General features: G+C 40.9%; 3 protein-coding genes and 1 pseudogene across 3 annotated transcripts; 3 read left to right on the top strand and 1 right to left on the bottom strand.

Moving 5' to 3' along the window:
• Positions 1 to 20254: 20254 nt before the first annotated feature.
• Positions 20255 to 21196, top strand: LOC115517266 (olfactory receptor 4E1; the record flags this gene model as incomplete). Its single annotated transcript, XM_030320356.1, has 1 exon — positions 20255 to 21196. A coding segment is annotated over exon 1 (942 nt), but the record flags the coding sequence as incomplete, so codon positions are not given.
• Positions 21197 to 26369: 5173 nt separating this feature from the next.
• Positions 26370 to 27308, bottom strand: LOC115517263 (olfactory receptor 1509). Its single transcript, XM_030320355.1, has one exon. It carries the CDS (start codon positions 27306 to 27308, stop codon positions 26370 to 26372), a length of 939 nt encoding a protein of 312 aa, XP_030176215.1.
• A 13519-nt stretch (positions 27309 to 40827) lies between these two features.
• On the top strand, positions 40828 to 41544 carry LOC115517043 (annotated as a pseudogene).
• An 11230-nt stretch (positions 41545 to 52774) lies between these two features.
• On the top strand, positions 52775 to 53812 carry LOC115517205 (olfactory receptor 10G2). Its single transcript, XM_030320324.1, has one exon. The coding sequence runs from the start codon at positions 52775 to 52777 to the stop codon at positions 53810 to 53812; it is 1038 nt and encodes a 345-aa protein (XP_030176184.1).
• Positions 53813 to 72089: the final 18277 nt, after the last annotated feature.

Below are 72089 nucleotides of genomic sequence, written 5' to 3'. Positions count from 1 at the left end.
TGGAAGCTAGTGTGGGAAAAGCCTCCAAGAGTATTCTAAGCCATCAACACACAGTGCTGCCACAGTGATGCCATGGGTAGCACATACTTTCTGTCTGTAAAACTGCAAGGTGATCTGACCTTCCCTTGTGATTGGTTAATAAAGGAATAGCTGTAGAGCTGCTCGCCACACAAGATTCTCCTCCACAGGTGGCATGGTTGCAAAGATAGTACTTTAAGTTTTCTCATTCAACTCTGACTCTTCTGTCACATTGTGATGCCAACCAAGTAGGTTACAGAGATTCTTACAGCCATTTCTCATCATGTTCCCAAAGAGCAGGCAATTGTTAGCCTCTGTGGAGAAGTTTATGCCTTGCTGCCTCTGCCTCAACTCTGTAATGCTGTCATCCTGGCATCCTCCCTTACCCTGATCCAATTTCAGATGCACTGATTAGCATTTCTCTGTATGTTTTTGCATTTTGAGCATTCCTTTTTTAATTAAAACAGATGACGTTCCCCCTTTTTTCTAATTGTCCTTGTACTCAGTTGATCTCAGAGAGAAAGACAATGAGCAAATAAGCCTTTAGCCTTCATCTTTCATTTCTAATTTTTCAAAGCTAACATTTATTGAATGCAAAAATATGTTCTATGGCTGTGCTAAGATTTTACATGCATTATTTATTGATCCTAATTACAACTCCATGAAATAGGCATTGTTATTACACCAACTTGGCAGATGAGGAAACTAAAGCTGAAAGACATTAAATAATTTGCTCAAGGTCACACTGATAGGAAATGGTGGAGTCAGGGCTTGACCCTGGATGCATTGAACTCCAAAGACATTCTTAATTACCATGTTTTTTACTCCCACATGTTGTTATCATCTCCCTCCTATGTCTGCCTTCTGGAGTTATCACTGAGGAAATCCAAATCCTACTTAGCAAGCTGTAGGACCAAAGGTCAGATTAAAACTACAGATGACTATTGCTTTCCTCAAACAATGGATTTTAAATGCTTTTAATCAATTAACAATATTTTTTAACTGGGCTATTTTTCAAGCAACTCAGGATTTCCACTCTTTGAAAAATCAGAAGATCTAGTAGGACAGGAACTACATATTCACACAGCAACAGTTAGTTTGTCCTATGTAGTACCCATCCTTTTTAGAAGGTGCATTCACTGTATGGTGAGCCATAGCCCCCACCCAGTTCCCTTGACTCATTTGTACTATCTGCCTGGCACCTGGCTCATCTGAGTTTGTGACCCTTTGTCTCATTCCTCTTCCACAAGAGAAACCTCAAAATGTTTTTGAATCTCAAATTCTTCTCATCTTTTTTTTTTTTTAATTTAAATTTTTTTTTCAACGTTTATTTATTTTTGGGACAAAGAGAGACAGAGCATGAATGGGGGAGGGGCAGAGAGAGAGGGAGACACAGAATCGGAAACAGGCTCCAGGCTCTGAGCCATCAGCCCAGAGCCCGACGCGGGGCTCGAACTCACAGACTGCGAGATCGTGACCTGGCTGAAGTCGGACGCTTAACCGACTGCGCCACCCAGGCGCCCCAAATTCTTCTCATCTTTGTAGGAAATGTCCCCTCTTCCTACAATCATTTTTCACATTGCCTCACTTCCAGACCCTTCATCTTGCTCATTTCCATCTACTAGAATTTCAAAATTTGTGAATATACTGGAGGCAAACTCATGGGGACAGAGTAACAGAATTTCTATCTCTCATTGGACTACGAAAGAGGACCATGCACATTCTCCACCAAAATTAGTTAAGCCCAACTCTGCCAAAACATCTTCCCAAAGAGACTTACAGAAGCTATGGACAAATCGAAATTCAAATTCTACATTCTAACAAAATTCTTCTGAACCAGTTGTTCTGAAAGCGTGGTTCCCAGACCGGCATGAACATTACTTGGGAACTTGTTAGATATACGAATTCTCAGGCCCCACCTTAGACCTACTAAATCAGAGCTTGGTGTTTTAACAGGTCCTCCAAGCGATTCCAATGCATGCTAAAGTTTGGGAGCCACTGTTCCGGACTGCTGCCTTTGTTGTTGTTGTTTTTCTATTTTTTAACATTTATTCATTTTTTGAGAGAGAGAGCACAAATGGGGAAGGGGCAGAGAGAAAGAGGGAGACACAGAACCCAAAGCAGGCTTCAGGCTTTGAGCTCTCAGCACAGAGCCCAATGCGGGGCTCGAACCCACAAATCGTGAGATCACCACCCGAGCTGAAGTCGGACGGACGCTTAACCAACTGAGCCACCCAGGTGCCCCCTGGACTGCTGTTGCTTGAAGAAGCTGGTAACTAACAAAGCAAAGATTTGAACTCAGCTCCAGCATGAGCCCTGACCACAAACTTGCCTTCTCCTTTCCACTACTCCTTGCCAGCAGTCACTACTTTCTTATTAAATATCATAAGTCCTCATCTAGTGGATCCATATAGAAATGCAAAAGGGACTGACATTTTTGAGTTTTGAGATATGTTTCCAATTCAAATCTTCTCACATTTCTCTTATTCTCCAGGATTTTTCAAAGATAAAAACAAAAGCCTCTTCCTCCTCAGAATCTCCCCTAGGCCTCCAGCAGCATGATCATCTGTGACCTGGCTCAGGAAGCTGACCAGCCACCAGACGGGCCACCGGCCCAGCAAAGCCAATGCCAGACACCATCCTGAGTGGCTACCACCAGCTACCACACTTTCGAAGGTGCTCGGCTCTTCAGAGACCCTTCCCTCCCCACCCTACTGTGTCCCACCCCTTGGACTAGGAAGCTGCAAGGAGCAGAAGCGCTCGTGTTCTTTTATGTCAAAACAGTCAAACACCAAAAAGGAAATTGAGAGAACCCTGTTCTTTACTATCCAAGCCACAGATGAGCTTTCCTGATGTCCAGTTAACCATGTGCCTTGCATCAAATGGGAAATGAACTATCAGCCAGGAAAACAAAAAACAAAAAACAAAAACAAAAACAAAAACAAAAAACCAAAAAAGCAAAAACAAGCCAGAACAAAACAAATGTGCTTCTCTGCAAGCAAGCCCAGTACTCTGGGATCTATTTAATCTAGGCCTGGTGACATAGAACAATTTTCTCTTTTTTGTTGTTTATTTATTTTAAGAGAGACAGAGCATAAGCAGGGGAGGGTCAAGGACATGGGGCGGGGGGGGGGGGCCGACAGAGGATCTGAAGGGGGTTCTGTAATGACAGCAGCAAGCCCCATGCAGGGCTGGAACTCAGGAACCGTGAGATCATGACCCAAGCTAAAGTCAGATGCTTAACCAACTGAGCCACCCAGGCGTTGCAGGGCAATTTTCAATGGATAGGCAGTCTTAGAGTATCTCTCAACACAAGTGCCCTCCTTAATACCCATTCCCCACCCACGTCCCTCCATCAACCCTTACTTGTTCTCTATAGTTAAAAGTCTCTTATGGTTTGTTTCCCTCTTTTTCCCCCCTTCCTATATGTTCATCTGTTTTGTTTCTTAAAGTCCACAAATGAGTGAAATCATATTGAAATGATATTTGTCTTTCTCTGGTTGACTTATTTCGCATAGCATAATACACTGTAACTCCATCCACATTGTTGCAAATGGAAAGATTTCATTCCTTTTGGTGGCTTAGTAATATTCCACTGTATATATAGACCACATCTTTATCCATTCATCAGTCCATGGACACTTGGCTCTTTCCATAGTTTGGCTATTATTGATAATGCTACTATAAACATGCATGAAGGGTGCATGTGCCCCTTTGAATCTGTATTTTTGTACCCTTTGGGTAAATACCTAGTAGTGCAATTGCTGGGTTGTAACATTTTACAATTTTCAGTTTTAGAAGGATACTCCTGATTTAGAGAAGTGTTTCCTAAATTTTTGTACATCATGTACATGGAGAAAATTATATTTGCACAGTGCACAGGAACAAACAGATATAACCAGGAATACCTGGTACAAGGATTCCAGCCAGCCTGGACCTCACCCAGCTGCCCCTATGGCAAAGGGATCAATATTTCAGAACCCTTACAACACATTGAGGTACTTCATGTGGGAGGGCACCTCAGGAGTACAGCTCTGACATAGAAGATGGAGCTCAGGCAAGATTAATAAATTATGCCAAAGCTTATCTCTTCTTATCTGTAATGAGTTTTACTTTGGTTTATTCTATATTAAACTTATTACTCTATTTTCACAGCTTCAGGAAATAACCCCATAGATACATTCTTGGTTACCTGTGACATCCTTCAAGTACACACACACACACACACACACACACACACACACACATACACATTTTGCCTTTTAAAACCTGATCTTAACAGGGGCTCAGTTAACCTGATCCTGGGTGACTCAGTCAGTTAAGCATCCTACTTCAGCTCAGGTCATGGTCTCATGATTTGTGAGTTCAATCCCCACATTGGGCTCTGGGCTGACAGCTCAGAGCCTGGGGCCTGCTTTGGATTCTGTCTCTGTCTGTCTGTCTGTCTGTCTCTCTCTCTCTCTCTCTCTCTGCCCTTTCCCTGCTTGTGCTCTCTCTCTCTCAAAAAATAAATAATATTAAAAAAATTCTTTTTAAAATAAATAAAATAAAATAAAACCTGATCTTAAAACAGAAGCACTTACGCAATCATATGGTTGATATCTTTAGGTGTTTCTGCCTTTTCTTCCTTTATAAGACTGTCAAATTCCCATAATTTCTTACTACTTTCTTAGTTTTTCAATTAGCTTTCCTCATTCCCAGGAAACTGTATCAACACCATAGGGGCCAAAGGCAGACTGCCCCAAAATGTTTGGCTTCTTTGGCATATTGATTATTTATTTTTATGATTTTTTCATTTTTTTAATGTTTATTTATTTTTGAGAGAGCGCAAGCAGGGAGGGGCAGAGAGAGGGGGACAGAAGATCCAAAGCAGGCTCTGTACTGACAGGTGACAGCAGCAAGCTTGATGAGGGGGCTCAAACTCATGAACCACAAGGTCATGATCTGAGGCAAAGTTGGACACTCAACCGAGTCACCCAGGGCCCCTCGCATATTGATTCTTTAAAATAAGTTACTTAAGAGACAGTCTATTCAGGAAGAACACACAGACCCTCCTCTGTTCCCTGGAAAGCAGGAAATACACCTCCCATGTGAAAGGCACCCTCCCTGTTCCAAGAGGTAAGGAAATATCCTTATCATCAGAGATAAGAAATTAAGAGCCAAGAAGGCTGCATAAACAACCCTTGTTCCTTTTTAGTAATCTACTACCCCAGCCCAAGTTCTGTTTAGAATTCCTTACTAACTGAAGCTCCCAAAGTTAAGTTTTCTATGCCCTACCAATTCCTCACAGATTTATTGTCTTTTTGCCTAAAAAGTATAAAAACTGCCTGCCTTGGTCATTTATTTAGGTCTCAATTTCACAATTTGGCCTCCATGCACTCCTAATAAAACTTTGCTTTTTTTTCCTCCTGCCAATCTGTTTCATGTAAATTTAATTCTAATTCCAGCCGGAAGACCTTGGGGGTAGAAGAAGAATTTTTCCTTCCCTTCAACACATGATCTCTTCTAAGATTCTGACACTTTCCATAATGTGTAAGCTTCTGATTGCTGCTATAGCAAATTACCTTGGTTAGTGGCTTAAAGCCATACAAATTTATTATCTTATAATTCTGTAGATCAGAAGTCAAAAACAGGTTTCATGAGGCTAAAGTCAAGATGTCAATAGAACTATATTACTTCTGGAGACTCTAGGAGAAAATCTGTTTGCTTGAGTTTTCCAACTTCTAGAATGTACGTACCCTACATTCCTTGGCTTATGGCCCCTAACCAGCAATCTTGTCATTCCTACCTCTGCTTCTGTCCTCACATCTCCTTCTCAGACTCTGCTACTCCTGCCTCCCTCTTTCCCTCAGGAAGACCCTTGTGATCACATTGGGCCCACCCCACTATTCCAGGACAATCTTCCCACCTCCAGGTCCGTTACCTAATTACATCTGCAAAGTCACTTTTGCTGTGTAAGCTAGCATATTCACATGTTTCCCAGATTACAACATGAACATCTTTGGGGAGATTATTTTGCCCACTATAAAAGACATTAAGTTCTTTCTTATCTATAAGAATTAAACCCAGAGTAGCTTCTGGGTTTAATTTATTCTTCACTGTCTCTAAGACATTCTTGACAATAAAATGGTCAGTGAGTCAAAATTTATCAAATGTTTTATCACTCAGGATGATTTCAGTTATAGGGAACAGAAATCTCAACTCAGATTGAGGAGGATTTATTGACAAAACTTAACATGGCTGCTGCAAGAGGAGTAGGGCTTCCAGGGAAAGCGTAATGCAACAAAAGTCAATGACTGCACTTACTGACTTAGGTCAATTAGGCCTGTTACTGGAGCTGGGGAATGAGAGCCATCACTCAGTTCATTTATCCAAGCTTCATGATATAGCACAATAGCCCCAGATACCCTCCACCCCTCACCCAAAAGTGAAGCCTATGACTGCTTGCCTCTATTAGGGAACAAACTAGCCATACCTTCACAGAGCTAGTGACTCCCTTGGATAATCTTGATTCAAAACTATTTTTTAAGGGGCGCCTGGGTGGCTCAGTCCATTGAGGCTCCGGCTTCAGCTCAAGTCAGGATCTTGTGGGTTTGTGAGTTTGAGCCCTGCATAAGGGTCTCTGCCCACTATCACATGGAGGCTGCTTCGGATCCTCTGTCTTTCTCTCTCTCTTTCTGCCTCTCCCATGTGCTCTCTCTCTCTCTCACTCAAAAATAAATATTTAACAAATACATTTGTTAATACTTTCTACTGTTTTTAAAAAACAAAATTGTTAAAGGTTATGCTATCTCAGCCTTGAATTTACTCTTAAAATATCAACTTCTCCCAGAAATCAAATCATTTTTTAAAATGTTTATTTATTTTTGAGAGAGAGTGAGGTAGAAAGAGGGAGAGAGCAGGGTAGGCGCAGAGAGCAAGGGAGTCTGGGGATCCGAAGCCCAAAGCAGGCTCCACTCTGAGAGCTGAGAGCCCAACATGGGACTCAGACTCAAAAGCCAAGAGATCACGACCTGGGCCCAAGTCAGAGGCCCAACTGGACTAAGACACCCAGGCGCCCCTCACCACTTGCTTTTAATTCTAGCCTTCTAAAGTAAAACAACTAAAGTTAATAGTTTCCCTTGTCTTTCCATTTCTTTCTCTAGATTCATACATACATACAGATTAACATATTATATTCCTTTAGATTAAATAAAAATATCTGATTGCTGGTAGTAAAATTCTCCCATCTCTTCCACAGTGCTGCAAACACCACCATCACCATCCCTACCCCCTCTCCCCCCCAACAAACACACAATGTGCATAACCCATGTCTGATCACACCCCTGTTTCCATATTCTCCTGTCTTGGGAGAAGAGAAACTCTTATTATGGAGAAATGGACCACTTCTGCCTCTCCCTGTGTTATTCTTCCCACTTGTAATCTCTGTTCTTTACACACCATTCTACTGTTCAATGTTCACAGAATCTCCTGGACTACAACCTATGGATTCACCAGTAGAAAATGTTCCCGCGAGGACACTGCTCTAAGGGAACCCACAAGTGCTTAAAGGAAGCTTAAAGTCACCTGTCAAGAAAGGAGCTTCCCACCCTGGTGTTTCTTCTGGGTTTTGCATCCAGATTGGGTTTTCCTCCCTCACCCCTAGGGACCTTCTGCCGCCGGTTCCAGTGGCTCGGGCACCTGGGATGCGCGTACACATGCGAGCGCGCGCGCGCACACACACACACACACACACGCACACACACGTGCAAGCAGGGGAGGGGCAGAGAGAATGGGAGACAGAGGATCCAAACCTGGCTCTTCATTGACAGCAGAGAGCCCAACGCAGGGCTGGAACTAACGAACCCTCAAGATCGTGACCTGAGTCAGTCAGAGGGGCTCAACCAACTGAGCCACCCAAGCGCCCCCAGAAATCAAATCATTTTTAATGACTAGATTCATTGCCTTTGCCTGGACCTGCCAAATGACAAATGATAAAACAATAAATATTTATAATGATAGTAGGTATGATTTTGACTTAGTATATGATTTCAAAATAATTTTAAAATGAAGAGATTCCTTGGCCACTATCAAATAAACAGAGAGGTGCCTGGATGGCTCAGTAATTAAGCTTCTGACTTCGGCTCGGGTCATTATCTCACAGTTGGTGGGTTCAAGCCCCCCCGTCGGGCTCTGTGCTGACAGTTCAGAGGCTGGAGCCTGCTTCAGATTCTGTGTCTCCCTCTCTTTCTGCCCCTTCCTTGCTCACGGTCTCTGCCTCTGTCTCTCTCTCCTTCTCTCAAAAAATGAAAAAAAAAAAAAAAAAACATTAAAAAAAATTTTTAAGTGAACAGAGAGATATATGTTGCTATTTTATAAGAAGCTATTTTATTTTATAAATAAAAGTGCATTTAGCAAAAATGCTTCACTATATTGTCCAAATAACAGGTAAATTGGCAAGGATATTTAACCAACATAGTGGAATACCTTTAAGGGTATAGCTAAAGATGTTTCCTATGCATGTTCTATATTGCAATGACATCATTCTGGCAAGATTATAAAAATAGGATGTGGAAAGAGTATGAACCAAGGCCTCAAGTTCCCTTTTGAACACCTCCAAATATTTTTTATATAAATGCCTACACATTTTATATAGATGGCCTATCAATATGTTCTGCTTATCGTTGTTTGTTCTCAGGATGAGTTGATGCTTTCCTGGCCATGTTAAAGAGCTGTGGTCCCAATTGTGGCCAAAGTTGCTTGGTTTTCTTTTCTCCTATCTGGGAAATTCCAACTTATCTTCCTAGTAACATAGTCACCTATTTCACTGGCACCATTATCAAAAAATTGTAATGCTTTAACTTTTACTCAAAACTCCACTATCCTTATCAACCACAAACTTCAGGAAAAGTAAAGAGAACCAATGAAATTATAAAACTAAAATTTGCACAGCTCTCAAAAACACTGGAACTTCCATTAGCCTTGACAGCAATGAGATTGACCTCTACTTTCTCTGGTCACCTCCTGCTGAGCTAATAACAGGCTACTCCATTCATTTGAAAATCTTCCTTCTACACCTAGATGTTACCCTATTTCAGATTCAGTGACTAAAAGCCACAAAATATTCATTGAATAGGTTCTACCTGCATTCCTAAAACCCCCACTACCAGATCTGAAATCTGGAGATAAAGTCTTCTGGAAAAGATATCAGAGAAAACTGCCCTGGATCTTCGATGAAAAAAACCTTTGGCAAAGAATGTTAACTGACACAAGAGTAAAATCTTAAGGTGTTGGAGTCGTGCTTCCTAATGAAAAAAGACACATCTGTTTCTCGTGACCCTAGAAATACATTCAATTGAATGACCTCAAACTGAGGATTCTTATAAATGCTCCAGAAGCTGATTGCTATGGAAGTGGATAGCTGCTTCCCAAAACGAGGGAACAAGTCAGAAGTAAATAGTTTCCACCAAAGACAACAAAAATCAGATTAATTTTCTGATTCTTCACGCTTTTTCTTTCCCTTTCATCTACCATTAATCTTGCCTATTATTGTATTCTCACGCCCTCTATCAGCTGACTAAAAGCTTCATCAATACGATCTCTCCTATCTTCACAGGATGGTCTTCTATCACTTAGGAAAAACATAAAATTCTTTGGTGTGTTTTTCTTACACTATAGCTATCGCTCTGATTCAACTGATTGTCAGATTTATAATCCCTCACCTAATCCTACTGACAAAAATGTGTAAAGTGTGCCTTTAGACACCTCAGAGAGTAAATTTCCTTCTACATCTTTGCTCTGGTATAAGTTTTTCTCACACAAGTAACCTCAAATTTCAGCCTTGTAAAAATTATAAAATTGTAAAAATTGGATTTTGATATTGTGTCAACAAAACGGTTCTTCTGAGGTCATTACAACAACAAAACCCAAACCAACAGAGATGGAAACTAATATTGGGGCTCTCTTTGCTACAATACTTGGTTTGTTCTCCTTAGAGACCCTCCAGCCTACTTTGCAGGAACTGTTTAACCACATTTTTAAAAAATCTTCCTACCTGACGATAATACCAATGATTGTCTCATTCCTGTTGAGTTAAATAATACTTATATTCTCAACAGAGTCTGTGCTCCTCTAAATCAATACTGTTTATGAAAACATGACCTATGTTCTGGAATCCCAAAAGGCAGTTTCAATTTATAGTCATTAGCCAGAGTTTTCATTCATAAACACATAACTCAACTTCCTCTTGGCTACACAAGGAAAATTTTATACTATAGCAAACACTTTTCATGCATCTATATAAATAGTACAAGTCAAGCAAAACAACTTGTGGCTATGCTAAAAGGAAAAACCACTAGTTCTCTGGAAAAGACCAACTGGACTTTAAGTTATGTTCTCACTGCCTGAGTTTGAGCAGCTTCTGTCTTCAGGATTTATTACAAGTACTAATAACCATTTTGTTCTACGTAATTGGTTGCATTGCCATTAACCAGTGCACACTGTCTATATCCTTACATGCTACTGCAAATCCATTGTCATGTCAAAGAAGTCAACAACTTAGTATGCAACAGTAGTAAGAGAAACTAATCTTAGTCCAACTACAGAAAATATTCTCTGGACAACCTCTTGATGAACAAAGCAACAACTTCTTAGTGTGGCTAGGAACTAGTCCACACTCATAGTTAAGCCATAGTGATTTCATGTTAAGCATAAACAATTTCCCAAGACATCAATAGCCGATGAGGCCACTCTGCACCATAATGGAGCGAGATAAAAACAAGACCATTCCATAATCATGTCTGAACACAGACAAAAATGAAAATACATGCCAACCACAAAATAACTAAATATTCCTCTACTTTGACTATATGAATAACTGTTGATTTTTTTTTAATAACTGTTGATTTTTAAACAATTAAAATTTTAGGTTTTCTCCATTCCTCCTGCTTTCTAGATGAGAATGATCAAGATACCCAATTAGAGAATTATCCCCATGTCCTGACAGCATTCATTTCCGAGGAAAGCCCTGCTTCCTTGAACCCTTCCCATTATCATCTAACCAAGGCCAAATCCTATAGTAAGTCCTTTCTAATCTCCTCTTACTCAGACTCCCCATGATACCTATGGTGTGTAGTCTCTCTCACTGAAACGAATCAGTAAACCCAGCTTTGTTTGGTGGTCATCAGCTGAAGGCCATTGATGGCAGAATTAAGATTTGGAGAGTATTCCTTTTTGGCAACGTGATCAAAGAAGTCTTCTCTCAAGAGCTGATTTTTTTTTTTTTTAATTGAAGGCTAATAAAAATGAAGCAGAGAGCCACAGAGGTAGAAAAGCATTCTAGGCAGAAAGAATAGCTAACACAAAGGCCATGAGAAAAGATGTTTCTTGTGCTCAAGGAACACCAGGGAAGCCAGTGTAGCTAGAGTTGAGAGAGTATGAAAGAAGTATAGGGGTGGAGCACCTGGGTGGTTCAGTTGGTTGGGTGTCCGACTTTGGCTCAGGTCATGATCTCATGGTTCGTAAGTTTGAATCCCGCATCGGGTTCTGCGCTGACAGCACAGAGACTGCTTTGGATCCTCTGTCCCCTTCCCTGTCTACCCCTCCCCCAGTCTCTCTTGCATGTGTGCACTCATTCTCTCTTTCCATCTCTCAAAAAGAAACATTAAAAAATAAAAGGGATGCAGGAGTGGCTCAGTCTATTAAGCATCTGACTTCCATCTAGGTCATAATCTCACAATTCGTGAGTTAGAGCCCCACATCAGGCTCTTTGCTTTCAGAGCCTCTCTCTCTGATCCTCCCCTGCTCATTCTCTCTCTCTCTCTCTCTCTTTCTCTCTCCCTCCCTCTCTTTCAAAAATAAATAAACATTTTTTTAAAAAGAAAGAAGAGTAGAGGTAAGCAATGACCTTAGGGATAAAACATATATAATCTAAAACAAAGACTTTTTTTAACTTTTATTATGATGAAAGGAGGGTTTTGAGCAAAAGAGAAACGTGCTTTTAAAGAATGAATCTGGCTGCTGTGTGGAGAACAGGTTGTAGTGGGGCAAGAGTGGAAAAGAGATATAAATTAAGATGCAATCACAGTAATTATAGAGAGAAATGATGGTGTCTTACACTACAGCTGAGTAGTGATGTTCAGAATATGTTTGGAAGGCAGAAAGCATCTGTGTTTGCTCATGAATGAGTGGATGTGGGATATGAGAGAGAGAAAGAAGACAAGAACATATACAAAGTTAATTGCTTAAGCAATTGGGTGAAAGGTAATGCCAAGTTACTTAAAATGAAGAAAGATAATGACTGTATCACGTTGGAGTAGCATGAAATTAAGACTTTGGGTTTATGGTCTAGTTTTGTTTTGTTTTTAATTTTGGACACTCATTAAAAATCCCAGTAGACCACCGGGTATATAAAACTATAGCTCAAAGAAGTTGAGGCTACAAATAAACATTTGAGTTTTCAGCATAAATATGGTATTAAAACAATAAACTTGAATGAAGTCAGTTAAAGCATAATCAGAGAAAAACAAAAGTCCAAGAACTGAGCTTGGGGCACTTTATTTACAGGTCAGAAAGGAAGGGAGTCCAGCAAAGGACATTTAGAAGGAGCAACTAGGAAGACAGCAGAAAAAATAGGAGAGTGTGGTGTCTTCTTTGGAAAAGAAGAAAGTAATTGACTATATTAAATAATGCTGAAAGGTTAAATGAGACAAAGACCTAGAACTGCCCATTGAATTGGCAATATGAACATCGCTGCTGACCTTCATAAAAGTGGTTTTAGTGGAGCAATGGAGGCACAAAGACAGACTGGAGTAGGTTCAATAAAGAAATGATAAGGGGTGGAGTGGAGACAGTGAGTATAGGTTATGCCTCTGAGGAATTTTTTTATAAAGAACAGAGAAATCAGGTGGTGGTTGGAGAGGAATGTGGAGTCGAGGAAGGGCTCGTCAATACTGGAATCATTATTGCATGTTCGTGTGCTGTCGGGAATGATCCAACAATGGCAAAAATTTGATGATGCAGGAGACAGAGAACTGCAGGAGCAAAGTCCTCGAGAGACATAAAGAATGGCATCCAAAATCCAAATGGTGGGGCTGGCCTTGGGAAGAAGAGGATATCCATTATAAGAGTGGGCAGAGTTTACAAGTTCAGATGCAAATCAGTGGATGGCTTTAGCAGTGGAATGGGGTGAAAGTTCTCTCTGCTTATTTCTATCTCTCACTGAAATAATAAGGTGAAATAATTACAGGTGAAATAACAAGCAAGTCTTTAGCTAAGATTAAAAAAAGTAGAAGGGGTTATTAAAGACAGTGTAAAATAGTCACCATGGAGTAAAAAAAAAGTAACTTGACTCTGGAAAATGTAGTAAAATTGCCTATTTGAGGTAGTGGTCCAAACTTTAAGGTGAGACCATCTGTACTGTCATGTGGTTGAGGTGAGGTGGAGATCAAAGAACCGGGACAAGAGTACTGTATGGACCATCTCTGTACAAGATGACAAGTGCCAAAATGTTTGGAAAGACAGAGGAATGGCCAAGATGGAAATTGAGGATACAACAAGAAAAAATTACAGGTGGAATAGTCTGAAAAAATTTTCTTCACTGGATATGAATTGTTGCAAAGGAGAAAAGACAAATTATCTGAATCAACAACTGTAAAAAAAGGGGGGGGGCACCTACTAAAACTTGAGGTCTGGCATAGGAGAAAAAATGTGCACTACTTAAGAAGGCTTAGAGCAGGAATACAAAGGTCATGTACAGAAAAGAGGTTGAGAATTCTACTTGTAAAATGCTAGCTAGAGAGCATAATGAAGTGTTTGCAGGGTCAGAGAAGGGTATGAGCTTGATTCAGAAAAGTACCAAGTCCTAAAGAGATAAGGGTATGTAGGGTCGAGCAGAAGGTTCCAACATGCTGTGAATTGAAATGAGTAGGTAGACAAGAACTGATGAGATTAGACTGGCTGGTGTCTTTTGAGAGGGGGTAGATAGGTGATGAGTAGCTTCCTTCCAGGGTCTGATTTCTGCACAGTTGTGTGAAGGACAGAATGATGGTCTCACTCGGAATATGCACGTTCTGTTGATTTGAAGGTTGAGAAAGAAGTTCACGTTAGGGGCACCTGGGTGGCTCAGTTGGTTAAGCGTCCAACTTTGGCTCAGGTCCTGATCTTACAGTTCATGGGTTCAAGCCCCACATCAGCTCTGTGCTGACAGCTCGGAGCCAGGAGCCTGCTTTAGATTCTGTATCTCCTTCTCTTGTGCTCTGTCTCTCTCTCTCTTTCAAAAATAAATTTTAAAACATTAAAAAAAAAAAGAAGTTCACTTTACATCACTAATTTTTATTTCATTTACTGACATCACTTCAAAGTTTTTTTCAATGGGTTTCTTTGAATCCTAGGATAGAAGTCACCTTAATTCACTATATATATTGTAAATTCCTTATAGGAACAAATCATTGTTCTTATGGATCTTTTTATCTCATACTATTATAAGTATGATATTACATATACCCTGGGTTATTGACTGCTTATTGATTGCTTTTAGCAGAGAGTCAGTGATCTTTTATAAGTGAGGACCATATCACTTTTCAAATGATCTTTTCCTTTTTTTAAATTTTTTTAATGTTTTTATTTATTTTTGAGACAGAGAGAGACAGAGCATGAGCAAGGGAGGAGCAGAGAGAGAGGGAGACACAGAATCTGAAGCAGGCTCCAGGCTCTGAGCTGTCAGCACAGAGACCGACACGGGGCTCGAACTCACGGACCGTGAGATCATGACCTGAGCTGAAGTCGGATTCTCAACCGACTGAGCCACCCAGGCGCCCCTCAAATGATCTTTTCAAATGAAGAGAATAAATAGAATGGGAAGAAGGAAAGAATCAGTAAGATCAAAGAATACCAAATAGTCCTCTTTCCCCTACACTGATGAAAAATCTCTATGTGATTCAACAAGCACATCTTTTAAGTGTTGCTGCTCTATGAGGTACAGTATCCAAGTGAGGTAATAGAGTAAGTTATCAAATTCAACAGCAGAAGACCTGAGCTCAAGCCCTGGTTCAGATGCTTACCTAACATATAAACTCTGTGAAAATCACTCAATGCCAAGTCTAATTTTTCTATAACGCTCTTACCTCACGGGGATATTGTGAAGATCAAATAAATGAATGAGTGCAAAAGAGATTTGCAAGCTCTATAGTGCTAGGCAAGTGTAAACAATTCTTTTCATTTATTCTGCAGAGAGAATGGGAACACACAGTGTTGGAGCATTGAGGGACTTCCAAGGAGGAAAAGCCTGGGAGGGACACTTAAGTGGCAGAGAGGGAAACAGTGGGCCAGGGAGACAGGACTACCGAGAAGGGGGAAAATACAGAAACTGTATGTTAGGAGGTCAAAAATTAATTTCTTAACCTTGCATGTTATCAATGACAGTGGCTAAAGTAATTGCCCTATAACCAATTGAACATCATTTTCTATATTATCCTTGGTATATTTTACCTATGATAAAGTATCTCAGTTCCAAAAATACTTGAGAATTAGTACGGTAAGTATATCCCTCTTCCTAATGCATATCATAATTGTCAAAGTGACAGTATAATACAAGCCCCTCATTGACAAAGTAGCAATATCTGTAAGTTCTGGAAACTCTGGGTTTTTCGATGCAGTCAAGTCTGGACTCTGATCAATGGCAACAAATTCAACAAGAAAACTGGGGAAAAGTAGCCCAAGCCACAAGTCCTTAGGAATAAGAATTTTTGGTAATTTCTGACACTGTTCCTCCTATTCCCATCATCTGTTCTACACACTGTTACATGAAGAGTCCACTATAAGGCTTACTTCTAACTCCACACCCTGGATTTCATATATCTTAACCATCCCACAAAAACTATACAATCCTGAAATTCAAACTCAAAGTATGGGGACACCTGGCTGGCTCAGTCAGAGGAGTGTGTGGCTCTTGATCCCAGGGTTGTGAGTTTGAGCCCCATGACGGGTGTAGAGATTACTTAAATAAAATTAAAAAAAAAAAAAAGACTCCAACTATGATCTTCATTCTTCTTCTTTGGATTCTTCTTTCACCAACTTAAACTACCAAGCTCTTATATCTAAACAGAGAAAGCCAAAGGGTAATTAGAGCAAGAGGTTCTACATTTTCATTGTATACAAAACAATGAATAAATGTTGCCAAAAGAGTTGGCTGTTAGTCAGTGGTGGCTTTTTTGTTTGATTGTTTGAATTGCATATTGCATAATTGTATTAACATAGGCAACATATTTGCCAAGTGCCACGTGCTTTGCAAAAACTTCACGAGTTCTAAAAAAAAAATTACCATTGCTGTTCATGTTTTATGGATAAGACACTGAGGCCCAGAGAGGTTAAATAACTTGCCCAAATGCATACATCTAGGGCATTGGAATCTGCACTCAGACAATCTGACTCTGAAGTTCAAACACTTGACTTCTCTGGCAGAGAGCCGATTAAAATCTCAACTCCATGGCCCATCCCTCATTTCTGTGTTTTCATATGGAATAAATAAGAAAACACAAAAGCCCCTCACCTAATACTTAGCACATAGAAAGCAATCACTAAATAGTAGTTCATTTAATGATGTATAAACACATCCTAAAGATTTAGAGGTAGAAGTCTTGCTTTCCCATTAAATTCCCATAGTGACAATTGCAAGGTCTGTAACTTTTGTCCCCACAGAATTAACTTTTTCTAACTAGTGACTATAGCAGGCTGATGTCATTGCTTTAAAGGTCCCAAGGACATAAAACCTATATAATTCAGGTTTAAAAAAACACCAACACTGCAGCTGCCAGCCCCAGCTGTTTTCTTCCTGGACAGATTTCCCTTCAGTCCTTGGTGGAATAATCCATCTGACGCTAGCAATATAAAACTTACACATAGAGCATGTGCTGCAAAGGAAACAGAATACCTCAGTCACACTAGTTCTGAATAATTAGGTCCAGTTCTGTGTTAGAGGTCTCCTGGTAAATTAGCACGGCCCACAAAAGTGGTTGGTAGCTACTTTTAATCATTCTGCCATCAATATCATCTGAAAAAGTGCAAAAAACATACCATGCTTACATCACATCTTCAGTTGACCAGAAACCAATTCTAGAAAATCTTAGGGCAGAGTTACATGCTCTACTTACTGAAAAATATGATAATAATATTTATTATGATGATTTTTGCAGAAATGTATTTACTGTGACTTACTAGCACTGAACAAAGCCCGAGGGAACTTTAAGGATTCTGGCCATCCTCATGGAAAAATCAGGGTAAATGGGGTTATTTGATTTGTCCAACTTTAAATTTGTGCTATTTCTACTAGAAAATAATTTGATATTGAAATTACAAGACCGTGACGATTCAGTTCTCTTTGGAGATGCTGGGAGCATCGGAAACAACCCAGGGTGAGTGTTTATAGACATTTTTGTGTTATTCTGTTTTTGCTCTTAATTGTTTTCCTCCATGTTTCTGAAACGTATGCAATAGACATTAGATTCTCCTTCTGTGCACTGTATTCTCAACCTAAACCAACACCAAATTTCTACTGCAGTTGGGCACATCTCCATTTTTCAAAGCATTTTTTTCCTATGGCTCCAAAGAAATAGAAAAACGATGATGATGATGATGATGATGATGATGATGATGATGATGAAACAAATGTCTTTAAGGCTCTCAATCTGCACACCCTTTGCTATTTGTGCAGGTGAAATTCTCCATGTTGATTTTTTTTTTTATGTATGAGCTTTAAATTTTTTTAATGTTTATTTATTTTTGTGAGAGAGAGAGACAGAGCTCAAGCAGGGGAGGGACAGAGAGAGAGGAGACACAGAATCTGAAGCAGGCTCCAGGCTCCAGGCTCCGAGCTGTCAGCACAGAGCCCAACGCAGGGCTCAAACCCACAGACCGTGAAATCATGACCCGAGCCGAAGTCAGAGGCTTAACCGACATAGCCACCCCAGCGCCCCTCCATGTTGATTTAAAATAAACTCCTGGCTCCATTCTTGCTCAGTTCTTCAGCTTTCAATTTACAATCCTCCTTTTGGAACTTAATAAATTAAAAAGATAACAGATGTAAATCATTCAACGTAGCTTTCTGGAGCAGAAGCTTTAAGTGAACACTCTAAGAAAAATTTCTAAATAGTAAAGTTAATCCATAACTACATTAAGATGTTACTATAAATATTACTCTAAGTTCTAGACACCACGAATTTAATTTAAATGTTACCTGAAATACTTCTCCTGCCCCAAAAATGCTTCCTTTTCCCATGGCTCTACTTCGCTAGTTCCCTAATTTGATACTACCATAGTCTTTCCTCTGATATAGACAATGAAAAGGGCCACTGTCAGCAGACCAGCAGGATGAGTAATAGGAAATAATTGAGAAGAAAGATAATTAGAAGCAGAAAAGAAAGCGTTCTCTAGTCTTTTTTCATAAGCAATGTGGAGTTGATTTATTTGTCTGGCAGAGAGCCTGGCCTTGAGGAATGAGGTAAAGCACCAGCAGTGATCAGTGATGGGAATAAGGTAGCACAGGATTACAGGGCCTAAGGAACCATGAGGGTGGCTTGCGTGGGTGGGCACCCTCGGCAGGCCATGCATGGAGGCAGCAGCATGAAGACAAGGGAGAGAAGAGAGACTCCCCACAGATGCCCAACCAAGCTGCCCTAGGGCACCAAGGAGAGGAAGAGGCAGGTCACCAAGACACAGTCCACTTAGCACCCTAATTATCACATAAATGAGTCAGGTCAGAGTAGGGGCAAAGAGAGCCTGAGCTCCAGGCACAGCTCTTACTACAGTTCTCTGTGAACTTGAGCCAGTTGCTTTACCTCTCTGTGCCTCATTTTCTCTACCTGAAAAATGAAAAAAAAAAAAAAAAAAGAAAAAGTGTCCATCAATTGATGAATGGATAAAGGACATGTGGTATATATACACAGTGGACTGTTATTCAGCCACGAAAAAGAATGGAATTGTGCCATTTGCAACAACATTGGTAGAGCTGGAGAATATAAAGCTAAGTGAAAAGTCAGAGACAGACAATTACCATATGATTTCACTCATATGTGGAATTTAAGAAACAAAACAAAGGACCAAAGGGGGGAAGAAGAGAGAGGGGGGAGAGACCAACCAAGAAACAGACTCTTACTATGGAGAACAAACTGATGGTTATTGTGGGGCAGGGGGGCGGGGGGAATGGCGAAATAGGTGATGGGGATGAAGGAGTGCACTTTTTGTGATAAGCACAGGATGATTAAATTTTTAAAAATTCTAATGTTTATTTTTGAGAGAGAGAGACAGAGCACAAGCAGGGGAGGGGTACAGAGGGAGGAAGACACAGAATCCAAAGTAGGCCCAGGCTCCCAGCTGTCAGCACAGAGCCCAACGCGGGGCTCAAACCCACGAACTGTGAGATCATGACCTGAGCCAAAGTCGGATGCTCAGCCTACTGAGCTACCCAGGCACTGCCCTAAATTTTTTTAAATAGTGAGGCCTGGGTCAAAGTGAAACTAATTTAAAAGAAAATAAAAGAACCATGTTTTATTTGTGGGTCAGACAACAGAATTGAACTTTAAGAAGAGCTGAGGATAATCTAGTGAGGACGGTGAGGCTATTGGTCTCAGACCTTGATCTGCAGCTGAAGAATGAGCAAGTCTGCCCTCATCTGAGGGGTGGAGCAAAAGCAAGCCTCCATCACTCTCTCCAGATTCTCCAAGGTTTCCTGGGTTTTATCCAGCCTCCTCCAAAGAAATTGCCATATTGCTGGTTGTCCATCAGCTTGGTGAAAAGCCTCTGCCTTCTGAAAACCAGATCATTCCCATTACAGTCCCAGGGCGTCACAGCAGAAGCCAACAGAGGAGCAAGTATTTTGCAGGAGTGAAAAATGCAGGCAACGGGCAATAAAGAAAACTGCTCAAAGCCAGGATTTGTATGAATTTGAGCAAGTTATTCTCTTGGGGTAGAAAAATCTTAATTTTTTCTCCTGTAAAGATTTATAACTAAACATAAGTCCTCCCCTCTCCAAGGTTGTTTTATATCTCTTGGTGAATCATGATTCTACACACTATTATTCCAAAAACGTGTGTGTAGCACCTACTATGTGTCCAGCATGATTTAAGGTGCTGAATAGGGATTTTAAAATAAGATACTGATGGAGGAAAAAGTCAAACAAAGAAGAAATTAAGTGACCAAATGATTGATGCAGATGCTAAGTGTTATTTTTTTTTCCTAATTCTTGACAGAGTGTCCAACAAAGAGAATGGAAGAGGCCGGCCTACTCAATCAAACCTCTTCCATCACACATATACGACTTAGAGGCTTATCTGTAAATCAGAAGGTGCAGATGGCTGTGTTTGCCATGTTCCTCACTTTCTATGTCCTGACACTGATTGGGAACATCCTCATTGTCATAACTATTACCTATGACCGCCGGCTCCATACCCCTATGTATTTCTTCCTCAGCAACCTGTCTTTTATCGATGTCTGCCACTCCACTGTCACAGTCCCCAAGATGCTGATAGATACATGGTCAGAAGAGAAGCTCATCTCCTTTGATGCCTGTGTCACTCAGATGTTTTTCCTGCACCTCTTTGCCTGCACAGAGATCTTTCTCCTCACCATCATGGCCTATGATCGGTATGTGGCCATTTGCAAACCCCTGCAGTACATGACAGTTATGAACTGGAAAGTATGTGTGCTTCTTGCTGTGGCCCTCTGGACAGGGGGAACCATCCACTCCATCGCACTGACCTCCCTCACCATCAAGCTGCCCTACTGTGGTCCCGATGAGATCGACAACTTCTTCTGCGACGTACCTCAGGTGATCAAATTGGCCTGCACGGATACCCACATCATTGAAATCCTCATCATCTCCAACAGTGGGCTGATCTCTGTGGTCTGTTTCGTGGTCCTCGTGGTGTCCTATGCAGTCATCCTGGTGAGCCTGCGGCAGCAGCTGTCCGAAGGCAGGCGGAAGGCCTTATCCACCTGTGCAGCCCACCTCACCGTGGTCACATTGTTCCTGGGCCACTGCATCTTCATCTATTCCCGCCCATCCACCAGCCTCCCTGAGGACAAGGTGGTGGCTGTGTTTTTCACCGCTGTCACCCCCCTGCTGAACCCCATCATCTATACTCTTAGGAATGAAGACATGAAAAATGCCTTGAACAAGTTAATGGGAAGGTTGGAGGGGAGAGGGAGAGAGAAAAAATAACTATTTTTTAAAGTTTATTCATTTATTTTGAGAGAGATCGAGCAGAGGAGGGACAGAGAGAGAGGGAAAGAGAGAATCCCAAGCAGACTCTGCACTGTGAGCACAGAGCCCTACATGGGGCTCAAACACACGAACCGTGAGATCATGACCTGAGTGAAAACCAAGAGTCAGACGCTTAACCAACTGAGCCTCCCAGACGCCCTTCAATGTCTAAGCTCTTAACATGCCTGGTGTTCCTAATCAAAGAAATGCCTTGCAAAGAATAAGGTACCTAACGTTCATCAGGCTAGATGACTTACGAAATTGTCTTCTGGCCCAATATCTGACAACCATAGCAGTAGTTAGGATTTTTAATATCTTCCATATCCTGGAAATTGTTCTAGGCACTCTGCATTTACTCCATTCTCAGAACAAGTTATGAGGTAGGTGTTATGCCTGTTTACAATGATGAAACTAAAGCTCAAAGAGAGCAGACAGCATGCCCAAGGTCACTCAGCTAGGAAATGATGGAAGCAGAATGGTAAGTCAAGTGTATCAACATGAACTCATGCTATTTTCATTACACCATGCCACCTTTTCCTGCTTTTGTCTTAGGGTGATAAACAAAGTTTAAACAAACCTTCAGATTGCTGAGTAGCACTTGACCACATCATTCACTCAGAAGCTTGCCTAAATAGCTTGGCAAACACTAGTGAATCAGGCAAAGTGACTTTGCTTATGACTTAGTGATGTAGAAAGAAGACTTGAGCCATTGAAGTTATTGATATCCTCAGGTGTTCAGGAAAAATCTGCCATCAGAGCAATTGAATGGGGATATCTTATTATTTATTCATTTGATAAATATTTACCAAGCACCTGGAAATGCAAGCTGGTGCAGCCACTCTGGAAAACAGGATGGAAGTTCCTCAAAAAACTAAAAATAGAACTACCCTACGACCCAGCAATTGTACTACTGGGCATTTATCCACGGGATACAGGTGTGCTGTTTTGAAGGCACACATGCACCCCCATGTTTATAGCAGCACTATCAACAATAGCCAAAGTATGGAAAGAGCCCAAATGTCCATCGATGGATGAATGGATAAAGATGTGGTATATATATACAATGGAGTATTACTCGGCAATCAAAAAGAATGAAATCTTGCCATTTGCAACTACGTGGCTGGAACTAGAGAGTATTATGCTAAGTGAAATTAGTTAGTCAGAGAAAGACAAAAATCATATGACTTCACTCATATGAGGACTTTAAAGGACAAAACAGATGAACGTAAGGGAAGGGAAACAAAAATAATATAAAAACAGGGAAGGAGGCAAAACAGAAGAGACTCATAAATATGGAGAACAAACTGAGGGTTACACGAGGGGTTATGGGAGGGGGGATGGGCTACATGGGTAAGGGGCATTAAGGAATCTACTCCTGAAATCATTGTTGCACTATATGCTAACTAATTTGGATGTAAATTCAAAAAAATAAAAAGTAAAACAAGTTAAAAATATTTACCAAGCACCTATTATGTGCTAAGGGCCTCTTTGACAAAATGACATTGAAGCTAAGATCTGAAAGATGAAAAAAAGCCAAGCATGAAAAAAAGAGAGTGATGAACATTCTAGGCAGAAGAAATGGCAGGTGTAAAGACATATGTTGGAAAAAACTCTGGCATGGTCCAAGAAATGATAGACCAATGTGGTTATAGTTTAGACTCTAAGGCAGAGAATGGTGACAGATGATAGTGAAGAGGTGAAAAGAATACTTTTATGTCCTCTCAAGGCTCAACTAACTTAAAAAGGTAACACAGGGGCGCCTGGGTGGCGCAGTCGGTTAAGCGTCCGACTTCAGCCAGGTCACGATCTCGCGGTCCGTGAGTTCGAGCCCCGCGTCGGGCTCTGGGCTGATGGCTCAGAGTCTGGAGCCTGTTTCCGATTCTGTGTCTCCCTCTCTCTCTCTGCCCCTCCCCCATTCATGCTCTGTCTCTCTCTGTCCCAAAAATAAATAAACGTTAAAAAAAAAATTAAAAAAAAAAAAAGGTAACACAATGGGGAAACAAGTCTTTTTAAACGTACTGTATCAACTAGGTAGGTGGGAAAACAAATCTCAACCCTTATCTTGCATGATATATCAAAGTAAACTTACAATGGACCACAAACCTAAAATTTAAAGCTGAACTATAAAATTTCTAAAAGAAAACAGGAGAAAATCTTTGAGACTTTGGAGTAGGTGAAGATTTCTTAGGACACAAAAGGCATCAATCTTAAAAGTAAAAAATTGATAAATAAGAACTTAATCAATATGTAAACTTCTGCTCTTCAAAATATATAATTTAGAAAATAAAACAGCAAGCCACGGAGTGAGAAAAAATATTGCCAGGACAAATGCAACAAAGGTCTTATATCCAGACTATACAAAAAATACTGTTGTATACTCTTACAGTGACAAGAAGACAAAAAAATAATAAATGATCAAATATCTGAAGAGACACATCACAACAAAGATATATTAAAGGATAATAAGCAAATTGAAAGGTTCTCAGCATCATCAGTCATTAGGGAAATGACAAGTAAACCACACACTCACGAGAATGCCTAAAATTAAATACCAATTTGTTGGATGTTAAACTCATATACTTCTGATGAGAGTATCAAATGATACAATCACTTTGGGGGCGCCTGGGTGGTTCAGTTTGTTAAGCATCTGACTCTGGATTTTGGCTCAGGTCATGATCTCACATTTTGAGATCAAGGAAGGTCCGCATGGGGCTCCTCTCTGAGCATAGAGCCTGCTTGAGATTCTCTCCCTCCATCTCTCTCTGCCCCTCCCCTGACTCAAAAAAATTTTTTTTAATTAAAAAAATAAAAATTAAAAAATTCATACAACCACTTTGGGGGCACCTGGCTGATACAGTCAGTGGAGCATGAGACTCTTGATCTCGGGGTCATGAGTTCAAGCCCCACAGTGGGGGTAGTGTTTACTTAAAAATACATAAATAAAGAGGTGTCTGGGTGGCTCAGTTGGGCGTCTAACTTTGGCTCAGGTCATGATCTCACATTTGGGGAGTTCAAGCCCCATGTCAGGCTCTGTGCTGACAGCTTGGATCCTAGAGCCTGCTTCAGATTCTGTGTCTCCTTCTCTCTCTGCCCCTCCCCCGCTCATGCTCTATCTGTCTGTCTCTCTCTCTCTCTCAAAAAGTAAATACACATTAAAAAAATTAAAAATAGGGGTGCCTGGGTGGTTCAGTCGGTTAAGCGTCCCACTTCAGCTCAGGTCGTGATCTCACAGTCTGTGAGTTCAAGCCCCACATCAGACTTTGTGCTGACAGCTCAGAGCCTGGAGCCTGCTTCAGATTCTGTGTCTCCCTCTCTCTCTGCCCCTCCCCTGCTCATGCTCTGTCTTCCTCTGTCTCAAAAATAAATAAAAACATTACAAATTTTTAAAAATAAAAACAAAATAAATAAAAATTAAAAATTAAAAATAAATAAATAAGCAAATAAATACATAAATACTAAAAATATTTTTATTTTTTTAAGTTTATTTATTTTGAGAGTGTGTATGCACATACATGAGCAGGGGGAGGGGCAGAGAGAGAGAGAGAGAGAATCCTAAGCAGGCTCCATACTCAGCACAGAGTCCAAAGTGGGGCTCATCTCACAACCATGAGATCATGACCTGAGCTGAGATCAAGAGTCGTTCACTTAACCGACTGAGTCACCCTGATGGCCCCTAAAATACTTTTAAAAGATCATACAACAGCTGTGGAAAACAGCGTTGTAGTTTCTTACAAGTTAAACATACACTTACTATATGATCCAATTACTCTACTCCTAGGTATTTACCCAGGAGAAACAAAGACACGAGGCCAAAGTAACTCGTAACTAAACATTTATATCTACTTTATTCACAATTGTCAGAAACAGACAACATCCAAATGTCCATCAATAAGTGAATGAATAAACAAAGTATGGTATACCATAAGGTATTACTCAACAATAATAAAACATAAGCTACTAACACCCACAAAGACATAGGTTAATCTCAGAAACAGCATGCGGAGCAAAAGAAGTCAGGCACAGAAAAAGTTCATACTGTATAATTCAATTTATATGAAGCTCTAGGAAAGACAAATCTAATTTATAGTGACAAAAATCAGATCTTTGGGTGCTTGGGTGGGGATAGAAGGATTGGCTGGGAAGGGACTGCGGAAACTTTCTGAGGTGATGGAAATGTTCTACATCTTGATTGGAAAGATGGTTACATGGATATATATATATATATATATATATATATATATATATATATACCTTTGTCAAAATTTCTCAAACTGTACATTGAAAATGCATGCATTTTATGTAATTAAATTTCACCTCAAGAAAGCTTATTTTAAAATAAGTTCTTTATACATTTCCACCTTGATTTTATCAAATAAAAGTCCTATGAAAAATACAAAATAGATCCAGGAGTAATGAGAGAATCACTTTCAAAGTAACAACTCAATTCAATATAAATTAGTGAAGGCTTAAATAAACACACTGAAAATAAATCTGAAAGCAAGCTTGAAACCACTATAATTTATAAAACATAGGTGTGATATATATTGCTTCCCAGAGGCAATAGCCCACAGAATCCACAAATCAAGAAAATATGTTCTCTCACTACTGTACTTGTTCCTGAAACTGAATCCATGCCCCAACTTGTGTTCTTTTACTAGTGAAATCAGAAGCCTTCTTGGAACTTTTCCAGATTCTTTTTCCTTATCTGTTCCACCATCATCTTTTCCTTTATATAAGTAATAGTTAATAAATCCTTCTCTTTAATACAGAAGTCTGCCCTTCTCTGTGCCATTTTATTTATTTTTTAAAGCTATCATCATAAAACTTTGACACTTTCTTTTTTGTTGTTGTTGCTGTTTGTTTATTTATTTATTGGGGGGGGGGGCAGAGACAGAGGTAGAGAGAGAAAATCCCAATCAGGCTCTGCACTGCCAGAGCAGAGCCCAATGTGGGGCTCAACCCACGACTGTGAGATCATAATCTGAGCCGAAACCAAGAGTCCAATGCTTAACTGATTGAGCCACCTAGCCACCCCAACGTGTCATTTTACCTATTAATTTTGTTCTTTACTTTTACTGTTAAAGATATGGCCATAATTATATTTGTAATTCCAAACCCATCATGTACCTGACTTCATGAAAAAACCTCTCTGTCTGAGATGCTTCATGGCACTTTTTACCTCCTCATTTCTCAAGGTGTAAATGAGAGGATTCAGCAAAGGAGTGACCACCGTGTAGAAGACAGATACCACCTTGTCAATGGAGAAGCTAGTGTCTGGCCGAGTGTAGATGAAGATACATGGTCCAAAAAAGAAGGCTACAACCATGAAGTGGGCTGAGCAGGTAGACAGGGCTTTCCGGCGCCCTTCAGCTGACTGTTTTCTAAGAGAAACCAGGATGACCGTGTAAGAGGTGACCAAAGCCAGGAAACAGGTGAGGGAGATGGTTCCACTATTAGACACAATTAGCATTCCCGTGAGGTATGTATCTGTGCAAGCCAGCTTGATGACAGGGGGCACATCGCAGAAGTAGCTATCAATAATGTTGGGGCCACAGTAAGGTAGACGAATGGTCAAGAAGGTCTGCACCAGAGAGTGAACAGTAGCCCCCAACCAGAGAGCAAAGACAAGCTGTACACAGACCCTCATGTTCATCACATTAGAATAGTGCAATGGAGCACAGATGGCTACATAACGATCATAAGCCATAATGGTCAGCAGAAAGATCTCAGCACAAGCAAACAGATGTAGGAAGAAGAGCTGTGCAATGCAATTATCAAAGGAAATAGTCTTTATCTCTAAAAGCAAGCCCTCTAGCATCTTGGGCACAGTGACAGATGAGTGGCAGATGTCAATAAAGGACAGATTGCTCAGGAAGAAATACATGGGGGTATGGAGGCGTGGAGTAAAGACTATAGTAACTATAATGAGAGTGTTTCCCAAAAGGGTTAATACATATGTGACGGAGAATGCCAGAAAAAATAGTATCTCCAGCACCCACTTATCAGTGAGTCCCAAGAAGACAAATACAGTCACTCTTGTTTGATTTAGAGCATCCATCCAATGAGTTTCAAAAGGACCTTGCAAGGGAAAAAAAAAGACATGAAAACTAATTTAGCTTTAATAGTATACAAGTAGAATTAATTGAAGTGACTACATTCCCATATGAGTTGTTTATTTATTATCAAGGCATATAAAATATAAGACCAACTTAAAAGCAATTGTTACAATATACCCATGATATATCAGGAGTCATTCCAGGCACTTTATATACACCATTCTATTTAATCACAACTGCACCATGGCATAGGCATTATTGTTTCTGGCTTGCAGACGAGATAAATGAACCTTACAGGAATAAACAAGTTGCCCAAAATGCTTAGCCAGTAGTTAGCTGGCTTTTTCCATTTCAGTCTAATCCACAGATAATGCCAAATTAATCTTCCAAAATACGACTCCCAACTAAAATCGTTCACCATTTCCCCCTTCCTATCAAATTAAATGTACATGCAAAGCCTGCAACAGTCTGCTACCTATTTATTTTTCCAGTCTGGGATCCTCCTTTTTCCCCCTATGTATTCATCTCTCCAGGCAAGCAGGTTACTACGCTTCGGCCATGCTACCTCCTCCTTTAAGAAAACTTTGCTGATACAACCAAATCCTATCTCTTCTCTTTCATACCTATTTCATGGTACTGAACTGTAAAAGAAAAGAAAATAATACATTTGTTTCTGTTCCCCCATTAAATTGAAATTTTCTTAAAAAGCAATAACTACATAAGAATTATCCTTTGCGGCACTTGGTACAGCTTCTTGCACACAGCAGGTGTTCGAAAAAACACTTTTATTTGAACTGAACCTACCTTCTTAGATAACCTGGAAAAAAATATAATTCTTCCTTCACCATAAAGCTAAAAAATGACTTAAGAAACTTAATTTTTTAATTCTGTAATATGATTTGTCCTCTAGGAGATATTGTTGTATAAATACTAAAGCTATTTTGCCCCTAATTTTCTATATTGATTGGCCAGCCAAAAACTGTAACAGAGTTTAGGAAATAATGACCACAACCATAAAAAATATTTATATTCTTGATCCAACTACTTCACTTGTAGGAGTCTCCTAAGCATCCAAACTGTCAAAAAAGCTAAATGCAAGAAAATATTAATTACAGCATTATTTAAAATAACAGTCACTGCATTTTTTTTTGAAGCTTAAATGAATAGAGTGGAAGTTGAATAGAATTACACGCAGCCATTAAGAATGGTAGTAACAACAGATTGCCAATATGAAAAATTTTGAAATATTATGAAGAATAAGACATGAGATAAAATTTGTTTATGCATTCTCAACAGTTTAAAGTATATACAGCCTGGGTGGCTCAGTCGGTTAAGCATCCGCCTCTTGATTTTGGTTCAGGTCATGATCTAACAGTCATGAGATCAAACCCCAAGCTGCCTGGCAGGGAGCCTATTTAAGATTCTCTCTCCCTCTCTCCCTTCCTCTCCCTTGCTTCAGTGTGTGTGTGTGTGTGTGTGTGTGTTCTCTCATATGAGTGTCAGGCCACAGGGCACCTGGGTAGCTCAGTCGGTTAAGCATCCAACTCTTGATCTCAGTTCAGGTCTTAATCTCAGGATCATGAGTTCAACCCCTGTGTTGGGCTCCACAGTGGGTGTGAAGCCTACTTAAAAAAATTTTTTTTGCTAAAATATACTAGTGCCATATAAATTATCAAAATTCAAAGAGTAGATTAGAAGAAAATATTGTAACATATATGACCAGAAAAGGATAATATTCCTATTATTTAAAGAGCTCTTAAAATATGAAAAGAAAGAACAAATGACAATTAAATATGGGCAAAAAGTATGAAAGGGCACATCACAGAGAAATGCAAATGACAAATAAGTATGAATAAGAAAATACTCAACTTCAGCAGTGAGTTAAAAAAAATGTTTTCTGGGGGCGCCTGGGTGGCGCAGTCGGTTAAGCGTCCGACTTCAGTCAGGTCACGATCTCGCGGTCCGGGAGTTCGAGCCCCACGTCGGGCTCTGGGCTGATGGCTCAGAGCCTGGAGCCTATTTCCGATTCTGTGTCTCCCTCTCTCTCTGCCCCTCCCCCGTTCATGCTCTGTCTCTCTCTGTCCCAAAAATAAATAAACGTTGAAAAAAAAATTTTTTTTTAAAAAAATAAAAAAAAATGTTTTCTGTCTCTCTTCAGATTGGCAAAGGAATAAGAAGCTGAGTATGCTATAGACTGCTATTAGAAGTAGATATTATCAAGACCTTTTTGGAAAATGACCTGCCAGTACCTATCAAAATTCTAAATGCCCATACCTCTAACCAAGAAGCCCACTGCTAGGATTGTATTTCATAGAAATAAAGGAATAAGTAATTAAGGATAAATGTTAATTGAAGCATTTTTAGCAAAACAAGGAACTGGAAACAAATTGAATATTTATTAACAGAGATATAAGTAAATAAATTTTAGTACAGCCACAATTTGGAATATTATCTAGCCATTAAAAAGAAAGAATGACTTGCATTGAGCACACTGACTTAAAGCGGTAGTTGTCGATATGGCCATACGTTAGAACCACCTGAGGCGGGTGGAGCAGTGGGCGAGGAGGGGGGTGGAGCTTGAATTTTGCTGCACAGGCCTCACCTGAGACAATTAACCCAGGCTTTTTAAGGGTTGGGCCTGTCAGTACTCTTAAAGCTCTTTGGCATTTCCAACATATAACCAAGATCACAAACTATTAACTTCAAGGTATGTCAACAATATATTTTTAAGTAAAATGGGTGCATTATGAATATAATATGAACCAGGAGGGGAGGGAGGGAGGGAGAGAAGGAGGAAGGGAGAGAAAAAGGAAAGAAGGAGCAAACAAAGGAACAGAGGAAGGAGGGAATCAAGGGATGTGTGTGTGTGCGCATAGGCTCAAACGTGTATATACACACACACACATACACTTACATATTCATGAATTATGTGTGTGTGTATTTATTCTTAAAAGAATAGAAAATAGGTGTGGAAGAATACACAGTTATTTTAACATTAGTTACTTGTGGAAGTATCAAATTGAAAGGAATAGTAAGATTTTATTAATTTTTATATTATACTCTATAACTCTTTAGGTTTGTGTAATAAGCACGGATTACTTTGTTGAAAAAGCAAAGTGGTAAAAGCATGTGTCTGGGAAAAAAGGAAAGGAAATGAAAATGCTCACTTCATGGGATCATGAGCACATTTTTCCTTCTCCACGTCTAAGAGTTTATAATCTGGTTATGTGTCTTCTAAGGCAGTATTCTTAAAATGGGGAGGATCTTTCCCATAAACTCCTGGTCAGCAATGCCCTAGCAGCAGAGAACCAAGAGCTGTTCTGCTTTCCGCTAGGAAAAAGAGGAAAGAGGCTTGTCACAACAGCACATTCAACGAATTCAAATAACTGTGACCTTTGGCCTTCACCTCCCTAAACCTCAGTTTTCTGAGCTATAAAATAGGAACTAGGTGCATCTCTTATACATGATTAGATGTAGCAAATATACAGGTCTCCTGTTGAAAAGACTAAAAGAGAAGCAAGGAGATGGGAAGAATCTCTAGCTTCATTAGGGGCTCTGTAGCACAGAAAATGGTCGTTAAAAATTGAAGCTCATAGGTACATTTTACTTTAGAAGAATCTAATGAGAGGCACTGAATCTTGGGATTGGCTGAAATTCGCAAAGCCAGGATAATTCCCTTGATGGCCTTAGTCTGTTTCCAGGGGCAACAGATGGTAGCTGCTACATTTTCAGACCAGAGGAATCTACACTGTGCTGGGAAAAAGAGTTTTTGCTCTGTTTTTTTTTTTTTTAAAGGTGGGATAATGGGGTCCCTGGATGGCTCAGTTGGTAGAGCTTATGACTCCTGATCTCAGGGTTGTGAATTCAAGCCCCATGTTAGGTGTGGAGATTACTTAAAAATAAAATCTGGGGCGCCTAGGTGGCTCAGTCAGTTGAGCGTCTGACTTCGGCTTGAGTCATGATCTCACAGCCTGTGGGTTCAAGTCCCACATCAGGCTCTGTGCTGACAGCTTAGAGCCTGGAGCCTGTTTCAGATTCTGTGTCTTCCTCTCTCTCTGACCCTCCCCCGTTCATGCTCTGTCTCTTTCTGTCTCAAAAATAAATAAAACGTAAAAAAAAATTTTTAAATAAATAAAATAAAATCTTTTTTAAAAATTAAGTAAATAAAAAGAGGTGGGTTGAGGTTTTAACTCTGGGATTAAGTCTCTTTAGAAAAATTACTTAGCCTCCCTGAGCTTCAATTTTCTCATTTGTGCAAACTCAAATTATGAACCTATTTCACAGAACTGTTACAAAAGTGTTACTACATATTGCCTGGCACTTAAAATGTATATATAAAAAGTCCATTCTTTTCACTGATACCTACCAATCTCTGTGAGAAAATATCCCAAAAAGACCAGAAAAAGTGTAGGTCATGTGTTTACACAACCTAAAACAAAGACCACAAAAAAGTTGATGAAAGAAAGTGAGGAGTCACTGATCAATCAAACACTATTTAGTGAATGCCCCAGCAGGATCTGTACCCAAGGAACATTCTTCCCTCAGACCTTGTCATGGCTTTTGCTGTCTCATTTTAAGTTTGTTTGTTTGTCTATTTATTTTTTAGTAATCTTTACATCCAATGTGGGGCTTGAACTCACCACCTCCAGATCAAGAGTGACATGTTCCACTGACTGAGCCAGCCAGGCACCCTTATTATTCATTAATAAGGTCTTATCTCAAATATCACTCCCATGTGGAGGCTCTCCTGATGCTTATACCTAAAAGAAGACTCTCTAATTACACAGTCTCCTAGTGCATCTCCTTTGTAGCACTTATAAATACCTGAACTCACCTGAATTATTTACATCTCTGTTTATCGTCTGCCTTTCCAAATATAAACCCCTTGAGGGCAAGGACTAGATCTGCCTTGTTTACTGCTACATACCCAAAACTTGTGCTCAACAATGAATGAGATCCCAAAACCCAACCCACACTATGTTGAGCCATGAGACTAAGACTTCCACGCTCCAAAACGACAGAGCCCCTCAAGAAATGCTAGGCAGTTTCTGACCTAAAGGGTCCATAAAAACAAAAACATATGTGATTAAAACTAATAAGTATATTAAAAATAATAGTCATAAGTAATAATAATTAACTTTGAAAAGAAAAAGTATACAGTGCCTACTGGAAGTAAGAGATTTAGCACTCTCCTGATTTTTAAAGATTCCATTCTTTTCTCCTTCTGAAAAGAAGCAGAGGACCTCCTTCAACCTTCTCAATATGTCTTTCTCTACTCCTCTCAAGCCTTTCCCACTCCTTGCCCACCATCATGCTGGTCTATTGTGTCATATCTCTTTTCTTCTCTTTTTCCCATTCCCAAAAGGAAGAGGGAAAAGGTCTGGAGGGCTTAGGAAGCATAAGAAACAATGTGGACAAGTGAGGCACATTGTAATGGCCCAATAAACCTGAAGGAAAGAAATGTATACACAGAGATGTTATGAGTGATACCTGTGCAGTGCTCATTTGCTATAAGCCCACCAAATTTCACTCATTCCCTGAATAATCCAGTAAACTCACAGATGGACTGATCCATGAATAATTTGGCAGATGGGGACTTTCAAGTGCAGAAAAAAGGACTCATGGCTTGCAAACTAAAGATGTCAAGTAGAAAATACTGAATTCAAATTACTGAGGTCAAATGAAAATTAGTTTTTAAATGCGTCTTTTATCGACTTAGTAGTGGGCTTTTTTAAAAAGAAAATTTCTTGAAAAAAAAAGAGCTTTTTTTATCTGTCGAATGTATCAAGATTTAAGGCTTGAGGTAAACTTTTATTTCTAATTCAAAGCTTTCATCATTTACTTTTTTTTTTAAGCGGGCTCCATGCCCAATGTGGGGCTTGAACTCATGACCCTGACATCAAGAGCCACATGCTCCACCAACTGACCCATCCAGGTGTCCCCAGGGCTTTCATCATTTAGTCTACTAATAGATCAAAAGACTAGTTTCTTAATAAATGGAGTGTTGAGAAATTAATCACAGAGATAAGGTGGGAGTAAAGTGCCCACATTCTGTGAACCCCAAAGAAAATTAGAGAAGAATGTCTACTTCCTCTGACATGATAACAGGTCCTTTTAGGGGTACATGCAACCTTTAACAAGAAGTACAGTGGTGGGAATAATTGTTTTCAGGCATCCCTTCTATACAAACCCTGGACCAAAACCTCCACACAACCAGGAAGTTATGATGGTTGTACTTCTTTCTTACGCCAACACTGATTTGTCATGGAGTCTTTCCTAGAATTACAGAGATTTGATGGGATATTAGAAAGAGAAGTGTGGAAACCCACAAAGAAACCTAAATGATACCTTTCTGACCTTATCTACTACCACCCTCCCCTTCATTCACTCAGCTCCAATTACGTGGACTCCTTGCTATTCCTCAAATGCTTGGAGCACATTCCCACCTGATAGCCTTTGCACTGGTTGCTTCCTCAGCTGGGAACCTCTTCCCCTAGATCCCATAGTCAATTCTCCCATTCCCTTAGTGCCTTTCCTCAAATATCACCTTCTCACTAAGGCTTATGCTGTTGACCCTGCAGAAAACTGGAACTCACCCAGAATCCCCAGCATGCCTGATCCCATTTACCCTGATCTACTTTTTTATTTTTTGAAAACATTGATCAACTTCTAACATACTATATGAATGATCTACTTAATTAGTCTATTGTTTCTTATTGTCCATCTCCTGCTCCTAGAATGTCAACTCCATGAGGGCAGGAACTTTTGTATGTTTTGTTCAATGAAGTATCCAAAGTATCTGGAAAATTACATAGGACATAGTATTAGTTCAATAAATACGTTTGAGTGATTATAACCTCTCCAATATTTTAACTTAGTCCTTTAGGAATTGATCATTAGAAATGAACTTACTGGGGTACATGGGTAACTTAGTTGGTTAAGCAGCCAACTCTTGATTTTAGCTCAGGTCATGATCTCACAGTTCATGAGTTCAAGCCCCATGTTGGGCTCTGTGTTCACTGTGTGGAGCCTACTCCAAATCTTCCTCATTCTGGCCCTCCCCCCACTCTGTCTTTCAAAAATAAATAAATATTAACAAAAACGTTTTTTAAAAAAAAAAACGAATTTGCTAGCTCAAAGATTATGACTCAAAATAGTGTTGCCAAACTGCTTTCCATAATGTTTGCAGGGTTAAGTAATTCACTCATGGTCACTTGGTTAGGAGTTGGTTGAAATGGGATTTGAACCTTTCAAGGCCTACACTCTCAACCACTGTGTCATGCTACGCAGAAGAGATTGAACCAATAAACATCAAGGGGTCTTTAAAGAACAAGAATTTACAACTATGCACCCCTTGAAGGGAGGGAAATATCTCATTCATTTTTGTATCCACATAGCAAAGTACCTAGCACAAAAGAGGAACTCACTAAATGCTTGTTGAATCAATTGACAAAAAAATACTTTTAAAAAGCAACATTGCACATAATAAACATGAAAAGTCTCAAAATTTAGGGGGAAGTTGATCTGTGCATTAAAATCATTGCCCAGGTTTTTAAAGAAGTCAGTAGAAACCTTATCAACAAAGGGACAATTGAACTAAAAGGATCAGAATCCCCACTGGACATCAATAGTGTGTACATTAATGTGTATTGTGTACACTGGGATTCTTCATGAAAGACTAAAGGACATTGAAAATCTGTGCCTTTATGCCCTTTGCTCTTTCCTCGTAACTTTCACTCAAGGGCTGGGCAATGCCCACAGCAGCTTCACAAAGCAGATAGTAACAACTTGCCCCGTTTTGAAATCACTGCTCTGAAGAGCATAGTGATTTGCTGGGGATCCAACGTGACGATCCAAGCAGAGTTGAATCCTTTACCTCCTAACTCCTTAATTTCGGCCTCGTCATCTCTGCCATTTCCTCAGAGACATCCCAAGTCTTTTCTCTCTGTTTCCATCTGACTGCTATTTCAGGACTGCAGGCTCAGACCTTGGCAAAGACACGCTTAGAGAAGGCTCCTTTCGCTGAGAGGAACCTGAGTTTTCATCTTACTAGACCATCACCATTTCAGCCTCAAATGGATTTGATCTTGAGCTACAAAAATCTTTTTTTTTTAATGTTAATTTATTTTTGATAGAAAGAGCATGAGCAGGGAGGGGCAGAGAGAAAGAGGGAGACACAGAATCCGAAGCAGGCTCTAGGCTCTGCACTGTCAGCACAGAGCCTAATGCAGGGCTCAAACTCATGAACCGTGAGATCATGACCTGAACCGAAGTTGGACACTTAACTGACTGAGCCACCCAGGTGCCCCCGAGCTGCCAAAATCTTGCTTAGAGGGATCTTGTAGGAGGGAACTCCTTGGCTGTGTCAACTGAATGCCAGGGGCTTAAACCCTAAAGAAGAGACAAGGTAGAAGCTCTTGGAACACACTGAAGTATGACAGCTTTATTTCTCTAATAAAATGGAATATGGTTAAGTTTCAGAGATACTTTATGGCTCACCCTACCTTCGATGGCAGATCGGAATTCTGTCCCAAGTCTCCTGCCCTTAGATTTTTCCACCACTCGGCAGTTGCCTCTAGAGAGCTGAGGTAGATTAACTCCTAAATCTCTTTCAGTACATTGTACTTAGTTTTTATTTTTAAGATTTTGTTCTTGGGGCGCCTGGGTGGCGCAGTCGGTTAAGCGTCCGACTTCAGCCAGGTCACGATCTCGCGGTCCGTGGGTTCGAGCCCCGCGTCGGGCTCTGGGCTGATGGCTTGGAGCCTGGAGCCTGTTTCCGATTCTGTGTCTCCCTCTCTCTCTGCCCCTCCCCCGTTCATGCTCTGTCTCTCTCTGTCCCAAAAATAAATAAACGTTGAAAAAAAAATTAAAAAAAAAAAAGATTTTGTTCTTTGGAGTTTATCATAGTATTTATTTTTTTTAAGATTTGATTCTTCATAGTATATTATGATCTTATCTACTTGGTTGCCAACCAAAACAGGAAAGAAACCTCTGAGAAAAAAAGTTGCTCTGAGGTTTTTAAAGGTGGAGAACCAAATGGTGTCTTCTTCCCTGCATACAGAGAAAGCACTCAACAGCGCTTCCCCCATAGGTTACAGGTTTACACAATCTGTACACAGAGTTACGTCCCAGTGAGTGGCACTGGATTGGGAAGCCAAAGGGGAGCAGAGCTCTCATGCTTCAGCTGTACTCTTCCATTTCTTCTCCAGCACAGCCCAAATCTAATATCTATGCTGACTTTCAGAGCACCAGAAAGATAGGCTTTCTCTGGTGGTAATGAGGACTCTGTTGCTTACACAAACAAGCAAAGACTGAATGACCATCTGCCAGTAGAAGAGACTTATTCTTTCTTTGAAAGATTGTATCATATTCAACATTCATTCCACAAACATTTGTGAATGCCTAGCAGGCACTGTGCTAGGCAGAGGGAAGTGATGGTCTAAATCCCTCTCAATCCCAATGGCTTTTTGATGACTAGAAAGAAGGAACAGGTGCTGTGGCAAAATCTAAAAGGTGACAAGTCATAATCCTAGACATTTTGAAGAACCTTGGAGGGTGTATGTATTTGTGGTGTTGAGGGTGCCTTTGTAGAAAGCAACACAATGAAAAAGTATACTGAGTCCTGAGACTGAAGAGAGATTAAAATAAATGTCATAAATTAAGAGTCCTTCTACTAGATGTATAAATACCACACCAAGTAAAGAGGTGGTAAAACTCACCAATTCTCTCCAATTACACAGGGGTGATTTGGCTGGCTCTTATAATGTTCTTTCTGCCATTTCTTCCATAATCCCTTCTGAAATGAAACAGAAAGAAAACAAACTGATTTGGTCATTAGCAGCTGGTTATCTGTTTAAATAGTCTCACCCTTTTAATGTTGGTCTCTGGATTTTTTTTAATCTCTTTCCTTCTCTGTAAATTTTGCATTTGTCCTTTTCAGTACTTCTTCCTTCTTCTAACCAAGTATGGTAGAACTAAGCCTACTTGACCTTGCCACTTTAATCAGTAACTACCATGGGCACCATTAGAACTATATTTGAACAGGTTCCAAAATCTGCCACTCAAAACCATTCCTTCATTCAACAAACAGTTTTATGGAAGGAAAGTACTTATTTTTTGTTAATATAAATAAATTGTATACTTTATGAGATATAAGCTAATATGAATTTAAAGCTTAAAATTTTTTATCAAGAAAATATAAGTGTTTTGATCATGGTACTCATGTCACAATGTACACATATATCAAATCATCACATTGTCACTTCAAGTGTATGTAATCTTTACTTGTCTATCAATTACACCTCAATAAACCTGGGGGGCAGGGGAAAGAAAATAGAAAAGTTTCTGTGGAGTTGTGTCAAGTCAAAACCAGTTAGTCTTAGGTTCTATTGTTGTCCTGCTGAACTAACAAGCATTATTGAGTAAAGACCTATTTTGTGAAATAATATATCTAAAAATTTGAATTCTGGGGTGCCTGGCTGGCTCAGTCAGTAGAGTATGTGACTCTTGATGTCACGATCATGAATTCAAGCCCCGTGTTCCTCATGAAGCCTAAGAAAAAGAAAGGAAGGAAGGAAGGAAGGAAGGAAGGAAGGAAGGAAGGAAGGAAAGAAAAAGAAAGAAAGAAAGAAAGAAAGAAAGAAAGAAAGAAAGAAAGAAAGAAAGAAAGAAAGAAAACTAATAATAATTTTAAAAATTAGAATTCTGCTCTTTTTTTTCACTCCTTTAACAAACTGATCTATCATAATCCTGGGTACACTTACACAGGTCACTTGACTTTATTTTCGTTATCTGAAACATAGGTACTAATTTGATCCCTTTAATTATTGCGATAGTTAATTTTATATGTCAACTTGGCTAAACCATGGTACCCACTGTATGATCAAATACAGGTCTAGATGTTATTGAGACGGTATATTTCAAATGTGGTTACCATTTAAATCAGTAGACTTTAAGTAGATTACCTTCCATAATTGGGTGTGCCTCATCCAATCAGTGGAAACCCTTTAAAGAAAAGACTGAAATCCCCAGAAAAAGGAATTCTGCTTCCAGACTCAAGACTGCAAGACTGACGCCTGCCATTTTCCAGCCTGCTGATCTGCCATGCACACTTCAGATTTGCCAGGTCCCACAATCTCATGAGCCAATTCCTTAAAATAAATCTCTGTCTCTGTCTCTCTCTCATTCTCTCTCTCTCTCTCTCTCTCTCTCTCTCTCTATATATATATATATATATATATACATACAATTTAGTTTGATAGATGATAGATCAATTGATCGATAAATAGGTAGGTAGGTAGTTAGATAGATAGATATCCTATTTGTTATGTTTTTCTGGACAACCCTGCCTAATACAATGACCTCCCTTGCAATCGTCTTAAAGATGAGAATGTGGTTTAGGTTTAGGAAAGGTTACATATATAGGAAGACCATTATACCTTTATCACTCCCAGGAGATAAACTTCTCCTGAAGATCTTAATATATTCTCTCTCCCTCCCTCAACATCTATCTTACCTAAACAACAATAGTCATTATTACTTTACAAAGATGAGACAGATAGAGGGTAGGAAAACTCAGGGTCATCAAACCAAATCAATCAACCCATTTACTTTATGAAACTCTGACTCTCTTTAAAAGACCAAAGCAATATTCCTCAACGTATAATCAGTAACATTCATTCATAGTCTTATCTTGCTTGTTTGAAATAGATTTTCCACTGACATTAAACACTTACCACCTACTCCAAAACCTCCTCATTATTCAGTTGTCCTCTTATACCCTGTTACAGAAGCCCAGGATGGAAAATCCTAGAGCACAAAATTTTACACAGGGTGGATTTCAGGCTTGAAAGCTTTGGGATTTTTATCTGTCAGACATAGGATTTTGAGGTGCTCATTGGATGACTATAATTGAACTTGCCATCAATGAATACTCAGGGGAACTATTATAAGTTTTCCATTTCAATGAATTTCTTGTTATTAGTCTCATTCATTTAGCAGTTTAATAAGTGGACAATAAAACCAGCAGCCTCCAAATGTTGAAGAGTGCCAAACTTTTGGCAATTAGTATGACATCAGTTTGTTTAGCCACCGTACTAATGATTGCAATACACATCAGAGATTCAAAGTCCACTGACAAATGAACCTCACCCATGAATACTAAATAAATTAGTATCAATCCATGGGCTCCCAATATACCCAATATGCAGCCTGGAACTCACTTAGTTTCCAGAAATAACTGACTCAACACCTCCTCATTTGTCTTTTCTATTGCTTGAGTAAAAAAGTCAAAGCAAAAAAAATACAATCTGCTCTGTACAGATTATCCACATAAGATAACCTCTTTATGTAAGGCAAAAATATCAAGATGTTTGGAACCAGCTAGTTTTTAAATCTCCTTAAAAGATTTTTGACTACCTAAAGGAAAAACAATAATGCATGGTGGAATTTATAATACACAGAAATAAAATATACAAAAATAATAACAAAAAAGGCTGGGAGGAGGAAAATGGAAGCTTGGAAGATTCTTATATTATACAGGCAGTGGTATAATATTATTTTATAATATACTGCTTTAAAGAGTATTCTCTAAATGCTAGAGAAACAGTAAAATAAAGTGGTATAGTTAATAATGTAATAGTAGAGATGAAATAAAATATTTTTAAAAACTGAGTTAATCCAGGGCACCCGGGTGGCTCAGTCAGTTAAGCATCCGACTTTGGCTCAGGGCATGATCTCGCTGTTCATGAGTTTGAGCCCCGTGTTGGGCTCTGTGCTGACGACTCAGAGCCTGGAGCCTGCTTCAGATTCTGTGTCCCCCTCTGTCTCCACCCCACTCCTGCTTGTTCTCTGTCTCTGTCTTTCAAAAATGAATAACCATTAAAAAAAATCTCACTTAATCTAAATGATAAAAAGAAAAAGAACATAAGAAAAATTAGGTTGGAAAACAAATAGCAAAACGGTAGATTTAAACCAAACCCCATCAATAATCACATTAAATGTAAACAGTCTACCTTATATCTAGAATATGTAAACAACTCTTACAACTCAACAATAAAAAGACAAATAACCAACCTGAGAATGGGCAAAGGATTTAAATTGACATTTTCCCAAAGAAGATACACAAATGGCCAATAAGCCCATGAAAAATTTTTCAACATTATTATCCTTCGGGGAAATGCAAATCAAAGCCACAACAAGATACCACTTCACATGCACTAGGATGACTATAGTCAAGAGACAGAAAATGACAAGTGTCACAAAGGATGTGGAGAAATTAGAACCCCCAGTAATAATTGGTAGGACTATAAAATGATGCAGGCATTTTGGAAAATAATTCGGCAGCTCTTCAAAATGTTAAAGACAGACCTATCATAACCCAGCAGATCCACTCCTACACCCAAGAGAACTGAAAACATATGTCCACACAAAAATTTGTACATATTCATTGCAGCATCATTCATGCTATCCAAAAAGTGGAAACAACTAAAATGTCTATCAATTGACAGAAGGTTAAACAAAATGCAGTATGTTCATAAAATGGAATATTATTCAGTAATAAGAAAGGAATGAGGTACTGTTGGTGATAGAACATGTATCCACCTTTTGCAGTGTAGGAGATGAAGAGACTATGAAGTTTGATGACGTTGAGGAGAAAAGAATACCGAGGCAACAAATGTCATGGGCCCTGGCAGACTTCCATCATCGCAAAGTCAGTAAACACACAGCAGGCTCTAACCATTTACAGATGCTTCACCATTACCAGAATCACCAGAACAGTGAGAGTAGGAAAAAGAACAAGGGATGGGTGAGTGCTCCCGAAGTCCAGGCCCAGAAGCACCACCCCTACCTCAGGCCATGGGTGTCACCTTACTATATGTGTAGATTCCATGGGCCTTGACCGGACGATTCCAATGCTCTGGTGCAGGAAGTGATGGAGGATACTGACAACCAGGGTGCAGGACAGCAACGTGGACCAGTAAGACATAATGTGAATCAGACCTATAGACCGTAATTCTTCAGGGCCCCTCTTCACCAAACACAGCCTAGTGAGGACAGCAACGAAAGGGAGATGAGAGCCAAGGTCAGCAGCCATATCGGGGTCAGTACCACAACTTCAGTTACCTCCTCAGATGCCCAGAAAACCCTAAACCACAACATGGCAAAGAGACAAAAGCAGTTGATCCACCAGCTGGAAATTCATCTGTTCCTGAGGCTGAGCAAGGTAGCACTGAGTAAAAGCCAGCTTAGGACCTCTGACAAAATCTAGTTTATTCATCCAACCAAAAGAAATGAATATAAAATTCCAGTAAGAAGAAATTTATAAAATATTGGAGCTGATGCTGTAAGTGCTTGCTTTTTTGTCCATGGACCAGATAACTAGAACTATCTGCATTATCTGTGCAGCTTGCGGTTTTTAATATTTTTACCTAAAGCCCTTTACCCTATTTTTTGGGTAATGACAAACAAGTTTTTTTGTATTTGTTTTTTTTTTTTTTTTTTAATGCCTGGTTTTTCTCAATACATCTTTAAAGGTTTTTAAATTGTGGGGTGCCTGGGTGGCTCAGTCAGTTAAGCGTCTGATTTCGACTTGGGTCATGATCTCACCGCTTGTGGGTTCGAGCCCCGTGTTAGGCTCTGTGCTGACAGCTCAGAGCCTGGAACCTGCTTCGGATTCTGTGTCTCCCTCTCTCTCTCTCTTCCCCTCCCCTGCTCGCACTCTGTCTGTCTCTCTCTCTCTCAAAAAATAAATAAACGTTGGGGCGCCTGGGTGGCGCAGTCGGTTAAGCGTCCGACTTCAGCCAGGTCACGATCTCGCGGTCCGGGAGTTCGAGCCCCGCGTCGGGCTCTGGGCTGATGGCTCAGAGCCTGGAGCCTGTTTCCGATTCTGTGTCTCCCTCTCTCTCTGCCCCTCCCCCGTTCATGCTCTGTCTCTCTCTGTCCCAAAAATAAATAAACGTTGAAAAAAAAAATTAAAAAAAAAATAAATAAACGTTAAAAAAAAATTTAAAGATTTTTAAATTGTTTCTTATCTGGCCAAGTTGAAATGACTAGGAATCTCACTTTGACTCTGTAACAAAAGTTTATAACTTGATTTTTTAAGTTAATTGTAATATTGTGATTTATATTAAGAAATACATATTTGGTCTTCATCCCCTTTCCAAGCACAGAGTTCCAAAAACCCTAGGAATTTCCTAAGTGATGAGAACGATAAAGGTGTCTTTTTTATGTTACTAAGGTAACTTTGAAAGCACCGAAGGAGAAGGGAGCTGGTTGCCAGGAGAACCAACCTTGGTTTTTTTGTTTGTTTGTTTCTTAAAGTTTATTTATTTATTTTTGAGAGAGAGAGAGAGAGAGAATGAGCTGGAGAGGGACAGAGAGAGAAGGAGAGAAAGAATCCCAAGCAGACTCCATACTGTCAGTGCAGAGCCTGACTCTGGGCTCAATCCCCTAAGATCAGGCCCTGAGCCAAAACCAGTCTGGCACTTAACTGACTGAGCCACCCAGGCGCCCCAGGAAAACCGACTTTGTAATTAAAGATTTGGAACTTTCAGTACCACTCCCTGACCCCTGGGGAGTGGAGAGGGGCTGGAGGAGCAGGAGCAGGGAAGGGACAGAGAGAGAGGGAGACACAGAATCCAAAGCAGGCTCCAGGCTCTGAGCTGTCGCACAGAGCCTAACACGGGGCTTGAACTCGTAAACCATGAGATCATGACCTGACCCAAAGTCAGACATTTACCCAACTGAGCCACTCAGTCACCCCTCAAGCTTGCCTTTTTTTTAAATGAGAGCTCACAAATGGAATTATCAGGTAAAAGAAATATGAACATATTAATGGCCTTGATTTGTAATGTCAGATTATTTTCCAACAGGATTATGTCCATCCAAATTCCATCTCACAAAAGTTCATTTTAGGCACCTGGGTGACTCAGTTGAGTGTCTGACTTCGATTCAGATCATGATCTCATGGTTCATGAGTTCAAGCCCCACATCATCAGGGAGCCCACTTCACATCCTCTGTCCCCCTCTTTCTCTCTGGCCCTCCCCCACTCATGCTTTCTCTCAAAAATAAAAGCATTTTTTTATAAAGTTCATTTTAGGGGCACCTGGGTGGCTCAGTTGGGTAAGTGTGTGACTTTGGCTCAGGTCATGATCTTACAGCTCATGAGTTCCAGCCCTGCATCAGGCTTTGTGCTGACAGCTCAGAGCCTGGAGCCTGCTTCTGATTCTGTTCTCCCACTCTCTGCCCCTCTCCCACTCATGCTCTGTCTCCCCCTCTTTCTCAAAAATAAGTAAACATTAAAAAGGTAATTGAAAGCAAAGAAAAAAGTTCATTTTATTTATTTATTATATTTATTGGGGGTGGGGTAGAGAGTGCATGCATTCAAGTAGGGGAGGAGCAGAAGGAGAGGGAGAGAGAGAATCTCAAGCAGATTCCATGCCCAGCACAGAGCCCCACGTGGGGCTTGATCTCATGACCATGAATCACGACCTGAGCCAAAATCAAGCGTCAGATGCTTAAATGACTGAGTCACCCAGGTTCCCCTCAAAAGTTAATTTTAAAAATCACAATGAAAACTCACTTCTACCTCACCCAAAGACAATTCTGTTTAATCTTTGATTCCAAACAAATTGTATAATACATGGCTAACTATATCTTATATTAACTTGGAGCAGCCCTCACTTTTGATTTCCAAATAACCTACAATCTGAACCTCAGAGCTCTGGTCAGCCTCATCGTGTGTGGGGACAAAGCTACATCAATAATCATTTATTTTCTAATCTAGCTAACAGTAGGCTATAATGTTTAACAAACTTCATTGAAAATTTGAAGACAATATAAGGGAATTACAAAGCAGGAAAGGAAAATCTTAAAACTAACTAAAGATTTTTATTATTCTTAATGTCCAATGACCATGCCTTGCCATAGGAATCCCCTACTGGCTCTCTTTCCTCTCCTTGAATTGCAGCATATTGCCTATGCTTATTTTTCCCCCCATCTTCTATGGGTGATTATATCCCTGCATTCAAGTGCAAAGCCCTACACCTCATTTCTACCCTGCCTGATAAACTCCTTAAGTATATTAAGATTGTATCAATTTCTCAGGAAAGCATGTAATATCCTTGCAAAATCAATCAGAATATTTAACATCTCATTTTGAAGCATTTGGATCTGGATTTCCAAAGTTCAGGGTCTCCCCAAAAAGATTGAGTATCACCACAGTGGTCTCTCCTGAGCAAATAATCTACCCCATATACAAACTCCATCTTGCAGCCTTTAATCCACAACCAAGAGTTGTCAGGATTTCACCTTCCACAAAACAGAGAAGAGAGAAATACTGAGATCCAGTCCCTGAACCCCTGGCACATAACATTTAGTGAAAGTTCAGGATTAGAAGTGAAATACCTAGGGAGGCCTGGGTGGCTCAGTCGGTTAAGCATCTGACTCTTGATTTTGGCTCAGGTCATGCTCTCACAGTGATGGGATCGAGTGCCGCATCAGGCTCAGTGCTGGGGGTGGGGCCTGCTTAAGATTCTCTCTCTATTCCTTCTCTCTCTCTCTCCCCTCTGGCCCTCTTTCGTGCTCTCTCTCTCTCAAACCAAAAACAAAAAGAAGTGAAATAGCTAACACTTATATACCGCTGAGTATGTAAGTTACATGTTACCTAGGTAGGTAGGTAGAAATAGAGATAAACATACGTAGTTATAACTCACAACAACCATGAGCCAGGGACTATTACTATTACTATTCTCATTGTATAAGTGAGGAAACTAAATCAAAGAGAAAGTGACTTACTCAAGACCACCCAGCTAGAAAAAAGCAAATTCAAATCTAGGCAGTCTACTCCCAAAGTCCCCAGTCGTAACTCACAGCAGGCATCCACTCAGGAAATACAGTTTCTCACTGCCACGGTCACCTGTGAAGTTGGGTGCAGCTGAAGAGGCCTCGTAGCCACCGCGTGTCTCACGGGCACAGAGGGCAGAGGCAGAGTCTGTCCTCTGCAGCTCGGCCAGGAGGAGGTAACTGGATGCATCAGAGCGACCAAGGAACGAAGGAAAACCACCTCTCCTCTCCCAACCATCCAGAGCACTTCAGACACACGTGTGGGGGCTCCGCTGCCACGTTGCTGGTACCAATCCGGCCCGCCCAAGCCAGACGTCCGGTTCGTGCGCTTGGCCCGCACAGAGGCTCCTTCCAGAGCCGTCCCCTCCGTGGGCTGCTGAACGCCTTGTCCCGCAGCGCCTGTGAGAACACGCGGGTCCTTGGCAGGGCAGCGCTCCTGGGAGCCACAGCGTTATTTAAAAGGAGAACACTGCCACCGCTGGAGGAGATCCTCAGACAGACACAAGTGACAGCGAAGCGGCAACGGTAGTGATCGTAGTCGTAGCAGCAGCCACGGTAGCAGTAGTAATATGGGGACGGTTAGCACCACTTCGGGAAAATGTGGATCAGAAAAGACTCCTTCCTTACAAAGACCAGAAGTGGCAAGCATTCAGCCGCTAGAAAATTATTTTGAAACCCCCCTGCAGAGTTCGCTACTGACTCGAGCCTTACTTCCCACCGTCAGGGAAACATAAGGAAGGAAATCCCCCCCACATCTGCTGTGGGACACCCCGGGCCAGGCACTGCATCCCCGGTGCCTGAGCCGCTGGAACCGGCGGCAGAAGGTCCGTGCCCTCCCTGGGGCTGAGGGAGGAAAACCCAATCTGGATGCAAAACCCAGAAGAAACACCAGGGTGGGAAGCTCCTCTCTTGACAGGTGACTTTCAGCTTCCGCAGGAGCAGTTGCCGGTTCCCTTAGAGCAGTGTCCTCGCGGGAACGTTTTCTACTGGTGAATCCACAGGCTGTAGTCCAGGAGATTCTGTGAACACTGAACAGTAGAATGGTGTGTAAAGAACAGGAGATGACAAGAATAGGAAGAATAACACAAGGCAAAGGCAGAAGTGGTCCATTTCTCCATAATAAGAGTTTCTCTTCTCCCAAGGCAGGAGAATATGGAAACAGGGGTGTGATCAGACATGGGTTATGCACATTGTGTGTGTTTGGGGAGGCGGGGTAATAGGGATGGTGATGGTGGTGTTTGTAGCAGTGTGGAAGAGATGGGAGAATTTTACTACCAGCAATCAGGTATTTTTATTTAATCTCAAGAAATACAATATGTTCATCTGTACATATGTATGAATCTAGAGAAAGAAACAAAAAGACAAAGGAAACTATTAACTTTAGTTGCTTTACTTTAGAAGGCTAGAATTAAAAGCAAGGGGTGAGGGGCACCTGGGTGTCTTAGTCAGTTGGGCCTCTGACTTGGGCCCAGGTCGTGGTCTCTTGGCTTTTGAGTTTGAGTCCTGTGTCTGGCTCCCGGCTCTCAGCATGGCACCCACTTTGGGCTTTGGATCCTCTGTCTCCCTTGCTCTCTGCCCCTACCCTTCCTTCTCTCTTTCTCTCTCTCTGTCTCTCTGTCTCTCTCTCTCTTAGTAAATAAATAAATAAATAATCTTTTAAAAAATCATTCTTTTAAAAAAATTTTTTAAATGTTTATTTTCGAGAGGAAGAGACACAGAGTACAAGCAGAGGAGGGGCAAAGAGAGAGGGAGACACAGAATCTGAAGCAGGCTCCAGACTGAGCTGTCAGCACAGAGCCTGACGCGGGACTCAAACTCACAAACAATGGCAACGACCTGAGCCAAATGAGCTCCCAAAAAATAGTCTTTTAAAAAAAGATAATACTGTCATCTTGTGGCCTGATGTAATATTGCAACTTTATACACACGTGCACGCGCGCACACACACACACACACGCGCGCTAAACATTTTCTTCCTTATTAATTTAGAACTAAAAAGAATCTTAGAAATCATTCCATCTCTGTTCAGACCCATCATTTTACAGTGAAGGCTCTTGAAGCTTATATCCCTCTCCAGGCTTCATTTCTTCACATTTAGCCAGTTGCCCAGTATTACTCAGATTAACATTAACTTTTCTAAAATAAATATATAAATATCCAAAGTTATTCGCACTGGCATATGCTGCCAATGCCTGCACCTGCATGTGAGAATCAATTTGATATCAAATCAACTTTTGGTAACTTTAAATCTGAGATTCATGTTTGAAAGCATGGCTTTTTTTCTCTGTCCATAGTATTTAATACGTGTGGTAGTTTCTCTTATTCATTCATTTTTTAAGTTATTTATTTATTTTGAGAGAGAGTGCATGCACAAGCAGGGGTGGGGAGCAGAGACAGAGAGAGAGAGAGACAGAGACAGAGAGACCGAGAGAGAGAGAGAAAGAGAATCCCAAGCAGGTTCCACTCTGTTAGAGCAGAGCCCAATGTGGGACTTGAACCCACGAACTGTGAGATCATGCCTGAGCCTAAAACAAGAGTCAGAGGCTTAACCGACTGAGCCACCCAGGCACCTCTCTTATTCATTCATTTAAAAGCATTCGTTGAGAACCTACTATGTACCAGGCACTGTGTTAGTGTTAAGGATCGCACAGTGAGCAAAACTCTCACCTGTCATGGAGCCTACATTCTAGCGAAGGAAGACAAACAATAAATAAGCAAATGAAAAATACAACAGGAAACAGGTGGGGAGGATCAAGAGAGACCTCACTGATTAGATGACATCGGAACAGAAACCAGAAGACGTGACATGGGTCCCCTGATGGATATTTGGGGGAGAGAGCTGATCAACTGAGACTTCATAACACCACTAAGAAATTGGAGGTCATTCAAAACTATACTGACAAGGTTATTCCCCACAGCTACCTTTCCCGAGATCTAAGAGAAAGGTTTCCTGCTCTCTCTCAAAATAACCTAATGAGGATTTGGGGAGGGAAGATCTCATTAGGGAAATACCTTAGAGCAAGATTTCCCCTGAGGTTGGAATTTTTTCTTCATATCTCTTAACAGCGTGCGGGTTTTTTTTTTTTCCTTCTAATCAAAGCTGCAGAGCCAATAGCTGATGAAAACCAATGTAAAATATGACTCAAGAGGTATAGGAGTCACACTCATCAAAGAGCCCGGAAAGGCAGCGGCTCTCAGAGATTCTGAATACTTATTTGCCAGGAAAAACTCCTGAAAGATTCCTAAAGCCTTCCCCCAAACAGATGCAGAGCCCCTTACCACAAGCCAGACTGACTGTCTGAAGCACAACCCCCTGGCTGCTGGACCATTCTGCTCGAGGACAGCCAGCCTTCTCCACAACTTTGCAGCTCCGTCCAGTGAGTCCAAGCAGATGGAAAAGCAGTCCTAAAACCCGCTCCATTCAAACTACAGTCACCAACTAATCTTGGAACTTTAAGATTTTCTGTTATTTCACCAAGTGTTAAATCGATCAGTTTCTCCATCTGCGTCCTCAATTCTTTCCCAAACTGCTAGAATCAAGCTCCTTCTTTCCAAATGTAAGGAATTTCTTTTTGTGATGAGAAAAATACTCAGAAGAATCTTAACAACATTTTCTTTTCATTTTCTCTTTTTAGGGCACAGCTGGGCAGTGACAGAGTCACAGAGGTCGGGAAGAAGATTCTTTGGTAATTGTGCAAACATAAGCCAGATTCGTGACCTTTCTGTTCTTCGGGACACCAGGTACCTTGCCTTAAGCAAGGCTTGTTTTTAAAAATCTTTGGGAGAACAGGATGCACTGCTGTGAGAATAGATAAAATATGCCAAGGCCACCCCAAACTCTCTGCAGTTCCCCTGCTCTGCTCTGGCTCTACCAGAATGTCTAACTGTGCATGAGTATAAAGGAAGAGGAATCTTTTTTCCAGAAACAGATTTGGGTTGGGTCTTGTCCCAAGGGTAAAGGTCCTTTGATCCTAATTGTGTCTGACACAACACTACCAGTCTTCATTCCTCATCTTCAAGAATTTCCTAACTGTCCCCTCCTGACCCAAATCCCAGAGCTAGCTAGCTAGAGGCTTGCCCTCCCCTGAGCTGCTGCTCCAATGGAAAGGCACTCACTGCAAGAGATGGGCTCACAATGGGGAGCCTGGGTGGCTCAGTCAGTTAAGCGTCCGACTTCGGCTCATGATCTCACGGTTCGTGAGTTGAGCCACCAGTCAGGCTCTGTGCTGACAGCTCAGATTCAGACTGTCCCCTCTCTTTCTGCCCCTCCCCCCACTCACGCTCTGTCTCTCTCTCAAAAATAAATAAACGTTTAAAAAAAAAAAAAAAAAAAAAAAACCAGAGAGCGAGACGTGCTCACACCAAACTGGCCTGATTTGAGGGCTAGGGGGAGGATACAGAAAGTAGCCCATCCCATGATCCCACAGCTCCATAGAATTCTTACCCCACCTGTCTTTATCTTCTCAGTGCCGCTCTTTCACCCCATGGCTTCTGAGCTGACAGCACAGAGCCCAACCTGGGGCTCGAACTCACAAACAGTGAGGTGATGACCTGAGCTGAAGTCAGACACTTAACCAACTGAGCCACCCAGACGCCCCTAAAACTGGGGAAACTTTAAAATACTTTGCTTATCGGGCTCCTGGGTGGCTCAAGTCAGTCCAGGGTCCAACTCTTGGTTTTAGCTCAGGTCGTGATCTCTCCCTTTTGTGAGTTCGAGCCACTCACCCGGCTCTGTGCTGGCAGTGTAGAGCTTGCTTCGGATTCTCTCTCCCCTTCTCTATCTGCCCCTCCTGCATTCTCACTGTCTCCGTCTCTCTCAAAATAAATAAATAAACTTAAAAAAAGTAAAATAAAATACTTTGCTTATCTAATTAGCTAGGGTAGATACGGTGAAATTGTTTTTAATTTTTTGAAAAATTTTCAGTCCACCACTTCCCTTACTTTAAATAACCTAAATTTCCACAGCTGAAAACAGGAGTGGACCCAAAGCAAAATGACACAGAAAGCTGATGGGGTAGAGGGTGAACGGGGCAGGGAGGGGGGGCAGGGGTGGGGTGGAGGGGGATGGAGTATGGCCAGACTATTTTCCTCTCGCTCGTCAAGAGATCTGATCCTTCTTCAAACTTACTTCCTGTTTCTCCAAAAATCCACTGGAAATCTACTCTGCCAACCTCTCTGCACCACAGATTGCCCACCTCTGCAACCTCTGACCACCACACCCCAAGTCAAAACCACCATCCTGTCTTGTCTGCCTAGAAAAGTAACCCCCTTTCAAACCCACCAGATGTAACACACCTCAGTTTCCTGACCTCACCAAGCAGAGCCCCCAGAATCTAGAGACTAAAAGGTTACAGCAGGGCACCTGGAAAAAGTGGAGCCTGGTTTATGCACAACAAATGAGAAAAATCAGACTAGCAAGGCAGATAAATTAGAGAGGATTTTTCACTATACATAAATATGCATTATAGAAATCCATTAAATAAATCCCCCAGTGGCACCATTCTATTAATTATTTATACAAAATTTTACTTTCATTTAGAAAATCTCAGGATTACATCACTTGCCTAAGTGGCAGCACACTAATATTATGTCTGTATTGACAACAAAATTACTTTGGCTCATAATTACTGTTTTATGCGTAATCTTAATCCCAACTATTTCTGTCTTTTCTGTATACTCTACCCAAAAAAAGAACTAGTCTTCCCATCTATTTTCAGATAAATCAAGGCGCCCTCCTAAAACTCAGGCAGTAAAAATTTGGTATTTCTTCTTTCTCTGTGGGCAGAGGGCATGCTTAACATTTTCTATGGACCCTGAACTGAAGAGCCAGGTATATTAAGTATTATTATTACTATTAATAGCTCCTAAATCTTAATATGTGAATTAAGTTACTTTTAAAAATAACCAAGATAAAATCTCTCGGGGAAATTTCCTGGTGGAGATTAAAGGATTAAACTTGTTAATACTCACATGTTATTTATAATTAATCTGTTACCATTTAAATTGCTCTCTGCAAATAGTCATTTAAATTACAAAGATACTATAGTTAAATAGCAGATGAATCCATCTCAAACCTGAGTGTGGGGAGAAAAATCTTTATCAAATAGTCTCTTCAACAAATACGTGTCATGCTTCTATCTTTTCTTATCATCTGGACCAGGAACTTCAAATTCTCTCAAGGTCTTTAGAGAGAGTTACTGTACAGTTGACTTTATATATATATATACACACACACACACACACACACACAAATATATGTGTATGTATATATATGTATATGTATGCATATAAAATATATATGTATATATTATATATATTATATATATGCCATGTATATATATATACACACACACACACAAATATATGTGTATGTATATATATGTATATACATGTATATATATGTGTATTTATGTGTGTACACATGTATATACACACACACACAAATATATATGTGTGTATATATATGTATATATATGCATATAAAATATATATGTATATATATTATATATATATGCCATGTATATATTCACACACATACACACTAAAGATCAAGTCCTGCATTAACCAATGCTATTATAATAAACAATAAAAATTGCTCTATAACCCCATACAAAAACATACAATTCCAAACCAATGGACCACATCAATCAACCAATAAATCTAAATAATATCCTAGAGCAATAAAAAACAAGAGTGGCCCTTGGAGTTTGTTATAATAAAACTAAACGCATAAGAATGAGATGTTCGCTAGTCAGTGGGTGGGTCCAAGGATTAGACAAACAAGATACAGCAGAGAAAGAAACACTATGTCTGTTCGGTGGGGTTTGGCAACATCCATTCCCATTAGCCATTCAGTCATTCAGAAAATAAATGACCACGTTTACTGTGTTAGATGGGATGACTAATAGGGGAGACAAATAAGAAACTGGACAATAGTAGTAGAATGTGATACATGCTCTGAGAAATATAAGCATGGTCCTCAGGAATCGGGAAAGTCTTTTTGCAGGTAAGGGTCTCCCAACTTAGTCCTGAAGGGAAAGTGAGCATTACCCAGGTGAAGGGAACAGAGAAGGTATGGTATGCATAGGCTCCCAGCTGGAGTATGCCGTTGGGAGAGCCTCGAGGGGTCCTTTGAACTGAACACTAAGAAGGAATTGCAAGGGGTGTGACCGAGTGGCAAATAAGGGACATACAATGAACATGTTTGCATGCTATGGTGAGGAGATGGGATTCTAGCTGAGGCACTGCAATGATGGGAAGTGGAGGGAAAAGTAAGTTTGGTCATTGTGGGAAATGTGTTCCACACTGCTCTGCCTTAATCTGACTCAGCCCCTCTTCAGTGGTTGGGCTTTTTGTTTGGAGTTATTGGTCCTTCTCTATCATTCACATGTCCCCCTGTGCTTTGATCTGCCGAATTCTGCTCTCAGTATCTCCCAATCGATCAAAGATTCCATCCATCTAGGAAACTAACCAGTCTCTGGACAGTTTCTTTTATAAAGTGAACCAAAATAGTTGATGGCAACACCACCTCTTCTTTAAAATAAAAATAAGTAAATAAAAATTGTTTAAAAGTTGTGGCAGTTTCCTGTTTATCTCATCACTCAGGCAGGCATTAACCATCAGATGAAACCATTCTCTCACCACCTCCTGTGGATATTTCCCTGGTCTGACTTCACCATTCATCTCCACAGACTACAGAAAGACATGGGAGAGACCAAAAACACATCCCTGGACACCGTCGTGACAGGCTTCGTTCTCCTGGGCTTACCTCACCCCCCCAGTCTGAGGACCCTCCTCTTCCTGGTCTTCTTCATCATTTACATCCTGACTCAGCTGGGGAACCTGCTCATTCTGCTCACCGTGTGGGCTGACCCAAAGCTCCACACTCGCCCCATGTACGTTTTTCTGGGCGTGCTCTCATTCCTGGACATGTGGCTCTCCTCAGTCATTGTCCCTCGGCTAATATTGGATTTTACTCCTGCCAGCAAGGCAATGCCCTTTGGTGGCTGTGTGGCTCAACTGTATTTCTTTCACTTCCTGGGCAGCACCCAGTGTTTCCTCTATATGTTGATGGCCTACGACAGGTACCTGGCAATATGCCAGCCCCTGCGCTACCCCGTGTTCATGAATGGGAGGTTATGCACCATCCTCGTGGCTGGGGCTTGGGTGGCCGGCTCCATCCATGGGTCTGTCCAGGCCACCCTGACCTTCCGTCTGCCATACTGTGGGCCCAACCAAGTGGATTACTTTATCTGTGACATCCCTGCAGTATTGAGACTGGCCTGTGCTGACACGACCGTCAATGAGCTTGTGACCTTTGTGGACATTGGGGTGGTGGCTGCCAGTTGCTTCATGTTAATTCTGCTCTCCTACGCCTGCATAGTCCGCGCCATCCTCAAGATACGCACTGCTGATGGGCGGCGCCGAGCCTTCTCCACCTGCGGCTCCCACCTAACCGTGGTCACAGTCTACTATGTCCCCTGCATTTTCACCTACCTCAGGGCTGGCTCCAAGAGTCCCCTGGATGGGGCAGTGGCTGTGTTTTACACTGTTGTCACTCCATTACTGAACCCCCTCATCTATACCCTGAGGAACCAGGAAGTGAAGTCCGCTCTGAAGAGAGTAACAGCAGGTGGAAAGGCCACCAGAGAAAACAAGTAACTACAGGCCCAGGGACTTCCTGCCTCACCATTGCTACCACACCTCTCAGCTTCTGCTGTGTGTGGCAAACGTTCCATAAACTGCTACCTTACACTGAACTGAATTAATTCTATTGAGAAGAGACTTCTGAACTCCTTGTATTCATAATCTTTTCTTCTCATTAAATTGGTTCAAATTGTTTGACATTATTTGTTTAGAAACAAATGGACGCATTACTTCTACCCCTTGGCTACCTTGTGAGATATGAAAATGCTTTAGGAAAGGCTGAAGAGGATGAGAATGTGACAACAACTTTGGAAGTCTGTTCTGCCAGAAAATTCGACATTCTCTTTGCCCCTAAACCCTAGACTTCTATAGCTTCAATGTTTCTTTGCTTATGCATGGCATTAACATTCCCCAGCACTTCAACTTGAAAATACTGGATCATGTATGAAGTTCCCTCCCTGTTCCTCGCTGTCCCCATGTGCTGAGACACCAAATTCTGTCCCCTCCACTTTTACAATGTCTCTCTTGATGTCCTGACTAGTCTTGTGTCTTCTTCCTCCTCATCCACACCATAGTGAAAATTACTCTTCTGAAACGTACAAGCTATAGGACTCTCCAGTGAATGTAAAAATAAAGGCAGGTTCCTCAATCTGGAGTTCAAAGTGTAAAAAATCTGAACCCAACATACCTTATCTCCCAAGATGTCTCTACCCTCTCTTCCCTCCCCCATCCTGACTGATTTACTGCAGGCCTCAAGCATGCCCAGGGCTTGCCTACCACAAGCTTTCCCCTCTACCAAGAATACACACCCATCAAAATTCATATTGTCCAATCTTTTAAGGACTTTTTTTAGAGAGTGTGAAGCTATGTCATCCAAATTTTAAAACTCTTCTTTTTTTAATTAGAATATTTGTACCTTCTTTTTTTGTATTTGAATGTAGTTGACACACAATGTTACATTAGTTTCAGGTGTACAGCATAGTGATTCAAGAAGTCTATACATTATTCTGTACTCACTGTGAGCATAGCTCCCATCTGTCACCATTCAGCACTATTTCAATATCATTGGCTATTCCCTGTGCTGCGTTTTTATTCTCATGACTTATTCATTCCATAACTGGAAGCCTGTATCTCCCACTCCCCTTCACCCATGTTACCCATCCTCCCACCCCTTCCCTCTGGCAACCATTAGTGTGTTCTCTGTGTTTATAGGTCTGATTCTGCTTTTTGTCTGTTTGTTTACTCATGTGTAAAACTCCTCTTAATGAAGATCTTGGCCTTTATGTTTCTTCCAACCGACCTCCTTCACCACCCTGTACCCTTCAAAACACATGCAAAGAACTCTTAAGACATTTGGATGGATTATACCAATTTCCCAAAAGGAAATGGATGGCCCACTCAAAACAGGATAATTTGAGAAGGGTTTCTTGACATAGGAGCTATTTACAAAGATACGGGAGTAGAGGAACCACAAGGAAAAGCTGATGAACCTGGGGCTTAGTAACACTCCAACTATTTACCATCCCTAGGCAAGAAGGGACAAGGGAGGGAACAATTAGGAGAACCTGGAAAAAAAGGGTCACATAACTCACACATGCCTTCTCCTCTGGAGTATTAACACACTTGTAGATATCCCTGTAGACACTAGGTTTTCCTAACAATGTACTCTTGTTGATGATACCATTTTACACCACCTGAGGTAGGGTGTACTCTTGTTGGTGAGAGCATTTTCCTCCACCACTCATTTGGTTTATTTTTCTTAGGAACTAAAACTAAAGAGAGGTTAACTGCCACCATGAGAACATACTCGAGACATCTCAGTATCAATGTGGTCCTAGAAACTCCACAAACATGAGGACTAAAAAATAACTGGACAATAGGATGTTGTATCTTGGGGTGCTTGGGTGGCTCAGTCAGTTGAGCATCTGACTCTTGATTTAGGCTGAAGTCATAATCCCAGGGTCATGGGAATGAACCCTGCATTGGGCTCCACAATGAGTATGGAGTCTGCTTGGGATTCTCTCTCCCCCTCTGCCCCTTCCCTGTGCTTGCTCTCTCTCTCTCTCAAATAAAAATAATAATAATAAAAAACTTAAATTTTTTTTTAATTTTATTTTTTATTTTTTAAATTTATATCCCAATTAGTTAACATATAGTGCAACAATGATTTCAGGAGTAGATTCCTTAGTGCCCCTTACCCATTTAGCCCATCCCCCCTCCCACAACCCCTCCTATAACCCTCAGTTTGTTCTCCATATTTATGAGTCTCTTTGTTTTGTCCCCCTCCCTGTTTTTATATTATTTTTGTTTCCCTTCCCTTATGTTCCCTTATGTTTTGTCTCTTAAAGTCCTCATATGAGTGAAGTCATATGATTTTTGTCTTTCTCTGACTGACTAATTTCACTTAGCATAATACCCTCCAGTTCCATCCACATAGTTGCAAATGGCAAGATTTCATTCTTTTTGATTGCCTAGTAATGCTCCATTGTATATATATATCACATCTTCTTTATCCATTCATCCATCGATGGACACTTGGGCTCTTTCCACACTTTGGCTATTGTTGATGGTGCTGCTATAAACATGGGGGTACATGTGTCCCTTCGAAGCAGCACACCTGTATCCCGTGGATAAGTGCCTAGTAGTGCAATTGCTGGGTCATAGGGTAGTTCTATTTTTAGTTTTTTGAGGAACCTCCGTACTGTTTTCCAGAGTGGCTGCACCAGCTTGCATTCCCAACTTTTAAAAAAAAATTTTAAAGGAGCATTGTACCTTGTTCAACAAGGAGTATAGAAAGCACAAAAGTTCCAAAGCAAAGGACACAGAAGCTGGGTTCATCCTCAAGTACTTGACAAGGTCAAGAGATGCTCAAAATTCAGAGCTCAGGAAGCTTCACTCTAAGCATCATGGAAGATACTCAGACAAGATGCACTCCAATTCTTCTCCACCCTGAGAACATGTTTTAGACTGTGAGATTGTATCAGAACATCCTGTGGAGCCAGGGTTTGAACTTGGAATTATCTGATTCCCAAGTCCATACAAAACTAGTGTTCTTTAAATGTGACAACTGAGCTGAGTTCCCAGTTGGACCCACAGTACAACAGTTTCCTCTTGGACTGCAGGTCCAAGACCCCCGGTGGATGCCTGAAACCACAGATAGTACCAAACTCTATACATATATTTTTTCCTATGCAGACATACTATGATAAAGTTTAATTTATAAATTAAGCACAGTAAGAGATTAACAGCAATAATAAAATAGAATAACAACAATATGCTCTAATAAAAGTTATGTGAATGCATCTCTCTCCCTCTCAAAATATCTTACTGTACTGTGCTCACCCTTCTTCCTCTTGTGATGATGTGAGATGATAAAATGCCTACGTGATGACATGAAGTGAAGGGGCTGAGGTAGGCATTGTGAGGTAGCATTAGGCTACGACTGATCTCCATACAATAAGTCAAAGGGAGGATCATTTGCTTCTGGCCTACGGTTGGCTGCAGGCAACTGAAACTGTGGGAAGTGAAACTGTGGTTAAGGGGCGGGGGACGAGTATAATTCTAAATACCTTGGTTCTCACCATCTGGTAATGGCTTACTCTAACCTCTAGCACCCAACCTTCATCAAAATGGAAATGGAAGCTGTTAGGTCAGATAGAGGATGGAAATCCTACTGGAAAAGATATAAAGTATAAGAGAAGTGATCAGGGAACCTATGTGGCTCAGTGGGTTAAGTGTCTGACTTCAGCTCCGGTCATGGTCTCATGGTTCATGAGTTCAAGCCCCACGTGGGGCTGTCTCCCATCAATGCAGAGCCTGCTTTGGATCCTCTGTCCCCCTCTCCCTCTGCCCCTCCCTGACTTGTGCTCACTTTCACTCTCTCTCTCTCTCTCTCTAAAAAATAAATAAACATTAGATCAGTGACTTTAAAAAGAAAAAGAGAAGCACTCTTTCGTCTTGACCATGGTGGGCTGCGGGCAAGCGTGGTAGAAAAATGTGTGGTTTAGAAACTTCTGACTTTTAGGGAAAAGTATGTATAAAAACAAGGTCAGAATGAATAAACCCATAGAAGCCCTTATGGATACTCCTCATAGTCACCAAATACAAAAATACCATACTGAGTGAGGAAAGAATCGATAATTTACATGTCTTAAAATTTTAAATACTCATTTCTGTTTACCAGTCACTACTTGCTAGTTTTTTTTTTAATTTTTTAATGTTTTAAACTAAAAGTTTTTTAGACTCTATCTCCCTCATAGTTTCAATGAGGCACCTAAATTTTTATTTTTCATTTTTACGAATAATATACATATTAAAGGTCATTTACTTCAGTGTGAGATCCTGTATTTAAATGTTGGGTATCTTTGATTTTATGTGTTGGGACTCCACTATGAACCCAGATACATTTGAGTCATTTGAAAGATTGAGATTCTCTGTTTGGTTTTTTTTGTTTTTTTTTTATTTTTTTATTTTTTTATTTTTTTTAAATTTTTTTTTCTTTTCCAACGTTTTATTTATTCTTGGGACAGAGAGAGACAGAGCATGAACGGGGGAGGGGCAGAGAAAGAGGGAGACACAGAATCGGAAACAGGCTCCAGGCTCTGAGCCATCAGCCCAGAGCCTGACGCAGGGCTCGAACTCCCGGACCGCGAGATCGTGACCTGGCTGAAGTCGGACGCTTAACCGACTGCGCCACCCAGGCGCCCCTCTCTGTTTGTTTTTTAATATTAATGTTGATGAGTAGTGGTTTTAAATGTATTTTTGTTTATTTATTTATTTATTTTTAATTTTTTTTTTATGTTTATTTGAGAGAGAGAGAGAGAGAGACAGAGAGCAGGATAGGAGCAGAGAGGGGGAGACACAGAATCCAAAGCAGGCTCCAGGTTCTGAGCTGTCAGCACAGAGCCTGACATAGGGCTCGAACCCACAAACCCTAAGATCATGACCTAGCCAAAGTCAGCCACTCAACCAACTGAGCCACCCAGGCTCCCTGAAAGATTGAGATTCTTTGGGTAACTTGACTTGTAGTTATGTAGTCATCCAGTGTTTTATAGCTCTTACTCATTTCATGACTGATTTATATTTAAAACATATAACAAGCACATGATATCAGCATTGCTTTCAAACATCATACATTTCTCCCTCTAAAAGGCAATGAAGTCCAGTTCTAAGGGTCACATTTATTTTCCCTTTATTTTCAAAGACATGTTTTATAAAAGGTCTACCCTTTCTCTGTCTTCACTAGAACATAAGCAGGACATGCAGGGAATCTTTTACTCACTGATGGCACCACAGCAACTGAAAGAATGTCTAGCACATATTAGGTACTCAGTAAAACATTTGTTGAGAGAAAACCATCCCTTTTTCCTTTATTTCATAGTCACCACCGCTAAGTCCCTCTTGTTCTGTGTATGCCAAAAGACTGACTCAAAATTAGCTGATAAAAGAACCTAAACATCCAATGCTAAGGAGAAAAGAAACATGGAAACAGATATATCTCCTAAAATGTAGAGAAAGAGGAACTCATATATGAGAAAAACTTCTGCATTTCCCTCTATACTCAAAATGAATAGGCTACAATGTTGAACAAATGTCAAAGACTTTGGGATAGCATACAAGAGTTACAATCCAAGGGGTGCCTGGGTGGCTCCATTGGATGAACCTCCAACTCTCAATTTCAGCTCAGGTTATGATCCCAGGGTCATGGGATCAAGCCCTGTGTCAGGTTCTGAGCTGAGTGTAGAGCCTGCTTAAGATTCTCTCTCTCTCCCTCTGCTCCTCTTCTCTGCTCACACACTCTCTCTCTCTCGAAATAAAAAAATTAAATTAAAAATTTTAAAATATGTTTAAAAAAAGAATTACAATGCAAAACAAGAAAATCTTTAAATTGGATGTTAGATTTTACTGTCTGTGCCCATCATCCAGTGCTTTCCTGGGCATTTCCTGCTGTCTGTCTCCTTCCCCACCTGCCCTCAGTCTCATTGTATGACCTCACTCCTCCCTTCCAAATAGGGGGGTTCTCTGTGATCTTCCCTTCACTCCTTAAGTCCACAGACCTTGTACTCTCCAATGTGCTGGATAAGTCCACTTAAAAGTTAAATAATATCAAAATAAGCCCTCCGAGAAATACAAAAATGAGGACATATTTCACAGAATTAAAAGCAACATTAACATCTCAAGCTGAGACATTTGCATTTGCTTCACCAATTTCAGAACCTCCCAGGGATAAACGAATGAGTACATGACTTACTATTTTGCATAAACAAAAGTACTCGCCAAGGGATCCTTGCTCTGAATAAAGAGCCTCCCCCAAAAGCAAATTCTATCTTCAACTCTTAGGGGGATCTTGGAAGTACAAATAAGCAGAAGGAGGAGGGAAAGCAGAAGAAAGAGAGAAAAAGAGAGTAGTCAGTGGTTCAGAAATACTAGGATTCACTTTCGGAGTCCTCTGTTACATTCTTCCAAAGTTTAAAATTAGAGGTGTAAGCAGGCATCCACTCAGGAAATACAGTTTCTCACTGCCACGGTCACCTGTGAAGTTGGGTGCAGCTGAAGAGGCCTCGTAGCCACCGCGTGTCTCACGGGCACAGAGGGCAGAGGCAGAGTCTGTCCTCTGCAGCTCGGCCAGGAGGAGGTAACTGGATGCATCAGAGCGACCAAGGAACGAAGGAAAACCACCTCTCCTCTCCCAACCATCCAGAGCACTTCAGACACACGTGTGGGGGCTCCGCTGCCACGTTGCTGGTACCAATCCGGCCCGCCCAAGCCAGACGTCCGGTTCGTGCGCTTGGCCCGCACAGAGGCTCCTTCCAGAGCCGTCCCCTCCGTGGGCTGCTGAACGCCTTGTCCCGCAGCGCCTGTGAGAACACGCGGGTCCTTGGCAGGGCAGCGCTCCTGGGAGCCACAGCGTTATTTAAAAGGAGAACACTGCCACCGCTGGAGGAGATCCTCAGACAGACACAAGTGACAGCGAAGCGGCAACGGTAGTGATCGTAGTCGTAGCAGCAGCCACGGTAGCAGTAGTAATATGGGGACGGTTAGCACCACTTCGGGAAAATGTGGATCAGAAAAGACTCCTTCCTTACAAAGACCAGAAGTGGCAAGCATTCAGCCGCTAGAAAATTATTTTGAAACCCCCCTGCAGAGTTCGCTACTGACTCGAGCCTTACTTCCCACCGTCAGGGAAACATAAGGAAGGAAATCCCCCCCACATCTGCTGTGGGACACCCCGGGCCAGGCACTGCATCCCCGGTGCCTGAGCCGCTGGAACCGGCGGCAGAAGGTCCGTGCCCTCCCTGGGGCTGAGGGAGGAAAACCCAATCTGGATGCAAAACCCAGAAGAAACACCAGGGTGGGAAGCTCCTCTCTTGACAGGTGACTTTCAGCTTCCGCAGGAGCAGTTGCCGGTTCCCTTAGAGCAGTGTCCTCGCGGGAACGTTTTCTACTGGTGAATCCACAGGCTGTAGTCCAGGAGATTCTGTGAACACTGAACAGTAGAGTGGTGTATAAAGAACAGGAGATGACAAGAATAGGAAGAATAACACAAGGCAAAGGCAAAAAATAGTCAATTTGACAATGTTAACAGTTTCCCTTTTGCATGACACAATAAAATAGAAAGGAATCATCTTCAGGTGGAGTGCGTGTGTAAGCACATTGAACATGTGTTTGTGTGTCGTATATGTTTTGAAAGTTAAAGAGAGAAGGGGGGTCGCCTGGGTGGCTCAGTCGGGTGAGCATCCAACTTCGGCTTGGGTCATGATCTCACAGCTGGTGGGTTCGACCCCTGCATCAGGCTCTGTGCAGACAGCTCAGAGCCTGGAGCCTGCTTGGGATTCTGTGCTTTCTTCTCTCTCTGCCCCTAACCCACTCGCATTCTGTCTCTGTCTCTCTCAAAAATAAATAAACACTTTTTTGAAATTTTTAAAAGAGAGAAGGGAATCTGGCTATGCTTTAAGTATTTTTGCAACAGCTAATATAGAAACAGTCTTCAAAAAATTCAAGACGGGGGCACCTGGGTGGCTCAGTCGACTGAGTGTCCAACTCTTGATTTCAGCTCAGGTCATGATCCCAGAGTCATGGGATCAAGCCCCATGTAGGGCTCTGTGCTGAGTCTGGAGACTGCCTAGGAATCTTTCTCTCTCCCTCTCTACCCCTCTGCCCCTCTGTCCCTTTGCCCCTATCCCCCTCTGCCCCTCTTCCTCGCTCTGGTTTGTGCTCTCTCTCTCTAAAAAAAAAAATTTCGAAAGCCAGTTGCAGAGTGAGGGTGTTAACTGGTCTTATCTTTATCAATATATGTACTATATACATGTTTTTAAGTTTTATTTATTTAAGTAATCTCTTCACCCAATGTGGGGCTTGAACTCATGACCCTGTCAAGAGTCAGATGCTCTTCCCACTGAGCCAGTCAGGTGTCCCTTATACATGTATTTGTGTATGTGTGTGTGTGTGTATAATACATGTATATATATATATATATATGTATATGTATATATATATACACATATTATATATGTGTATTATATATACATATATATACGTATTATATATGCATTATATATAATACGTATATATATCACTATAATGTATATTATAATGATAATATATTATATGTATTATATTATATACATACATATATAATATTATATATACACTTTTTAAAGGTTTTATGTGTATATATATAATATTATATACATATGTACATAATGTATATATTATATACATATATACGTATACATAAAACCTTTAAAAAGTGTAGGACAGGGGCGCCTGGGTGGCTCAGTCGGTTAAGTGTCCGACTTCGGCTCAGGTCATGATCTCATGGTCCGTGAGTTCGAGCCCCGCGTCGGGCTATGTGCTGACATCTCAGAACCAGGAGCCTGTTTCGGATTCTGTGTCTCCCTCTCTCTCTGACCCTTCCCCATTCATGCTCTGTCTCTCTCTGTCTCAAAAATAAATAAACATTAAAAAAAAGTGTAGGACACACTAATAACATTGGTTACGTTAGGGGCTCCACTGAGAATGGAGTGAGGAAGGATTTTTTTTCCCTGCACACCTTTACTACTTAATGTGAAAATGAATAAGCTTCATTATTTAATTTAAAAGACAGATCTAGGGGTACTTGGCTGTCTGAGTCAGAAGAGCATGGGACTCTTGACCTTGGGATCGTGAGTTTGAGCCCCACATTACATACAGAGATTACTTAAAAAACAAGAACAACAATTTTAAAAAAGAGAGAGAACTGAAAAGAAAGAAGAGAAGGGGGGAAATAAGGGAGGAAGAAAATGAGAATTAAAGAAAAAAGAAAGGAAAAAGGAAAAACTTCAACCATATCTTAAACCATTTACCAAGATACCTCAGAAAGAAATTTCCTGTGATCTGATAATATTTTTCCAAACCTATTGGCCTCAAACCTATTGGCTGTCAAAGGCAGCAATAATAAAAAAGATGGATGGGTTGCCTGGGTGACTCAAACATCTGACTCTTGGTTTCTGCTGGGGTCTTGATCTCATGGTTATGGGTTTGAGCCCCACATCGAGCTCTGTACTCACAGTGTGGAGCTTGCCTGGGATTCTCTTTCTCTGCCCTCCTTTCTCTCTCTCTCTCTCTCTCTAAAAAATAAGTAAATAGGGGCGCCTGGGTGGCGCAGTCGGTTAAGCGTCCGACATCGGCCAGGTCACGATCTCGCGGTCCGTGAGTTCGAGCCCCGCGTCGGGCTCTGGGCTGATGGCTCGGAGCCTGGAGCCTGTTTCCGAGTCTGTGTCTCCCTCTCTCTCTGCCCCTCCCCCGTTCATGCTCTGTCTCTCTCTGTCCCAAAAATAAATAAAAAACGTTGAAAAAAAATTTTTTTAATAAAAAAAAATAAGTAAATAAACATTTTTAAAAAGATGGGCAATAACAAGTGTTATTGAAGATGTAGAGAAATTGGACCCCTCATACATTTCCAGTGGGAATGCAAAATAATACAGCCACTGAGAAAAATCTGGCAGTCCCTCAAAATATTCAACATAGAGCATATGACCCAGGAATTACACTCTTATGGATATTCCAAAAGAAATAAAACCACGTATCCACACAAAAATGTGCATGTGAATGGTCATAGCAACATTATTCAAACAGCCAAAAAGTATAAAAACCAAAATGCCCATCAACTGATAAATGGATAAACAAATTACGGTATATCCATAAAATGGAATAGCATTCAGCCATGAAAAGGAATGAAGTTCTGATACCTGCCACAACGTGGATGGAGCTTGAAAACATTATGCTAAGTAAAAGAAGCCAGACACAAAAGGCCACATTTTATACGATCCATTTATATGAAATGTTCATAAAAGGCAAATCCATAGAGACAGAAAGTAGATTAGTGGTTACCAGGGGTTGGGGTGCAGGAGGGGTAAGGAAGGAAAGTGAAGAGATATTACTAGGGGAGCCTGGGCGTCCCAGTTGGTTAAGCGTTCGACTTTAGCTCAGGTCATGATCTCACAGTTCGTGAGTTTGAGCCCTGCGTTGGGCTCCTTGCTGACAGCTCAGAGCCTGGAGCCTGCTGCGGATTCTGTGTCTCCCTCTCTCTCTCTCTCTCTCTCTCTGCCCTTCCCCCACTTGTGTTCTCTCTCTCTCTCCCTCTCTCTCTCTCAAAAATGCATAAATAGGGGCGCCTGGGTGGCGCAGTCGGTTAAGCGTCCGACTTCAGCCAGGTCACGATCTCACGGTCTGTGAGTTTGAGCCCCGCGTCAGGCTCTGTGCTGATGGCTCGGAGCCTGGAGCCTGTTTCCGATTCTGTGTCTCCCTCTCTCTCTGCCCCTCCCCCGTTCATGCTCTGTCTCTCTCTGTCCCAAAAATAAATAAAAACGTTGAAAAAAAAATGCATAAATAAGCATTTAAAAGAAAAAAGAGAAAGGCTGCTAATGAGTATGGGATTTCTTTTTGGAGCGGTGAAAATGTTCAGGAATTGGTGATCAACACACAGCCTTGTAAGCACACCAACAACTACTGAGTTGTACACTCTGAAAGGGTGGTGAACTGTATTTGAATTAACCTCAGTACAGCTATTCTTTTTAAAATTTATTTAAACCTATGTTGATAGATGTTGGAGAATTTCACTACACTTAAGATCGATGTTTTATGCAAAAAAAGGGGGGTATTTATTGAGCCCTGCTGTGATCACAGTTTTGTTTTTGGAATCTCCTGTCTGACTGGGAATTTGAATCTTTGCTGCTCGTTCTTGTCACACAGGGTCAGAATCATCTTCCCTCATGGATGGCCTGTGGAATGAAGATTTGTTAAAGCTACTGCTGAGCCCATGTTGACTACAGGCTTTCCTTGATTTCGTAAGTGTGCATTAAAATTCCTGTGTACATGGAATTAAGTCTCTTGAACAACAGCAGGCTTTTGTGCAACAACAGATGGAGAGCAAATGTGTAGGGGTTGCTGCCTGCCTCCTCACCTTACTCGACTTTGTCCAAACAGCATGTTTGTTCATTTTTCTCATGTTTTCTAAAACCTGGTAGAAAACGGGAAACAAATTATTAGTGTCAGTGATGAGAAAATTGTAATAAACTTCATGCAACTGGGATAAAGATGAAAATAAACAAGCTGAAAGCAAAAGAAAAAGTTAAAGGCAATTTGTTTCCCTTGTGAATGCTCTGGAATAATTATTTTCTACTTACTGCATGTGGGTGGAATATAGTGCCTAGTTATAATAGATATAATACTGCCATCTTGTGGCACCATAAAACCATTGCCATTTTATTTACACACATTCTCACCTATGTCCCCAAATGATTAATATGGTTTTTCTCTATCAAACATATAGAAATTTAGGGGTGCCTGGATGGCTCAGTCAGAAAAACATATGACTCTTGATCTCAGGGTCATGAGTTTGAGCCCCATGTTGGATATAGAGATTACTTAAGTAAATAAAACTTTAAAAAAAATTTAATATAAAAATTTAGAAACAAAGGAAAGCTTTAAAAGCATCTAGTCCTCTTCAACTATCTCATTTTACAACTGGCATCATGTAAAACTTGGTAAAGTGGCAAAATTCCTTATGAGACTCTGTTCCTCTATCTGAAACTAGCTTTCTTTCTTACCAAACATTGCTCAAAATATGATTAACCCCTTGCTAAATAAATAAAGCCCTGATACCATTCATCTAGGTCTATGCTTTATTAAGTGGTCCAGATGAGAAGCAGCAGGTGACGGGTAGAGAGAGAGGAAGAGAGAATCCGAAGCAGGCTCTGCACTGTCAGCACAGAGCCCCACACGGGGCTTGAAGTCACAAACCGTGAGGTCATGACCCAAGCCAAAATCAAGAGTCAGATGTTCACCCACTGAGCCACCCAGGAACCACAAAATTTTCAGGGTTTAAATATTCCTACTATAGTCAGTTTCAAAGTCCAACATGACACCATTGTGTATAAAGTTGGTAAGGGCAGTACACCATTGTATGGTGTTTTCCACCATAAAGATTGGATAGATGTGAATAACCTCACAGATACTAGTAAACATAGAAAAATGGGGAGCCTGATTGACTCAATTGGTAGAGCATGTGACTCTTGATCTAGGGGTTAAAATTCAAGCCCCATGTTGGGTGTAGAGGTTATTTAAAAATAAAATCATTTTGGGGGGCGCCTGGGTGGCTCAGTCGGTTGAGCATCCAACTTCAGCTCAGGTCATGATCTCACGGTTCTCGAGTTCAAGCCCCACGTCGGGCTCGCTGCTATCAGCGCAGAGCCCGCTTTGGATCCTCTGTCTCCCTCTCTCTCTGCCCCTCCCCCACTTGTGCTCTCTCAAAAATAAATAAAACATTAAAGAAAATTTTAAATAAAAATAAAATATTTTTAGTGAAATCTTTTTTAAAAATTTTAAAGAAAAATAATTAGAAAGTGATCATTTGAGTATTATTTCATTTCTAATATATTTAATTGAAAATACATGTCCAATTGCAAGTTTATATTTAAATTTAATTGCAAACTTAACAAAGAGCTCATAAAATTTTTGAAAATTTAGCGGCAGGGTATTGGAAGCCAGTACAAACCAACTTCAGCACACAACTGATGCCAAATCAGTCTGAGGAGAACAAGTCACACCACGTGCAATTCCAGATGGGGACATCTTCACCTGCGCGGTCCAACGAGCCTACCAGAACTGCCACACCCCCACAAAGTCAAGAGCAAATATCCAAGGAGCACTCCAACAATTTGAAACCATCCTCTTTCTCCATGCCATAAGAAGAATGGGATCATCCAAGACGTCAAACTGATGGTGACTAAACTGTATTTAACTGACCTAAATTCAAGGGATTTTTTTTTCTGCCAGTATCTAGAGAGGTGGGAACATGTAAGAAAAATCAGCTCAATCATTAAAAATGAAGCCCATTTTCTTTTTCTTGTTTTCTTTTTTTTTTTAATTTTTTTTAACGTTTATTTATTTTTGAGACAGAGAGAGACAGAGCATGAACGGGGGAGGTTCAGAGAGAGAGAGAGACACAGAATCTGAAACAGGCTCCAGGCTCCAAGCTGTCGGCACAGAGCCCGATGCGGGGCTCAAACTCACAGACCCTGAGATAATGACCTGAGCCGAAGTCGGCCGCTTAACCGACTGAGCCACCCAGTCACCCCTCTTTTTCTTGTTTTCAAGTAGGCTTCCCATCCAGCACATAGCCTGATGTGTGGCTTGAAATCACGACCCTGAGATCAAGGCCTGAGCTGAGATCAAGAGTTAGACACTTAACTGACTGAGCCGTCCAGGCGTCCCAAAAGTTAGGTACATTTTCAATGCATTTCTGAGTATCATGTGGATAAAAGTGTGATCCCAACACTTCAAAGAAAGGAATCACAGAAATTGGAGGTCACCCAAACAGATCACGTTCTTCACAGCTCACTTTCTACATGTAGAAATGATTCCTGTTTGTTGTCAAAACAAAAACTAATGAGGATCAGGGGAGTGTAGCTCTCATGGGGGCAATGTTTCAGGGTAGAACTCCCAAGAGATAAATAGTTCTCTACAAATCTCTTGATAGTGTTTAAAAAACAAACAAAAAATGAAAGAAAGAAACCCTCAGTCAAAGAAGATCTGGCTCATAATGCAATTGATGTAAAGTTCAAGACACTTGAGTAGAGAAGTCTCAATCTGTAAAGAGCGTCCAAGGGCAGAGGATCTCATAGGCTGTTAGAAGGGTCAATGTTTCGTTCCCCTGGAAGATTTTAATTCCATTCCAAAGCAGAGACCTGGTTACCTATCACCGCAAGCCAAGGGGATGCTCTGAAGGACACCTTCCTCACACACTCATTCGACCAGAGAAAGACCAGCCTCCTCCAATGTTTTGTTGTTGTGTCCACGTGAGTCCAACGAGGGAAGCATTCTAATAGCAGGCCAATTCACAATGGGAGCAAAGACTTAATTTCCACACATTAAGAGTTTCAGTAACTTTGTCAAAAACTGTATGTAATGTGTCTCTTTCCCCCACCTTCTTTCTTACCTCACCCTCTAGTCACAGTGTTAACACATTAAGCATATTAATGTTGAATTAAATCAGCCTTTCTCCAGATTTGGGAGCTTTCTTCTCTAAATTGAGAAAAAGAATTTTAAACATTTGTCTTTTCTATATTTGGGGAGAGATAATAAAGTAATATAAATGCTGTATCAGTGTTACTGAGCAAACATAGTCAGGGATGGACATGTTAACCCTTTTTCTTCCAGTGATGAGCACACACAGTCAACTTCCTCGAAGGCTGGAAGGCCTTCCATTGCATACCTTTTCTTTTCTTTTCTTTTCTTTTCTTTCCTTTGCTTTTTAGGATAACACTTTTTTTATTTTTTATTTTTTTATTTTGGAGAGAGAGAGCACACAAGCAGGGTAGAGGGGCAGAGGGAGAAGGAGAGAGATAGAAAGAGAGAGAGAGAGTCTTAATCAGGCTCCACACTCAGCTTGGAACCCGACTTAGGGCTCCATCCCACAACCCTGTTTCACAAACTGAACAGAAACCAAGAGTCAGGCACTCAATTCACTAAGCTACTCGGGTGCCCCGATACAAACTTGTTAAAGTTTCTTAACAAACACACTTGTTTTGTTTTTTGGTTGTTGTTTTTTGTTTCTTTGTTTGTTTTTTTCATTTACAGTGGAAGGATGCTGATGGGATAATTAGAATAAAACATGGGTTATGTCTCCCCACTGCACCCAAACTCTGTTCATTCTCCATGCTCTGCCTCTGCCCAGGCTGCCTCATGGCCTCAAAGGGCTGTGGTCTGAGTCTTGTCCTAAAGGCAAACAAGGATGAACAGCTCAAATCTGGGTCATTCCTCATGCCTCAGCCTTAGTGATGTGTATCTGCTCTGCTTGGAGAAGGTCCTCAACCCTAGGGTGTCCTATACAGAACCCCAGTTCAGTGTAGGCATGCCAGAAAGAGGCCAAACCTCTGAAATAATCTGATTTTTTACAAATGAAAGAGACACTGTCTGAAAAGGCCTCAAAGTGAGTTTGCTTCCTAACAACCTATGACTTCCTGTCTGATCCTGTAAGGAGGATGACTTCCACTTGACCCTGGAAAGAGGGTTGCACCCTCCCTGACTTGGCTCTCTTCATGCCGTTCTCTTCCATTCCATCCCTAGAAGCCTTTCCCTTGAATTTCCAGACCAAAGCCCCTGCACCTAATTATTTGCTGCTTTAAATATTGATTATATCAGTGATATCACTAGCTTCTTCTTTTCTTTAATTATATATTTTTGATATTAGAGTGCAACTATGTTAGAGGTGCCTAGGTGGCTCAGTCAGTTGAGCATCTGATTCATGATTTCAGTGCAGGTCATGATCTCATGGTTCATGAGTTTGAGCCCTGCATCAGGCTTTATGCTGACAGCGCTTAACCTCTTGGGATTCTCTCTCTCCCTCTCCCCCCCACCCCCGCCCTCGCCTCCCCAGCTCTCTCTCTCTCTCTCTGTGTCTCTCAAAATAAATAAATAAATACTTTTTTAAAGTTTTAAAAGCAGCACCTGGGTGGCTCAGTCAGTTAAGCATCTGACTTCTGCTTAGGTCATGATCTCACAGTCCATGAGTTCGAGCTCCATGTCAGGCTCTATGTGGACAGCTCAGAGCCTGGAGCCTGCTTCGGATTCTGTGTCTCCATCTCTCTCTCTCTCTCTCAAAAGTAAACATTAAAAAACTTATTTAAGGGGCGCCTGGGTGGCGCAGTCGGTTAAGCGTCCGACTTCAGCCAGGTCACGATGTCACGGTCCGCGAGTTCGAGCCCCGCGTCAGGCTCTGGGCTGACGGCTCGGAGCCTGGAGCCCATTTCCGATTCTGTGTCTCCCTCTCTCTCTGCCCCTCCCCCGTTCATGCTCTGTCTCTCTCTGTCCCAAAAATAAATAAACGTTGAAAAAAAAAATTAAAAAAAAAAAACACTTATTTAAGTTTTAAAAAAATAAACATAAAAACTAAAGTGCAACTATTTTATATGATGGCCTTAACAATACCAAAAACTATTTAAAACAGGAAATGTTTTAATCTATATCACATTAGCCACCATGTGGATACTTAAAATGTTTTTAATTGATGAATCTTAGCTTGCTTCACTCCTCAATTTAAATAGCTTAAGTGACACAACTTCAAAAAATTAACAGCTCTATGATAAAAAATCACAGATAAATTAAGAGGAAAAATTATTCAGTTAGTTTTCTTCTTTTTTTTCTAGGCGGGCTCCTTTATCTCTAGAAAAGAGAAAAAAGGGGCACCTGGTTGGCTCAGTCCATTAAGTGTCTGACTCTTGGAGCCTGCTTCAGATTCTGTGACTCCCTCTCTCTGTCCCTCCCCTGTTCGCATTCTGTCTCAGAAATAAATAAACATTTTTTTTAAGTTTTTAAATATTTTTTAATGTTTATTTATTTTTGAGAGAGAGAAAGACAGAGTGTGAGCAGGGGAGGGGCAGAGAGAGAGGGAGACACAGAATCCAAAGCAGGCTCCAGGCTCAGAGCTGTCAGCACAGAGCCCGACACGGAGCTCCAACCCACAAACTGTGAGATCATGACCTGAGCCGAAGTCAGACGCTTAACTGACTGAGCCGCTCAGGCACCCCTAAAAAAGTTTTTAAAGGGGGGTTGCAACTGCGTGGCTCAGTTGGTTAGGCCTTCAACTTCGGCTCAGGTCATGGTCTCACAGTTTGTGAGTTTGAGCCCCGAATCAGTCTCTCTGCTGTCAGTGTGGAACCCACTTTGGATCCTCTGTCTTCCTCTCTCTCCACCCCTCCCCCACCTGCTCCCTCTCTCTGTCTCTCTCAAAAATAAATAAGCGTTAAAAAATAAAAATAAATGAAATTTGGAAGGATCATTTGAAAAATAATAATAGTAATAAACACATAAATAATTAAAAAGAGAAAAGGCTGTTCTCTTTTCTAAAAGTCTTTTAGACTAGCAGCTTAGTGCTTCTGCAGGCAATCCCTGCCTCTCCAAGAGATTCTACCTTACACCACCTCAAGTCAAAACCACTGTCTTCTGCTGACTCTGCCTGGAAAAGGAGCTTCTCCCTCAGACCCACCACTGCAGCCCCCCTGTTCCCATGTAGGCCAGCCAGAACACCCAGAGCCACACAGAGAGAGCTATGCCTTCCAGCCTTCTCCCAGCAGGTCCTTTGGGAAAGTGCATTCAGATGTGTGCACCACAGCTGGGAGAAGAAAGATGAACTAAGGTTTTTCTTTTTTTTACTATCCATAGGAATTCATTATGGATGTTCTCCAAATAACTTTTTAGTATAATGCTAATATGAATTGATTTATGAAAATTTGATTTTCATAAAAAATTCTAGAAAGACATCATTTGCCTAAGATAGGAGCATATCTGTAATATGTATCTCCTCTAGCTGACACAAAATAAGGTTTCATAATTGGTATCATACACATGCTCTCAAATTTTGTCTTCCCTTTCTGTTCTAGCCATAGAAAGTACCATCCATCCTTCCTGAAAGAAATTATTCTTCCTTCTGAAAATCAGGTAATAGCGAATGTATTTTTCTCTTTGTGGGCAAAGTCTATTATTAATATTTCTATGGATTCTATAGAACATGAGATATTGAGTAATATTAATCACTACCGGATATTATTATATACACTTAGTTCTTTTTAAATAATGATGAAGATAAAATATGTTTGAGACTGGGGGTGCCTGGTGGGGTCTGTCAGTAGAGCACGCAACTCTTGATCTCAGGGTTGTAAGTTCAAGCCCCATGTTGAGCTTAAAGCCTACTTAAAACAAATAAATAATAAATAAACAAATAAATAAATAAATAAATAAAGTCTTCAAAATA

Source organism: Lynx canadensis, chromosome B3 (genome assembly GCF_007474595.2).
Source record: "Lynx canadensis isolate LIC74 chromosome B3, mLynCan4.pri.v2, whole genome shotgun sequence".
Lineage (NCBI taxonomy): Eukaryota > Metazoa > Chordata > Mammalia > Carnivora > Felidae > Lynx > Lynx canadensis.
The sequence above is the reverse complement of the archived record's forward strand: the minus strand, read 5'-3'. Positions and strand labels throughout refer to the sequence as shown.

What these genes read in the sequence shown, in the direction of transcription:
- LOC115517263 (XM_030320355.1), bottom strand. Translation starts at nt 27,308, where the DNA reads ATGGATGCTCTAAATCAAACAAGAGTGACTGTATTTGTCTTCTTGGGA.
- LOC115517205 (XM_030320324.1), top strand. Translation starts at nt 52,775, where the DNA reads ATGAAACCATTCTCTCACCACCTCCTGTGGATATTTCCCTGGTCTGAC.